The sequence below is a fragment of the Pinus tabuliformis genome, chromosome 3_1 (genome assembly GCF_031772625.1).
Source record: "Pinus tabuliformis cultivar Carrire ecotype Pingquan chromosome 3_1, CPIR1, whole genome shotgun sequence".
Taxonomy (NCBI): Eukaryota; Viridiplantae; Streptophyta; class Pinopsida; order Pinales; family Pinaceae; genus Pinus; species Pinus tabuliformis.
The window spans coordinates 752,325,938-752,398,026 of record NC_142301.1 but is presented as its reverse complement, the minus strand read 5'-3'; the positions used below and the strand labels follow the sequence as shown (position 1 = coordinate 752,398,026).

The window sequence follows — 72,089 nt, the reverse complement described above, 5'->3', positions numbered from 1 at the left end:
CCAGTTGAGATTAGAGGAGGGACAATGTACTATCAGTTGGATGGATTTTTCCTATAAAGGAAACTCATCTATGCAGAAGGATTTATCTCCTTCAGGATTGTGCAGTTACTACTGGACCAAGTGAGCAGTGTGAGGTGGGAATTCACAAAAGTGGAAGCACTTGACCCCAGGAAAAATTGCGCGAGGAAATAGGAGGCTTGGAGGGCAGAGGAGAAGGTTGTGAGAGCCTTTGACTGTCTATGAGTAGTATTGTTTGATTGCAGAGAGAGCAGGATAGCTTGTGAGCTGATTATTTTTGTAACTTGAACAGGATTTCCACTTGTATGATAATACAGAGATTGGGGTTTTAGTCTGAGGCTTTCCCCGAGTTATTTATTCTGTGTTATGTGTTCTCTTGTTCTTGCTCAATTCGATTAAGCTTCCGCAAAGTGTTGTAGAAGTAGATCTTGTATTGTGTTTTAGTATATTGCATAATCTGTTGATCTACAGTGGGAATTTCTACAACATAAATACGAGGAATGCTCTGACCAACATCCCCAACAGTCTGCGCATCCACTACATTATATATATGAGGCCTACCACCCTGATTCTGCAGATAATCTCTCCTACGATGATCTTTGCCACAAGTCCAACACTCTATAGGTTCCCAGAATGCATCCTTGTTCTGCTCCTCATATCAATGTCCTTGTCCTTTATCTGATGCATTAAACTTATTAGATGCTGCAACATTCTCTTTATTATCTGTACATTGAGGTCTTGCTCACTTTATGTCCCATTTCCTTTTTTCTTTGCATTACCTTTCCAACCTGACTTAGTCTTAGATCTGCGTTTCGATTGTTCATATCAATGCCTTAGCTTTCCGATTGTTTCCTCAAATGATCTAGGCTCATAGAACTCAATCTTGCCTTTGAATGCGACCGATAATCCACTAATGAACCTCTGAATCTTGGAATTTTCCTCTGTGAGATAAGGCACATAGCTTAGTAGCTTCAAGAAACTGCTAGTGTACTCTTCATCTGTCATCGATCCCATCTTTAGCTGATAGAATTATTTTTCCCTGTCATCAAAGTATCTCTTTGACAAATACTTCTTCTTTAATAACCACTCAAATCTCATTCCAATTCAAGTCTTCCTCATGAATGCATCTGACATTCTTCACATCTTCCCAGCAAATGTCTGCTTTACCTTTGAGACTGAATGTAGCTACTCTAGCTTTCATGTTCTTTGAGTAATCATGTAACCTGTAGAACTTACTCATGCCAAGCCACCATGCCTCTGCATCCTGTGGTTTCTTTCTCTCTCCATCAAAAGTAGGTGGCTTTTCTTTCTTAAACTCATCTTGCAAGTATCCCCTATCACTCCTCTTGTAAGGATGATAACGATGACGATCATAGTGCCTATCTGAATAAGAACTCAAACAATACCTTTGTCTATCCCCTCTCCTATCTGGAGTGTCCAACAATCTACCATCTCTGACTGTGTCAATCTCTATCTGACCTGTGACCACCATGTGACCCACTGCCATATGCCCCATTAGTTCTATCCTCTTGCTCATAGCTGATTCGATGTGGTTCCTGTCGCTGCAAATCTGACAAACTCTGAAGTATCACTGCATTTACCTCTACTTGTTTCTCCTGTGCCTACATGATTATGCCATTATCTACCTTACAACTCCTTATTTCTTCCTTTAATATTTTCAATGTATCTTCCAAATTGGAAGAGTTCCCAACACCATACTACTCTTCTAATTCATAGGTACAGTCTTTGTAGTTTACCGTCTTGCTAGCCATTTGATATTTCTTCCTAAAAGGTATATCGTGTTAGCTAAACCAAATCACAATAAACCAACGTACCTTAGTATAGCTTGGGGAGGATACCTTGTCTACAAGATCAACAAATTAGCGTGATACATGTATACCATAATCATGACAACATATATAAACATAACACGTAAGTGTATAACCATGCAACCATCATTCTAGCTAGGGTCTAGTCACTAATGCATGACCTTAACAACAATGCATACCATGACCTCATGCATGACAACAACCACTAGATCACTATACAATTGACCACATGCAACATTAACATGCATAAGGAATGTGTAACCAACCATACACAGGCATAAACACATGTAATCAAGCATAAATGAACAATAGTTGTAACCAAACCTACAAGAATTATACATGCAACTAATCATACAAGAATGCAACAAAACATACAAGAATGTAACCAAACATTCGAGAATGTAACCAAGTGACATATAATAACATGTAACTAGGCATACACTCATGACGATGCACTCTACAATGACAACATAAACTTCCACACGATGATATCACTCAACCACGATCAACATTATGCAAATGAAAAAATCACATGGAATGCAAGTGAGAGACACATTGTGCACCTGACATGCATGCATGACCAATACACAACCCATCCAGTCTGAGTTGTGAACCATGCTCTGATACCACTCTGTAACACCCTCCTCCCATATCTACCTAGGCAACCAGACAGTCGGGGTAAACATGCGATGAGAGGCCACTATCATATGATTTGACCTCTTAAGTCATGTTAAGGAAGTGGAACCAACATAAACACACCATACAGACATTCAACATCAACATTAGGACTCTCAGGAACCAATCCAACTTTTCTTCCAACCAGCCCCTAGGTCCCACTGAGATTTTGGACCACTTGACCTCTGGATGCTCTCATGCTATGGGCATGCCATCATCCAAGCACCTCTGGACACTCTCACAGGTCTGCAAGCCAATGTCCAGGGACTTTTTTGCATAGTGTTGTGCCAATTTCCCTGGGATTTGAGCCACTTTTTCAGGCCTAGAGCCTAGGTCACTCCCCAAAATAGAATGGCATCTTAAAAATAGTAAGATAACAGGGAAATGACAATGCAAAAGCAATTACTTGATAAAGACCTTGAATAGACCCCTACTAACCATGATAGACTCATCAAACATATCATGAATATGTAATATACATATGTAAATAACAGATTTGAGCATAGGGGTCTCATACTTAGTTGAGAATCGCTAAGAAACATTGATGCCTCAACACATCAACTACCATTTCATCCATTAGGTCATATATACATTGTTCATTCATTTACCAGTAAAAACATGATGAGAACCATACATAGATATTGTCATAAAACATATATATGTATGTATGTATATACATACATACATACATACATACATACATACATACATATATATATAACCAACATAATAGCAACATAAATACAATGAAATCAAAACCATATAAACCACATATAAACCAATATAATACTCATATAAATACAAGGAGAAATAACCTCTTATTGATGATGCAAAATCCAAACCCGAGATGGAACTTCCACGTTCCACCCGACTGTAGAATGGCTGAGCCAAATATCTCTTTACCCATTCACCCCCGTGCCATATTCCAAGCATGAATGTGGGATCTCATAGAAAACATCAATCCAAAACCATCTAGGGATTCTAGAGGCCATCTACATCAACCCATCAACAATAATTCCACCTCACGGTTGGACATCACAAAACCATCTTCAGATTGGTCTCCATCCAAACCTTCTAGGGCTTCCAAATCGTTTGTTCCAACAAAGGCTTCCAGGACTAGTAACTCAACTAACAGTTGTCATCGAGCTTCCTGAGCATTTTTCCAACCAAGGCTTCCAGGAATAGTAAGTCAAACCATAGCTATCGCCAGACTTCCAGAGAATTTTTCCAACCAAGGATTCCAGGACTAGTAATTCAACCCAAGCTGTTATAGGGCTTCCACAACATCTGTCCAAATAGGGCTTCTAGGAACTAATAACTCAACCCAAGATAAGGAAACATGAGAACCAACCAAAACAAAAAAATGAAATAAACCCATAATCTCCATGGCTATCCATGAAATGACAAGGCTAGGCAATCCATTATCAATCTAGGAAATCCTCCATGCCAATGATAGATCATGACAAAAATCCACATGCATATGCCATGCATGCTAAAACTAGTGAGGAAAACATACATGCAACTCGGTACCTGCAAGACAAATCCACTGTAGTTGATGATCCTAGTGTCCTCTCACACTTTCCTTCTCTTCCTTTGTCTTCTTGCTCCAAAACTCTAAGTATGCCACACTCTCCAAGAGTGCTCCAAGAAAACTCTAAGTGTCCAAGAGTATGAGAGAGAGAGAATAATGAAAGAGCTCCAAAACTGAATTGACAAAAGGTTACCCACTGATCCTCAAAATCCTTTTTATGGTTGAGGCCTCTAGTTTCTTCATTTTCCTCCACACATGCAATCTGTGACCTTTCACCTCCCTTTTCTCCTAATTTCCATTATTTTCATAAATAAATGTGCAAAAATGGAATTTTTCCTTTCCAAAGCCTTAGCCATTTCCTTTTCCAATTTCCTTAGCCATTAATCAATCACAAGTGATCCCCATCACTAGGATTTTTCCTAACATTCAACTTGGAATAAGTGTCCCATCAACCGTGGTTATTATGTTGCATTTATTAACTTTTATTACATGGAGTTTTCACCAGGGTTGTTACATAATACCATGGCCTTTGTGGAATGCATGAATGTTGTACATCCAATGGATAAGCCCGCATACACTGAGGTAAGCCTACCTAAAGAATTCAAGATTGTTCTACACTCCTTGGCGTTGAATTGGGTGGAAAAAGCTTAGGAAGGCCCTAGTTCGAATCTATGGAGAGGGCGTGGACTTGTTCAACAGAGAAGATGAGATTCAAACATTCTAGTGCACACATGTATAAAACTTTTTTGTGAAGTGAAATTTTTATTTCATGTTATGTACATACCTATAGGATAATTTTGCATTGTCCCGAAGATAGTAAACACAAGGTACCATCTGAAGTGATATTATAGATCTAATTTTCCCATTTACAGGTCCAATCCATAAATATGCAACACACTGAGTATAATGCCATGTATGGAAAAAGAAAAGTCATGAATGTTTCAGGATATGTATTCTTGATCTGTATTCATTTCCCAGAGTTCAAAATATGTATTCTTTCTCTATATTCATTGCCCAAGAAAATTTAGCCACAAGTGACTTATTAAATATCTTCTCAATGGGAAAAAATGGTGTTTACACTAGGAAACTGAAATTCTTGGGTCCAGGTAATTGATTTTCAATTTTCCCAATGCCACAGTCTTCAGATCATCTCTTATTTTCATGTTTGTCTTCAATTTTTTCTCCAACATTTTTGGACTCTGGTTTCTCTTAGAAGGCTTACCTTTTGGATAACTGGAGTGTGGTGGATTCCATTTTCTAGCCCTATCAAGATAAATCTCCAGCTCCCTGAGTGCGCTCTCTAACTCTGTAGTCTTTCCTTCAACTCTTTCCATTTGGGTAACATGTGCCTTTGAAATAAATTGTTGATGGTTACACATAATTGCAACCTCCTTGTTTCCACGTTGATATTCAAAAATGTTCTTTGAACAAATGACACTAGTTGTGTCCTAAAGAAGTTTGTCCAATGTAATGGATGCATCGTATGTTTTAAATACTTTTTCTGTAAGGATTGACATAATTTCCTTAAGATGGGCATTCAATTTACTGGTTTCAAGCTTATCAAACAATACATCTCCCTTTCTTTTTCTCGAATGTCATCTATGTAATCCTTGAGCATTGTTGCTTTCTCATACTTTTCTCTGTCACTTTGGAATTTCCAAGAACTATTAGGAGCCAAGAATGCATATTTGAATTATTTGGGATTGATTGGGTCATTCCAATAAGCCAGCCATGTTATAGTTCTATCATGCCTGATCTCCTTCCACCTGTAGTCATCATTGTACACTCTGGGATGGAAGAATCTTTCCCTATATTGATTCTAATATCTTCTGGATAAATTCTCTTCTTCAATTTACCCATTTTGGAATGCTCTCCACAACCATGGAAGAGCCCTGGTGGCTCAACTCTGAAGTTCCCAACCTTCTCTTTCACTCCATCAACAATTTACCACATGTACTTCTCCTCCTATTGTTGCTTCTTTTCTTTCAGAGCTTCTTTTCCTTTGTGCTCATCCATTTTTTCTTCTCTTTTTGTCCAAGATGTCATTCGTTAATTGGGGTAAAATTATAGAGCAGGTAAAATCCCTGAGCTCAAACTTTTGAATGGCATGGTTAGTCCCAAGAACTTTCTTCCAATCATGCTAAAAATTCTCTATAAATTTTGGCTTTGTGGCATAGTCTGCATCCTTCATGATTGCAAACATAGTGCCAATCTCCTCTTCTCCAAGAGTAAGAACAACTAGCTTTCCATTGTGAAGCATATTGACTCCATGAGGCTAGTAACAAGGATGGAAAATTACTCCATTCTGCTCCAATGTTTCCTACCTTACCTTCTTGGGTGCCTATAATGGATTTCCTCACCCATTCATATCTTCAGAAGATTCAAGATCTTTTCAGCTTTGCGTTTCTGGCCGCATGCACCATCGCCCATAAGAAATAAAATATGGCCGGAATGTTACAGTTTCCAGAAGACAATTTTATGATAGCCATGGGCAACGATGGAATATATGAGTTCATGCTCGTGGTGGATGTTAGTTTTTGTAGCATCGGATGTGTTATAGCCTTGAAATTTTGTGGAGAGGATAGAATACACGAGATCTCCAAAACCCAAAAATCGTTTCTAGAATTCTGCCTAGAAATGACTTAATTAGATTATTAACCAATTTTTAAATATTTCTTAAGTCTAAACTTAGGAAATATGGTTAATTAAGTAGTATTAATTAATTCAAGGTGAGAATCATCTAGAAAATCAAATGGATCGATCCTGAGATGATCCTATCCATTGATTAAGTGTTAATCTTATTCGTTGGTGCTCCAACAGAGGATTATAAGAGCAGATCGATGTGGTGATGGAGAAGACACTTGTGAGGTTCAATTTATGTGCAGATTGATTTCCAGAGTAGCAGTAGTTAGTTTCTAGAGAGAGAGCTAGAGATCGAATTAGTGAGAGAGGGGTAGAGACAGTGAAGTCAGAGGAAGGATTCCAAATCCGGTGAGTGAATTTGTAGAGAGGCTAACATTGGGGTAGTGCAGTAGCCTCTAGGGGCAAAGTCGATTTGCTGATAGAGATTGACGTTTTCAGTTCCAGAGGACAGGAAAGAGTCCGAGAGGGCTGGAGAAGCATATTTCTAGTCAGAAGAAGGCATAATGAATTCATGAGAGTCCAGTCTGAGGCTAGACATCCAGCCAACTACGAAGAGCAGTGTAGAGAATGATGCAGAGGCTCAGATGGCCAAAATTCTGAAGGCAAGTTGTGTCGGGAGATTTCCTGTGGGGTGAGGAAAATTCCTCACAAGTTTTTTGCCAGTATTTTCTTTGTAGGATTGCCAATATTCGACATCCAGATGGTATTCAGAATATTTCATTGCTGCTTAATATAAAACCCTCAGTTGTTGCACCGGTGTTCCCAAGTTGGGTTTTTTCGGGACATTTGTCCAAAAATAATTGTTTTATTTCTATGTGTGTGTACTATCATTTCTTACAACATTTATTCTTCCACAATTTTATTTGTGTAGGTTGAAGTCTAATTTATTTAGTATTTTCCGTAGCAAACAACAAATAAATTGTTAAATAAAATTAACAACTAGGAGAATAATTTCCAGTTGCTGCAATAGGATACCGGTTTTCAGAATTTTCACATGGTATCAGAGGGAATTTGATCAAATGGAGAGATCCTAAAAAAAGGAAAGGAATTTCTCTACTCAGAAAGGGAAGTAGGATGAAATTCCCAAGGGCAGCAAAGTCATTCAGCTAGGAGGCTGAATTACTTGAGGAGGCTCAATTTTTCTAAGAAAGGGGTCGAAAAATTTGATCTTTCCAGATCGAGTGATTCTATAGGTAGACAAAGAAACTCATATTTTTTCATTGAGAAGATATCTAGCTAGACGTAGTGGTTTTTGTAGCAGTTTTCTAGAGTAGATCCAACGTCAAGTGGAAGGAAGAACACCACACACATAGGGAAAATTTTCTTCAGGGAACTTCTAGTCTTAAGAAGTTCGATTTTTCCTTGCATATCAATAGTCATTCTGAGCATATATTCTCACTCCAGAAGGGAGTGTGAATAGTTGAGAAGCATCTGAGCAGAAGAAAAGAGGAGATTTTTGACATTTTGTTGAGATGGCCACTGTTGGGATTTGTGATCAAGATAGGTTGGATGGGGCTTCCATTTATGTCATCTGGAAGGAAAGGATGTCCTTCCTTATAGATGAGTTTGGCCTGAAAATGCATATCGATGCAGTGGTAGCAGTTCCCCAAGACGCATATCAGGTGAAAGGTTACAGAAAGGAGATGGAATGGGTGAAACCTTTGATCTTAGATGGTGTTCGGGATCATGTGGTTTCACACATAACTAGAAAAGATACTGCGAAAGAGATGTGGGTTGCCCTCTCTATGCTTTACCAGGGTATTTTCGAGCAGCAGAAGATGTACCTAGAAGAGAAGATGAGGCTTGTACAAATGCAGAAGGGGGAAGGCATAGACCCCTTCCTCACCAGGATTTAGGAGACCCGAGACTAGCTTGCAGTTTTTGGGGTAGTGCCTCAACCTATAGAGCTAGTGCGATTGGCACTAAACAATGTCTCAGAGGAGTGGCATGTATTCATCCAAAGTATCTTGGGTAGAGATACCTTGCCAAGATGGGACAAGATGTGGGACGATTTACAACAGGAGGATTCAGTACGAGTTCTATTGAAGAGCTCCATCAATGGAAGTACTAGCGGATAGAAGCAGGTGAAGGAGGAGGAGAATGTGGCCCTTGCATATAAGGGTCCCAGTCAGGGACAAGGGGAGCAGAAGAAAAAGAAGAAGGACTTTTCAAAGGTCAAGTGCTTCAGATGTGCTGAGATTGGTCACTAATGTACCCAATTTACTCTCAGAAAGAAGGACAAGGAGGAGAAGCAGGACCAACAGGAAGCTTCAACAGAGGGCGATAGGCTTTCCTCTAGACTGGAAGAAGACTTCGCCATGTTTACTGATACAACTCTAGTAGTGAGGTGGGGTGACTTGGTGTTGTAGCCCCATAGTGCTACATATGGGCAAGATCCTTGAGGATTCCACCTCATGGATCAATACCTTGCTACGGGGGCCCACAATATTCAGTAATAGAATGGACCAGTGAAAGTTGATGTAGTCAGATGCCAGAGTGATAGATGCATAGACTCATAGTAGTCAGATGTTGGGGATCACAGTGCAGAGTTGGAAGCAGTGCAGAGTTAAGAACATCACAGATTCTTCAGTGACAATGAAAATACTAGTAGAAGTCAGAGACTTGGGGGAAAGATGCATTATACTGGTCACAATTGAATCAATATTTTGGATGCTTTTTAGTTGCAGATGTTGCAGTTGCAACAAAGACAGATGAGAGGGAGTTGCAATGCAGATGTAGTGTTGGAAATAGTTCAATAGGGTCAGCAGTAACACATATTCAACATATATCAGAGTTGCGCAGTGGTTGGTGGGCAATATGTCCAGACATCAACAACGTGATAGGAGACGATGTAGAGATAGGGTGCTGCTATAGGGTGCACAATACCACTAGAATGCATTCCTCGCTAAGATGGAGAGTTAGTTTTTGTAGCATAAAATATGTTATAGCCTTGAAATTTTGTGGATATGCTAGAATACATGAGATCTCCAAAACCCAGAAATAGTCTCTGGATATTCTGCCTAGAAATGACTTAATTAGATTATTAACCAGTTTTTAAATATTTCCTAAGTCTAAACTTATGGAATACAGTTAATTAATCAATATTAATTAAGTCAAGGCGAGAAGCATCTAGAAACTCACACAGATCGATATAGAGATGATCTTAGTGATTAAATTTTAATCTTGGTCGTTGGTGCTCCAACATAGGATTATAAGAAGAGATCGATGTGGTGATGGGGAAGACACTTGTGAGGTTCAATTTCTGTGCAGATCGAAGCAGTGAGAGAGAGGCAAAGACAGTGAAACTGGATGAAGGATTGCAGATCTGATGATTGCATTTGTAAAGAGGCAGAAGAGCCACAAAGAGGTTAACGTTGAGGCAGTGCAATAGCCTCTAGAGGCAAAGTCGATTTTCTGAGAGAGATTGAAGTTTTCATTTCTAGAGGTCGAGAAAGAGTCTGAGAGTGCCGGAGAAGTGTCTTTCCAGCTAACAGAAAGCATAACAACTTCATCAGAGTTCAGTCCGAGGCTAGACGTCTAGCAGGGTACACAAAGCCGCGCAGAGGATGATGCAAAGGCTCAAAGGGCCGAAATTCTAAAGGAAAGTTGTGCCGGGAGATTGCCTGTGGGGTGAGGAAAATTCCTCACTAGATTTTTGCCAGTATTTTCTCTACAGGATTGCCAGTATTCGACATCCATATTGTACTCATAATATTTCATTGTTGCTTAATAATAAAACCCTCAGCTGCTACATCGATTTTCCCAAGTTAGGTTTTTCCCGAGACATGTGTCCAAAAATAATTGTGTTATTTTTATGTGTGTATGCTAACATTTCTTCCAACGTTTATTCTTCCGCAATTTTATTTTTGTAGGTTGCTGTGTGATATATTCAGTATTTTCCATAGCAATCAACAAATAAATTTTTAAATAGAATTAACAATTAGGAGAATGATTTCTAGTTGCCACAATAGGATTCTAGTTTTCAGAATTTTCACAGTGGAATCCATTTTCACACTAGACTACTATCATTCTGCACAGTCCATGTGAATCAAGAATCGCAACTGAAAATTACACATATATTGAAGATGTGCAAGAAGGCATAAAAAGTCTTTATCGACTTCAGTTTCTAGATCTTTCAGGATGTTCCAAACTGTGATCACTGCCTCATAATATAAGAGAGCTTAAAAATCTCAAGAGTCTCCAAGCATCTCAGTATAATGTTGTATTATAAGCTCATGGTGACTCTACTTGTAGACAAAGTTGTTTCTAAGTTCATTCTCCTTTTAAAGCTTTATGATCTTTATCAACTGTTGTAAGTGCCTAGAGTGAGAAATATTCTTAATGGCAAAATATGATTCACTTTATTACTATTTGAAACTAGTATAGCATATAATAAATGTTTCAAAATCAAAAGGGCTAGTGTTTTTGGATATCTTTGCATTGTTAAGTTATATAATTACTATGATTTCATAAGATGTCAATGTTAACTCCATCCAATTTTTAGTTAAAATAAATCGTAAATAAAAATTCCTTTAACTTTATACAATTATTAATATAGTTTTATTATCATACACAACTAAAAGTGTACAATTTATTTAACAATTCAACTTTCAAGGTAGTGATAAAATAACGTAACATAAATGAATTAGTAGTAATATTTTTTTCCTATTATTACATATGATGATACAATTCCTTTTTTTTCAAGAAACTTGCGCTTATGTTAATATAGGTTCATAGTAGGTGTGATCCTGATAGGTTCATTGTTTTCAATTTGTATTTTGTTTTTTCTTTTTAGCCATAGTTGTTGACATTAGTTACCATAAAATACTTTGTACTGCTCATTTATGCAGCAAAGAGGTTTTCATCATTCTTTTTATTCTCATTGTGGTTGTTAATGATGAAAATCAATTGTGATTGGTGATGAAAATCCATAAAAATAAAACAGGGTTACTCTTATTTCCATTACGATTGATGGATCACATATATTTTGAGGCATTGATTTAGTTTCCCTACTAGTTTGTGAGGCACAATTTTTCTTGAAATCTTAACAGGTGGCTTTGCAAAATTACAAGTGATAATTATGGTGGATTTAAGGCATTGGTTTTCCCATTGTGCTAGGTAAAGTTCATAATTTCTTGAGTGGAAAGGCATATTTTGGTGTTGTGTGGTTTCTCTAAAAGAATCTCAGCAGAGTCTCCGAATGAGACTAGTCATGTCTCATTTCTACATTATTCTGGTGCTTGAGATTCATAGGAGAGCTTGTAGCTTTCTTTCTTTCATAGCAAGCTCCTAGTTTCAGTTTTGTGTTCATTTCCAAAGTTCTGATTTTTCTTTTGAGCTCCTAAATAGTTTATTTTGTTATTTTACCACCATTATGCAAAGATACTTGTCTTGGATTGCTTTGGGTGAGAGCATTTATTTGGATTCACGATCATGGAAGGAGGCTTTCCCTGGGTCTTTTTGCTTGTAGAGCATTGAATTTAATGATGCCAATTATTCAATTGGGTCTTTTCTACATATGGTGAACCAAAATGAAAAGAGCGGGTACCAACAAGAGAGGTTGCAGCGGACTAAATTTATAGAAATGTAGTTTTTGATAATAATAAACCATATGCATTCTCAATTGCTGGTTCTACTTTTGAATTTTCTATAACAACTTTACCCACTTACTGTAAATTCAAAAACTTTTGGAATCCTTAATGGTAATGTAATGCTGAAAACATATATAAAATTAGACACAAACACCAATGTTTTGATTTCAACTAATAAATTACTTAACCTAAATTGAACATGAATCAATACTTACCTTTGTGTATGTCTCTTTTACATTACATATCAAATGAAAAGAGATTTTGGGATGCTTACCTTTGTATGCATCTCTTTCATCTAATCTGTAAAATGACGAGAACTTTTGGTTTCTCCAAATATTGGTATTTGTAGTCGGGCTTCACAATGAATTTTGTAACTCTTAGCCACCAACAATATCTCCCCTTTGACATTTTTAATGCAAATAAACATGAGATAACTATGAAAGTGCACAACATTGAAATCGTACTACATAGTGCAAAGAGAATATAGGTGATCAACTTAATAGAGGAGAGATCAAGGTTTGATGGTTTCTCTTTTAATATTCCAAAAATAAGAAAATAAATTTTCAGCTCTGTCGTTCCTAGTGTAATACTTAATAATTGTTTAGATAAATATAAGAAAGAAATGATATAAGTCAAAAATAACAAAGTAAAGGTAATTAAACAAAGCATACGACCTTATTTGATGAAGTTTGTATCTTCCATGCCTTGGGAATTTATAGAATTTGGAATTTCCACTGGGTATACATTTTTTCACTTCCAATAAGATATTTATATTACTTAGAATAATTTATATTTTTTATTTACAATGATTTTGATATACAATTTATTCCATACTGCTTTCAGCAAGAGTTACACTAATCATACTATTAAAATTCATGTTAATAAAGTATTTTCAAAATCTGTGAAATTTATTAGAGGTAAATTGCCCACTTGGATAATAATTGAATAACCTCCCCTCCCATGCCACAAGATAAAGGAATATATATTAAATTTTTTTATTAAATTAAGAAAAATATACTTTGAAGAGTTATGTTTTAAAGATAAATTAATGGAAAAAAATCATATTTACAAGAATGAATAAAGAATGAGATGTAAGCTGCATAATATATGGACTAACATATTCATGCAAATTAAATCGCTGGAAAATGCACATCAATCCATAGTATACATCAAGATACTTGCCTCATGATACATCTCACATTACTAATTTTTTGAAGAAAAAGAAAAGAAAAGAATATATATATATATATATATATATATATATATATATATTCTTTTTTTCTACAAAGTCGAATACTGGTTTTTCTATTCCAAAAAGAAAGATGGGAGATTGCTCCCGTTACATCATAGCAAACTGGAGGTAGGCTACCTGGAAGAGAAAAAGAGGGAAAACAGTCCCTAAATTCCATGCCTCACCTCCATTGATTCTAAGATTTCCTATAGCATTTTCCTTATATATTCAGACAAACTGATTCAACAATAAATTACATTTACAAAGCATAGGAAGATTTTAGAGACGAGACTAAGAAGTATGGAGAGGATTGGACTTCTAACTTCTAGAATTTGTTGACTGAAGGCTCCTGCTGTGAGTGAGGGTGATTCTTGCTGCTTTGGTAGTTGGAGTTTTCTCCAGTCTGATTGATTAGCAGCCCCTTCAAATAGTTGACAGTTTCTTCCATGTGCTTACACTTGTGTTTGAGAGCTACTATTTCTTTCCTCTATTCATCCAACTGTCTCTTAAGAAAGGAATTCTCTAACTTAGTGTCAAATTTAAAATCTTTGATCGTTTCTCTGATTTGATCTATCATGAACTTGTTGGCTATACATACTACACATTTTTCACACTGCAGTGCATTGTCTAGAGGGTTCCACTCCATACTGAAGATGTACTGAGAGATAACACTCCAAGAAAGAAAAACAGATACAAACAACAACATAAAGAAGGATCGATTACAAACACAAGATCGATCTTCAGAGGAAATCAACTGTGAATGGAGAGAACAGAGAAATATATTGAATAAGATTACTCTCCTCAGAGGGCCGATGAGGTAACTCAGGAACGAAAGGATCCCTATGAAGACTGAGAAGATGATTGCACTGAAAGAGAAGACCCCAACAGATCTGAATCTGCTCTGGCAACGACTGGAGAGGCGAATGAGATGAGATTGAATGGAGAAAATAGTGAACACCAGGGATATGGAATAAAAAAAGAGAGGAATGAAGCATTACTCTGTAGGAATGACTGGAAACATTGATGAGAAGGTTCAAAGGGAGGAGTAAGATAAATAGCAGTGATTTAGGCCATTGCACATTATTGAACTTTAGAAAATCACGAGAAACATATGCAACCTCAATTTGCTTGGGATGAGTAGACTAATGCAAAATTTCCATGAATATTTTCCTGAGATTCAGATTTCTAGCTTTTTGAATTGATATGACTTTTTCCCACCTTGATGCACTTGACCAAAGCATCATTATCTGCATTTGGCAGCTTGTGCTCCTATGGTATTGGTTTTTGAGTTGTCTCATTGGCTATTTTGGATTCTCTGGAAGGACGAGAGACTGCCAAATTAGCTTTCTTATCTACAATACCATTATTTTCTCTCAGAATATGATTGAATGTGACTTCTCCCAAATACTTCAATTTTTTTTCCCACCCTTTTTATTATTTGGCTTAGAGCCTTATTCTTGGGATTTTTCCTCTCCACCATTGATTGTATAATAATGGCTGAGTCTCCCATGATTACTAGATTCTACATGATTCATTGTCTTAGTATTATTGTTCCCATTAGGAGACCATAGGCTTTTGCTTTGTTATTAGATATTTCCCCTAATCCCCATTCATATGTGATTGAATTTCTTCCACCTGGATCAAATAGAAATCCTCCAACACCGGCCTTGCCCGGGTTAGACTTGGAAGCACCATCAAACAGTAGACATGGTCTTTTTAAGTTTTCTTTCCATGATTTAAATTCCTCTTTTTTAAGTCTAATCTTCCAATTCTGAGTGTTGAAAGGAGTTTTGTTGATGTTTATTCTTTTGTGCTTGCTCAACGTGAACTCAATCCAAGTTCTTTCCTCTTGTTGGATATGATTGATTTCTATTGCTTTAGCTCCTTTGGAAGTGAGAAATTTTGTTGTCAAACTCCAAGTTTTTTCCAAAACTGTACTTATGCTTGGAGGACTATCTTTGAATATCCTCTGATTTCTAGCCAACCATATTTGCCAACACATGAATGTGGGCAAACTAATCCAGTATCTTTTTATTGTTTCCTTATTTTTAAGAGTATATGGGTAATTTTTGTTCCAAGTTGAGAGAAATTCATTTAAGGGCAGAGTTAGTTGAGTTCTGACCTCTAGGGGACTAGCTAACAATTTCCAACATTCTTTTGTGAAAGCACACTCCAAAAAGAGATGTTGAATACTTTCTTCACTATTCTGTCATATGGCGCAACCAGAAGGGCCTGCATATCCTTTCTTTCCAATATTTTCAACTATTAGTATTTTTCCTTTGAGGAGAGTCCACATGAACACTTTAATGTTTGGTAGGCTTTTAGTTTTCCATGCAATCCTCTAATAGTCCCATACTTGATTTGCTTGCAGAGAATGGATAGTGGCATATCCAGATTTTACTGAATATTCACCACCATCTGGATCCCACCTGAGGGAATCATTTATGTCTTGACTCAGAGGTGCTGCTCCCTTGAGAAGAAGAAGAAAGATCTTCCATTGAGAAGCTAGACAGTGGGGAAGGTTGTGTATTCTCCAATCAGCCCATTCTGTTGGGATGGGGTCCCCTGGGTTAGTTTTGGGGTTAAAAACCCAAGTTTTGATGTAAATTTTGGTAAAAATATGTAAAGTCTCCACAATTTGTGGATGCAGAGTGCATAGGTAATTAGGAGTACACGAGGTTATAGCCCTTTGCCTATGTAAATTTAAGTCGATTTTTGAGATCCACCCATGGTCTGCAAACCATGGGATTGTATGTAAAAATCTATAAATAGGTGTGTCTTAGAGAGGCTAAGGCATATTTTATGTCTGAGAGAGGAAAAAAAGACAAGCAAGAAGGTGGTAGATAGAAGGGAAAAGGATACATAGCTGAGTGCATGGAGGCCTAGAGTAGAGTCTGCAGCTGAGTGCACGAACCCCTGCAGCTAAGTGCGCAAGGCAGTCTTGAGTATGTAACTTCATATCGAAGATCAATAAAGCATAGTATTGAAGAATTCTCGTGTTTATCTATTACTTCTGTTTAATGATGATTGCCATATATGCTGTGATTTAATAATGTATTTATGAAATATTGACCTATTGATGCATGACTTTATGGGATAAGTCTTAATGATTGTACGCAATGCATGTTAAGTACTTTCACAAAGATTATAATACATTATGTTATGTTTATTAAATACTTAAGTAGATCTACATGAACTCAGATCTAGGGTTATATTCCGATGCATGTGAGTGGATGATTCAACTGTTAAGGGTTCGCTAAGACCTATCGTATACCTTCGCGAAGGTCTCAAGGCCGTTTAAATGAAGTCGCAGCATCGAGCCCTCGGGGCTTATAGATCTGGGCAAAGGCAGATCTAGGACAATAAAAGACATCACACTAATCTCTGGATGTGGGAACTTGGTTCCAACATCCCCCCATACTACTTCAGGTGAAACTTCAACCTACGCTATGCGGGTTGATGTCGAAAGGGCCAGTAGTGTAGGGTTTTTTTTGGTGCAATTAACTATGAACCTGGGTCAGGACCCACTAAGCTAACAAATGGTTTTGTTGTTAGGACTAGGATATGCTTAAGGAGATGTGTGATGTCGCATCACTGGAATCCGACCAAGAAGGAAATTGAGAAGTGGTTGGATAGAAAAAATCACGAATTTGCGGCACAAGAGAACAAGAATCCGCGCCTATCAAAGGAGCAGTGGTTGGAAAGATATATGTATACGGAAATACACAAAATTTTCTTCTGCACCTTTCCGATTGAACTATACAAGTGGATAACTAAGCTGGCAGACGACCAAGGAAGGTGTAATATTGACGGTCCAATAGTGTGGACTCCAAAGTTGGTATGACGATTAGAAGCCTCAGAAGACAAGGTTGGGCGCGCTATTGACCACTGGCTCGATCGGATTATAGGAGGATTTGTTACAAAGTTCCCGATTGATACCTCAGTAAGTTATAGCGAAGCAGAGCAACACTTCTTCAAGGGACCATGAGGTAAGTATATGATATATTTGAATACATGGATTAAGATGCTCTTGTGTGAAAAACGGGTTATACCATTGCCTTGATGTTTGGAGCTACACAATGTGGAAAAATCTTTAGAAATCGAGAGAAAGTAGGTCCTGAATATAGCCCGTTGATTGGACCCCCTTCAAGCGAAGATGAGGGAACAATACAAGCTTCACCACGGAGTGTTGTCCAATTGATAAGACTGAGTATTTTGTGGACACATTAGCCATCTAATCCACCTCCACCTCCACCTCCACAACATATGCCTTCACCCACACCTCCACCACCACCACCATCGTTTAACATGTCAAATAAAATGAACCTGCTAATTTTCAAGGGTATAGGGAGTGAAGATACTGATCAATTTTGGTTTGTTGTGAATGTTGTGTGGACGACACAGCAGATTACTGATGACAATATAAAGAAGGCGCAGTTGGTCATCACTTTGCAGGATCACACACTAACATGGTATATTAAGTATTGTTCTGATCATCCTGTGGCAACGCTAGCAGAGACTAAGGATGATTTAAATAAAGAGTTCAGTAAGCCTAAGTTTGACTCGCAGTCAGTGGTTGGATTTAAGGAAATCATGATGAGGGTTGATGAGACGCATTGGGAGTTATATCAAAGGCTGAAATGTGTGATTTGTGAAGCTAATATGCAACTCATAGATGGTTAGCGTCGCGAGTGATTTATAGCCTCGCTTCTGCCCCACCTGAGGATTGCTTTGTCACAGCAAAAGATAGGAACTCAGGAAGAAGTCCTGAAAATCGCGATGAGATTGCATGAGACACCTATTCAAGATGCGACTTTGGGAGTCCAACAAATTCTCTCGCAGTTGCAGAACCTCTGCCTGGAATTGCGGAGCTTGAAAAAAGAGAAGGAAGCTAGGCCAGTGGTGCACAAGGAAGTCTGGTGCCTGAAATGTAAAAGCCAGGGGCATGATAAAGATCACTTCCTTGTCTTTGCAAATTATATTACAGGAGGGGGACCAATTCCCTGAGGCCAGAATCTCTAGCAAGACCAAATGTGGGGCCTGCAATATGGTGTGCTATTTTTTAGGTGGCTGGAAAACATGTAATGGAAAATTATCATCTGCTGCAAAAGTTTTTTCAGACACCCTAACGCTTGTTCTACGATTTCTGCAAATCGGTGGGCCATGATGAGCACCACAGTCACAACTATGAGTTGATGATGGAAAGAATGCCTACCTACCAAATGCAAGCAGAAACTTGGCCTCCAGAGCAGGGCGCTAAAGGATCGTGTAGAGGATATCAGGGATGAGGCTGAGGCCGAGGAGGAGGACCAAGTAGAGGTCACGGATAGGTTATTTTATATAACTATAGGACACCAGGGGACTATGCGCGGGAGAGTGAGAATCATACGCACTCGTCCTATCAAGATTGCAGCCAGTTTGACGACACTATAGAAGAATTCCCTGTGTTGATAGCCAAGATGCAGGAGAAAAAGGTGCAACCTCATAAACCTATGCAGAACTTACAAATGATGAGCGCTGACCCCCACGAGGAAGATCCGAATGTGAATATCGCGCTGAGAAGAAAATTACGACTAGGGATGATAAGGGAAAATAACCCGAAGAGGACGGATGGGTCCACAAGGCCATAGAGAAGGAAGTTGGGTTCGATTTGGAGCATGTGAAAGAAACATTTATGGAGGCCAAGAAAAGCTTCGCTGAGGCATCCACCTCAGGGAGCCAGAACAAAGTACCAGAAACTAGCGCAACTACAGAGGTCGATCCCTTTGTGCTTACCACATTCCTGGAAACCTGCATGAAACTCCTACGCAATAGTAAAGCTGTGAAGGGCCTGTAGGAGTTAATAAATAAGTGTGTTGGTAAAGAAAACACCCTTGATGGACATCGCGTGGTTAGAAAAATTGGCAAACATAAGGCAAGAACGTGGTGCGAGATGAGGCTCACCATGCAGATAGGAGATTATCAGATGGACCAGGTCATTTTGGATCTGGGGTTTGACGTGAACGTTTTGCCTAAACAGACATGGGAGAGAATTGGGATACCTATGCTGCAGTGGTCTCTAATCATCCAAGGATGGAAAACCATCAGAAGATCATCCCTATGGGACGACTACATGGAGTAATGGTGGATATAGAAGGTGCGAGAGCATTGGCTGATTTTGAAGTAATAGAGATCGTTAATTACAGTAATCTGTACCCTGCACTCCTTGGGATTGACTGGGTCATGGATATGAATGGAGTCATCAACTTGAAGAAGAGGACAGTGTCGTTTGAGAGGAAATCACTTCAGGTGGTAGTACCATTGGACCCTACAGAAGGACCGCGCTATACTAAACCGGTCTGCGACTATGAAGAAAGTGATGATGACTTGGATAAGATCTACAAAATAACTCTGCGAGATCAAGATTGCATTAATCCAACAATTGATGGATGGATTTCCTGGGACTGGGAAAGTTCATGTACCTCGGATTTAGGTGAAGAATTAGATCATAAACATAATAGGTTGCATGAGGTATCTACGCTACGCTGCAACATGATGACTAAATCATTGCGCTGTGTGTCATCAGAGGTAAGAAATTTACCCTCTTATGATGGTTTAACTGATGCAGATAAGTTTTTGGATGCTTTTGAACAAGAAGTCCCTGAGGATCATTGCTTCCAAGCATTGGATTTGTCATTGCGCACTACACCCACACGATGGTGGGGTATGCACAAGGACAACTTTGATGAACGACGAGATTATAGAAGGGTGATAAGGTTGTGATTTGGTCATCCTAAAATTCAACTGAATAAGAAATACAATGGGAGGAATGATCCACACGATCATTTAACAAGGTGGACTAAAGCTTATGGAATAGAGACATAGTTGGAGTGGGTGCACTTATTCTGTTATACTTTGGATACAATTCCTATGATTTGGTATCTGGAAATGGAGCTCTGCCATGACACTGCAGAGTGGGATATATTAAGGGAAGGATTCTTAATGACCTTCAGTTTTGAACATGGGTTCGAGAAAATTGATGAAGCTCTGCAGGAGATTAAGGTAGTGATATTCATAATTCTGCAGGATCCTTTGGAGTTGGTTCAACCAGATTGGAGCACCTAGTTGTGCCATGCGTTGGAATGCTATAATGTGACTGCTGAGGGGGAGGATGAAGATCCAAGAAATATCAATATTCCACAGGCAGAAGGCCATCGCGAGGTCGGAGGTCCACAAATAGAAAATCTAGACATCACCATGCCATTGAAAACCAAGCAAGTGAACATTGGCACTGAAGCAGAGCCAAAATTTTCAAAGATTGGGGATTACTGGGACGATGCCACAGTGGATAAAGTTGCTGAGTTACTCTGCGAGTACCAGGATCTTTTTCCTACAAAGTTTTCAGACCTTAAGGGAACCATATGCGACTTGGGTGTGATGAAAATCACTTTGAAACTGGACATGAAGCCTATTAAGTAAAGGACATATCGCCTTAATCCCAAATACAAGGAAAAGGTGCACTTGGAGTTGGATAAGATGATAGAAGCCAACATCATCAAACCTATGGAAGAATCTGAATGGTTGAGCCCTATGGTGGTTCAGGACAAGAAACAAAAGGGAGAAATAAGGATTTGTGTAGATCTAAGGAAGCTTAATGATGCATGCACCCATGATCCTTTTCCAACGCCATTTAGTCATGACGTATTAGAAAATGTTGGAGGGCAGGAGGCCTACTCGTTCACTGATGGATTTTCTGGGTACCATCAGATCAAGATCGCGCCAGAGGATAGGATAAAAACAACCTTTGCGACAGAATGGGGTTGTTTCCAGTATACTGTGATGTCGTTTGGGCTCAAGAATATGTCTGTGATATTCTCTCGCAGAGTTATAGCAGCATTTAAGGAGTTCATTCATAAGTTCTTGGAAGTGTATTTTGATGACTGGACGGTGTTCAACTTAGTAAAGCACCATGTAGCAAGTCTGTGCCTGATGCTGGATACGTGTGTAGGTACCAGATCGTGTTGAATATGAAGAAGTGTTTATTTTGTGTCCCCTTGGGGATCTTGCTGGGTCATGTGGTGTGCAAACAAGGGTTGATGGTGGACCCTGCCAAGTTCGCGGTGATAGTGAATTTGGAGGCCCTAAGAAGTGTCAAACAGCTACACGCAACGCTCAGACATACAGGATATTACATAAAGTTTATCAAGGCTTATGCTCAGATTATAGTGCCCATGGAGAAATTGCTGAAGAAGGACGCTACATTCTATTGGGATGAAGAATGTTAGCGCAGTTTAGATGTTTTGAAGGAAAATATGGTCACTACGTCGATCTTCATATTCCCGATTGGAAGAAGGAATTCCATGTACATGTCGATGCCTCTTGCATTGCGTTGGGATCAGTGCTAACACAGGCTAATGAAGGAGATATGGACCACCCTATAGCCTTTGCGAGCAGGAAATTATCGAAGGTCGAGAATAATTACTCAACGACAAAGTGCGAAGGGTTGCCCATGGTATACACGCTGCAAAAGTTTAAACACTATCCGTTGGGCACACATTTCACAATGTACACATATCATTCTGCCTTGAAATACCTGGTCAATAAGCCTGTGTTGGGGGGGAGATCTGCCGATGGTTGCTACTATTTCAAGAGTATGAATTTGAGGTGATTGTGAATACAGGAAGGTTGAATGAAGGAATTGACGATCTGTCATGGATCGAGATAGGGGAGGAGCCTACCAATTTGGAAGAAGGGTTGCCCGATGCGAAACTCTTTGTGGTGCGCGTAGCAAATAACCACTTTGAAAATATTATTTCACTATAGGGATGGCACCAAAAGGGTATACTAGTCAGCAAAAGAAGGAACTCGTAGTGCATGCGGCGAATTTTTCAGTGATTGCAGGACATTTGTATAAAATGGGTGCAGATGAGGTATTGCGACTATATGTGCTAGATTTTGAACGAAATAACATCCTTGCTGAAGCTCATGGAGGGGCCGCGGGAGGACATTATGCAGGAAAGGAAACGACACAGAATATTTTGCGCGTAGGTTTATGGTGGCTTACGTTGCACAAAGATTATAAACCGTATTGTAGGGCATGCGATGCATGTCAATGAACAGGCATACCATCACAAGGGATGAGTTGCCACTGAATCCTCAAGTGTCATTGTAGCCGTTTGAAAAATGGGTGATTGATTTCATTGGGCTGATTCAACCTCTAGGGAGGAAAAATGGTGTGCACTACATCATCACCGCGACGAAGTATCTAACCCGATGTATAGAGGCACAACCGGTTAAGGATTGCACAAGGGCTACAACAGTGAAGTTTTTGTTTGAATATGTGTTAACCAGATTTGGTTGCTCAAAAGTGTTGATGAGTGATTGAGGTACACACTTCCTAAACGAAATAATCAGTGCGTTGAATGAGGAGTTTCAGGTCTATCATCGGAAGAGCATACTGTATCATCCTTAGGCTAATGGAACAATTGAGGCGTTTAATAATATTTTGGAGAACGCGCTAGTGAAGATTTGAAATGTGAAACAGAATGATTGGGATGTGTGTGTACCTGCAGTGCTATGGGCATATAGGACTACTTGTAAAAAGTTGACAGGACAAACTCCTTTTAGATTGGTCTATGGCATAGAAGTTGTGATTCCTATGGAATATATCGTGCCTAGTCTACGGATAACAACTTTCACAGGAATGGAAAATCGCAAAGCCTTGGAAGCATGACTCCCGTAGCTGATAGAGCTTGAAGAAGACAGATTCTTGGCTGGATTCCATCAGCAAGTACAGAAGGAACGTGAAAACGCATGGCATGATTGACACATCAAGCTGCACACGTTCAAGGTAAATGATTTGGTATTGTTGTATGATAGTAAATTAAATAAGTTTATGGGGAAATTTCAGATGCTTTGGTTGGGCCCCTATATTATCAAAGAAATTACAGATGGAGGTGCAGTTCAACGCGTGAAGCTGAATGGAGAACCTTTTATGGGAAAGTTGAACGAAAGTCGATTGAAGCCCTATACAGGGGATCCAACTCAATGACTATATGATGCCAGGACAATCTTAGTGCTCCAGGAAGTTGTAAGGGAGTGTGGTACTATAAACTACACTACCAGGATTGACAGGCGGGCTGCACGGAAAATGGTGAAGTTGCAATATACGAAGTTGCGCGCAGGAAGCTGCACTATGGAGCGAGGTACCATGCAACACAATAGGAAGGTGATCGTTGGAGTCATTTTTCATGATTTGAAAGTCAGAAGACGGTTCAGAGGAGTGGGCTGGTGGAATTTAAAGCCAAAATATTTGAAGATCTACTGCCAAAATAAAATTAATGATCGAATTTTGGGGCGAACGGTCGGATTTGAATTCAAAAAACCCCATAAATTACGCGTACCAGTCCAACAGAGAACACTTTGCACCCTTAGAGTTTTTAAGCTATGCTGCCTATTTCTTATGAACCACTTGTTTTTTGAGGATTTGGTTGCGAGCTTTGCTTTTTCCAATTTACCATAGTTGTATCAGAAATTCATCCTTGAAACCATGTTAGGACCCAGCCCTGCTAAGCCTATGAGAACTGGGGGAGATGTCGCGTCTGAAGGAGCTGCTCTAGAGGTAGTGAGTATGGAAGGTATAGCTCCTATGCCTATGGTGCCAAGGTTGCTTAGGTCGAAGCCTACCTCTGTAGAGAAACCCAAAAATTGAAGAAGGATAAACAAAAGAAGCCGGTGTCGATGCGCAAATCACCCAAAAAGTACACCACAACTCAAAATTAGAAGAAGGATAAGAAGCCTGAGTGAGTTGTTGATTGGGAGGCTAAGGAAGGACAAGGCACCAAGGACATAGATGCTGAGGGGGTGCATCCCCTTACCAAGTTGCATGACTATATCCCTCTGTGCAAGAGGAAGGAAAAGGTCCCCAAGGATCAAGACTCAAAAAAATTTCTCATTTCTATGCCCTTGATGCCGGAGAAGGTTCCCTTCGAAGGTCTGCGCCTTGCGCGAATCCCACCACTGAAGATGGAATATTGGGACCTAATGGAGCATAAGTGGTTCCCTCACCTGGCGACAACCAATTATATGAAGCGTTTCTACTCCCCGGATTCAGGTGTCACTGAGCTAGAGACGATGGAATGGATCCACAGAGTGGAGAATTTGGGATTGTTGAACCTGTTGAGGGTGCCCCATTATCACTGCACCACTATCAACACAATTTTTGTGCGCCAACTACTTACTCTAGTGCACGATAGGTACTTATGGCTAGGAGGTCCCTTACCCATCACTGGCATGTTCATCCACAAGATCACGCACTTGCCACATGAGGGTTTCAATCTGACCAAGGAGTTTGGCAGAAAGATAGGAGAAAAGGATTTGGTGGACAATATGAAGAAGGAATTTTCCCTCATGAAAAATCCACGCGGATATTCAATCACTTCTATCAACGACCCCGTGGTGTAGATATGCACACAAATCCTGGCAGGGAAGGTAATTAGGAAGTGTCGCACGGACGAAGTTCTGGCGCCCGTGGTTTCTCTAGCTGCACAATGCGTGAAGGGTGTGCAGTTCAACTAGTCAAGGTACCTATGTAGTGAATTCCTCACGAATTGCCATGAGGTCCAGGATGAGACCAAGCCATTCCATTATGCTTGGTTGCTGCTCTCCATTGTGTTGGTCACATGGGAGCTTCTAGAGGACAGCTAGTTTCCTCTGTTGAAAGAAGGATTGTCGTAGGTTGCACAATTTGCCTCCCTCTGGGCGATAAAGGACCCTACGTGGGTCACTGAAATGAAAATATTCTAGGCTTTGATGGAAGTAAGCCTCTGCATGGCCATCAACCAGTGACCAAGGTTGTCCCTGACCTTGTACGAGAAGTTGTCAGCTTATGCTGCGTTCAAGGCTGACTTCCACTGCATTTACATTTAGGCCCAAAAGAACCCGCAACAAAAATGGTATGATTTACCATATTTGGTCGTATATCATGAAATACAGAAGGTAATCAAGCGATGGCCAGTAGAGTGGCACGCCCCCTCAAAATTAGATGCTGGAACCAGTAAGGGTGTGGGCAGGTTGGATGAAAATAAAAGGAAGGATGCAGCCAAGCAGGCTATGTATAAGTTGGTCGCGCAACGGAAGAAGGAAGCTACAGAGAAGGATTGAATAGAGAAGGAGCATGCTGCGAAGGAGTAGGATGAGTGAGAACAACATGAGTCATAGCAAAATGACAAATCCCATTCGCCTGAGACCTAGGAGGAACAACAGTCCAAACAGGGTTGTAGAGGAGATGAGGGGCAGATCACCCCATTTCAAACAAAGAAGCATGAACAGGAGCAACGAGAAGGTTCCCGCAAAAAGAAAAAATCAGACAAGGTGCAGAGTGATCCTATGGTTTTAATAGAGGGCGATCTCGACAAGATCGATGACAAGATAAGGGACACTACCACTGAAGTGTTGTAGCAGTTTGAGCAGCAGTATATGCAGACACTCAAGAGCGTCTAGAAGGATCTACGCGGGCTGCAGATCGAAGATAATAGGATACAGGTGGGTGTGGGTCAAGCGAGCGCAGCACAAGTGATCCTCGCACCGAGGACGAGTCAGGCTGCAGAATTGATAAGGACCCTGGACCTTCGAATTGTTGATTTACCAGAAGGGTCCCTACATGCAGATTTGGTTGATGACCACATAATCTTAAGTACCCTTAAGAACATTGGCCTGAACATCGCAGCGCTCCCAAATGAGCTTCTTCATGTGCTGCAGACAAGGGTGACGGAGGAATTGAGATCCTGGGAGCAGCGTGCTCTTAGTTTGATCAGTGAATACAGGGTGAACAACGAACAAATGTTCACTGAGAAAACGCAGGCCTTGAAGGAAAAGGAAACAATACATGCACAATGTTCCAGGCTGGAGACCGCAATTGCATAGGCATGCAAAACATTGTCGGAGCTTCACATTTTGGAGGCTGCACAATCGAAAGCTAAGATCTAGAAGTTAGTTGTAGGGGTATGTGAGGCAAACACTGAAGTTAGATGAGTTCAATTCGAACTCAACATGAAGATAATGGAGTTGCAACTCAAATTACAGCCTATGACTCTACCTGAGGTCAGGGAGCAGTGCAGAGCCGATGTGAAGGAAGGAATGGCCACTTTGGATACTACAGTCATTGGCAGCTCGACCTTTTTTGAACAAGAAATGGAGTTGGTAACTACGCTGCAGGAAGATCCAAACCTGCAGATATTGAACATAGACGTTTGGTAGCTACAGAAGCAGTATGATGAGGTAAGGGCGACGACACTCTCAATTTCTTCAGCACAGTACCTAGCCAAGTTACAGGAGGGGAAGCGGATCCTCGCATAGGTAGAAGCAAATTAGAAGAAGGAGGCCATGCTTGAGGCTAGGTTGTGACCTTGGTTAGAAGAGGCTTACCAAGTAATAACCAACACTTAGGAGAACCTGACGGGCTTGTAGCAGACACAACAAAAGATGAAGCTGGTCGCGGGAGGACCAGCTACCGAGCAACTAATAGAGGAGGTCAAGCAGGCAGCTACGCAGAGCACTGTTGAGGTTGTCGTCGTGCAGGTAGAGCTGGAGGATCTTGACAGCAAGATCACTATGCCAGCCGAGTGACTCGAGGGTGAGTCACAACCTTTGTGTTGAGGGCTTGTTGGGATGGGGTCCCCTGGTTCATTTTTGGGGTTAAAAACCCAACTTTTGATGTACATTTAGGTAATTAGGAGTAAAAGGGGTTCTAGCCCCTTGCCTATGTAAAGTTGAGTCGGTTTTTGAGATCCACCCATGGTCAGCGGACCAAGGGATTGTATGTAAAAAGCTATAAATAGGTTTGTCTTAGAGAGTATAAGGCATGTTTTATGTCTGAGAGAGAAAACAAGGACAAGTAAGTAGCAGGTAGATAGAAGGGAAAAGGATCCACAGCTGAGTGCATAGATGCCTAGAGTAGAGTTCGCAACTAAGTGCGCGGACCCCTGCAGCTAAGTGCGCAAGGCAGTCTTGAGTCTGTAACTTCATATTGAAGATCAATAAATAAGAGTATTGAAGAAGTCATGTGTTTATCTATTACTTTTGTTTAATGATGATTGTGATATATGTTGTGATTTAATAATGTCTTAATGAAATATTGACCTACTGATGCGTGACTTTATGGGATAAGTCTTAATAAATGTATGCAATGCATGTTAAGTACTTTCGTGAATATTATAATACATTCTATTATGTTTATTGAATACTTAAGTAGATCTACACGAACTCAGATCTAGGGTTATTTTTCGGTGTGTGTAAGTGGATGATTCAACTGTTAAGGGTCTGCAAAGACCTATCGTAGACCTTCGTGAAGGTCTCGAGCCCATTTAAAGGAAGTTACAGCACCAAGCCCTCGGGGCTTATAGATCTATGTGAAGGCAAATCTAGGACAATAAAAGACATCACACTGATCTCTGGATGCAGAAACTTGGTTCCAAAATCCCCCCATACTGCTTCAGGTGAGACTTCAGCCTACGCTACGCAGGTTGATGCCAAAAGGGCCAGTAGTGTAGGGTTTTGTTTGGCGCAATTAACTCTGAACCTGGGTTAGGACCCACTAAGCCAACACATTCCCCATCAACCCAATGAGAGATGTATTCAAGAGTGCTAATTCCTTTTCCTATCATCCACCTTCTCAAGTCATGGAGATTTTCTTGAAGGGAAATGGGAGAGTTTCCCATTATACTATCCTCCCAATTTTTTATACTTTTACCATTCCTTGGGATCTTTGAGGAATTTTCTTTGATGAAGGGGAGGGTTTTTTTAATTAGACTCCAGATATGAGAAAAGGGCTTTATTGGGAAACCCTTTTCAAGAAGAGATGATCTATTATGGTTCATGTATTTTTCTTCCAAGATTTTCTTCCACCAGCTACTTTCTCCAGTGATAAGCCTCCATGTTATTTTTGCTCCGAGTAGCAAGTTCAGTATCCCTGGAAGTCTTGTAGCCAATCTTCCTTTCTCATATGGTTGAGTTACTTGATCCCATTTCACTAGACTGAGTTTCTTTTTTTCTACTTTGCCTCCTTGCCATAGGAACCCCTTAATAACAAAATCTGTTTGTTTATGAATGCTTGCTAGAGCTAATATTGCTGCAAACTGATATATTGGTAGAGCTGTGAGCAGTGATTTCATTAAAATTACCCTTCCTGCCAAGTTAAGCCAATTCATGCCCCAATTCTGCACATTTTTTTTCATTTTCTCTATGTATTTGTTCCATATCTCTGCCTTCAGATTTTCTTTGGAAATTGGGAGATCGAGATAATGGAAGTGACTCCATTTTTCTTGAAAAGGAATTTCCAGAATTTGGGATATTTTTTGAAGAGATCGAAGAGGGGTATTCCACCCATAAATTCTTCATTTTTGGTTATTTAGAAGACCTCTTGAGGCTTCCATAAAGCTATTGAGAATTTTTTTTATTCTTCTTTCTATAATGCATGAGGCCCCTCCCATCACGAGAGTATCATCTGCGAAAAGAGAATGGTTAATGCCTTTTACTTCAGGGGAGATTGTGAGTCCTGTAAGAGACCGATCTCATCTACATTTCTCAAGATTTTGACTCAATGAATCAACCATGATGATGTATAGAAAAGGGGAAAGGGGATAGCCTTGTCGAATCCCCCTTGAGATTTGGAAAAAATCACTTGGTCTTCCATTAACCAAGGGATATATCCAAGGGCCAACAATACATGCTTTTATTATGTCTATTGCCTTTTTAGAGAATCCAAATTCTTGAAGGACATCGAAGAGAAAAGCAAGATTTACCCTGTCGAAAGCATTTTCCATATCCAACTTTACAATCATTCCTTTTTCCTTCTTCAGAATACTAGAGTGAAATGCTTCCTGGACAATTAGGATATTATCTAAAATTTTTCATCTTGGAACAAAACCACCTTGGTTTTCTAAGATTATTTCAGGAAGAATTTTTTTACTTATGTTAGCCAAAATCTTGTAATGATTTTCTAGAAGGAGTTACAAAATGAAATAGGCTTGAACCTACTAAATGTAGATGCATTCATCTATTTTGGAACAAGAGCAAGAAAGGAGTAGTTTGTGAAACCTCCTACCTCGCATTTTCCAAAAAAAAATTGTATCATTCTGATGAGGTCTTTTTTAATGATGATCCAATTATTTCTATAGAAAGAAATAGGAAATCCATTAGGGCCTGGGGCCTTATCCGGATGTAAATCCCAAACAACTGCGAAAATTTCCTTTTCTTCTACTTCTTTGGTGAATTCATTATTTTCTCCATCGCTGATTTTTTTTGGAATGTGCTGTAAAAATTCTTTATAATCATTATTTGTTGTTGTGGAAGTTATCAGATTTTTATAATAATTAAATTCCTCCTTCTTTATTTCCTCTTGTCCTCTTACTTCCTTTCCTTCATTATCCTTTATACTGTCTATTTGATTTTGAATTCTCCTTATCCTAGTAGCATTGTGAAAGAAAGTTGTGTTCTTGTCACCTACTTTGAGCCATAGGCTTCAAGATTTTAATCTCCACTCCTCTTCTTCTATTCTGTTTTGTCTATACATTTCCCAATATGCTTGCTTTTCCTGCCATAGACTTTCCTGTGTCTCCTCTTGCTGTTCTTTTTCCACTTGTATTGTCTCTATTTTTTATTATTATTTCTATCTTCCTTTTTTGGGTTTCTAATTGTCTGTTCTTTGCCCATTGTTTCAGCTCTTTCCTCTGAGCTTTTAATTTTGATTCCCAAACATAGCTAGGAGAGCCTATAATTTGGTTTGCCCACACATCTACTATAATATTTTTTACTTCTTCACTATCATTCCAAATAGAGCTGTATCTAAAAGGAGATGGGCCAAGGTTCCCCAACATCCCAAGAGATATCCCCACCGTTTATGATCCGATGATATGTTGTGGATGATTTTTTTTTATTTTATATCGCTGAAGATTGTGGAAATTTTATCTTGAATTAGAATTTTTTCCAACCTTTACTTTATATTTTTTTTTCCAATTCTTTTGTTGCTCCAAGTATACTTCCCATTTCTTAGAGGCATGTCCATTAAATTACATGAGTCCATAATTGATTCTACAATTTCCCTTGAGGGATCAGCATGATATTTTCCCCCAAACTTCTCATCTACATTCATAAAAAGGTTGAAATCACCTCCTATTATTATGCTGCTGATTTGAGCCTATGAAACTTTAGTTTTTTAAAGTATTCCAACAAGCTTCCTTGTCTCTATAATGGTTGGGGGCATAAACATTAATGATGCAGTATATATCTTCTATCTTTTTGTTTTTCATGTCTGTTTTTATCCAGTGCAACTCTTTCATTTGCTGAACCAACTCCCAATTCTGTGTTTTCCATAATATACAAATTTCTCTTGAAGCTCCAACTACTGAAATTGATGTTCCTTCATAACTTCTTATTTTTTAGGAAATTATTCCCATTTCCTTTGCACTTATTTTTATCTCCTGGACCATAAAAATATCAGGTTTCTCCATTGCTATTAGGTCTTTCATTGCATTATATTTTATCACACTTCTCATTCCTCTACAATTCCAAGAGACTATATTCATTATCACTTTGGATTGTGGGTAGAGGGACCTTTCCCACTAGTGGGATGGAAGGTTTTTTCTTTTCTCTTTTCTAAGAAAGTGTCCAGAGGTTGTTGGGTGCCCAATGCCATTTCCTTTGCAAGAAATTCATCTCTGATTTCTCTGTTAGATTTCCTTCTAGCTCTTTTTGGATGGTCAAGTGAGGAGAGAAGGTCTTTTGAAAAAGTTTGAGTGATTATTCGATCAAAGGAAGGAGGAGGAGGGATATGGGAGAGAATGAGAGAGGAAGGGGAGGGAATAGAAGGGAAGGGGAGAAAAGGGAGGAGGAAGGAAGGTCAAGGTCCATGAGGGGTTTGAAGCCATTAAAGCAGAGGAGAGGGGAGGGGGGGATAGTCACATGCAATAAAGAAGAAGAGGGGGAGGGAATAGATTGAGAAGGAACGGGTATAGAAGGAGAAGATGAGGGGGAAGGAAGATGGAGGGTCGAAAGAAGAAGAGATTCAGAAGAAGGATGGGAGGAGGAATTATTAGTTGTCCTTTTCTTCTTGACTTGTTCCCATTTTGGGTCCTGAGTTTTGTTTCTTCCATTTCTTGTTTTTTAGGGCATGTATTAGAAAAATGACCATATTCGTGACATACCTTGCATTTGAATGCAATTTTTTCATAGTCCAGCTATTGAATGTGAACTGAAATATCTACTTTGATCTTGACTGCTTCCAATCCACGAGGGGTTTGAAGCCATTAGAGCAGAGGAGAGGGGATGGGGGATAGTCACAAGAAATAAAGAAGAAGAGGGAGAGGGAAGATATTGAGAAGGAACTGGTATAGAAGGAGAAGAGGAGTGGGAAGGAAGAGGGAGGGTCGAAGGAAGAAGAGACGCAGAAGAAGGATAGGAGGAGGATTTATTAGTTGTCTTTTTATTCTTGAATTGTTCGCATTTTGGGTCCTGAGTTTTTGTTTCTTCCATTTCTTGTTTTTTAGGAAATCTATTAGAAAAATGACCATATTCGTGACATACCTTGCATTTTAATGGGATTTGTTCATAATCCAACTGTTGAATGTGAACCCAACTATCTACTTTGATCTTGACTTCTTCCGGTAGTCATTTCCCCAAGTCAAATTCCACACATATTCTTGGGCATGCATGCATGTTTTCCTTTGGCTCACTTCTATCAATATATTTTCCAACTGCATTTCCTATTTCTTTAACTGAATCATCTCCCCAAAAATGTAGTGGAAAATGGGGAAGCCTCACCCATACTAGCACTGCATTCATCAAATCCAACTCTCGATCGAAGTACGAAGTTCATCTATTAAGATATAGCCTTCTCGAGTCCATGAAGTACGGGCCATTTCTGAATATTAGATCTATGTCCTCTTTTGTTTTGAAATGAAATGCGTAGTATCCTCTACCACGAAACCTTATCAAGACTTTCCCTTTGATGGAGGAGGCCAAATTTCTTTCCACCCACTTTAGAAATGAACAGGGAGATGGCCAAAGACCAATGAACTGTCCAACCAATCCTCGCTAAGAGAGAGAAAGAGAAACACGATGAGGAAGGGAGAGAGGAAGAATTATTTCAGGGATTTCATCTATCTTATTCACAAACTTGGATAAAGGACTAGGTCGAGAGGGACCTAAGGAAGAGAGAAAAGAGGCAAAAGCTTCTGCATTTTCTCCCTGTTGTGTAGAAGTTTCAGAGATGGAGGTTGGGAGTGAGTCGTCGTCAGGGGGAGGCTCCGGATGAGCCATTACGAGCCCAGAGGCAGGGCAGAAAACACCATGAGCAGGCAACCCTGTATGCCAAGGGACGGCATGCTTAAATTTTGAAAAAACCAGAGTGGGAGAAACTTGATTTTGCAGTGACTCCCATAATGTTTTTGAGTACCTGAATCCATATATATAAGGATTTATTATATGATAAAACATATATACATTTAAAAAAAATATTAAAGCAACAATAAGAAATAACATTGGTGGATATGACATTTTTTAAAATTAAATTGAGAAGAAAAAAAGGCATAACTACTTTTGAGATAAATATCAGACATTTAAATGTATGAACATAAATTTCTATGTTATATTTAGGTCGTAAGGTGTTCCCTTTTGAGAATAACTCCCCAATGTTATTGCGCACTCTTTTGCACCGTTAGAATCATTGTCAGACGATTGAGAGTCCTTCCATTGTTAGATCCATCTATTTTAACTGTCAAACGAATATTGATTTATGTAATCGTTCAACACATGGGAGAAGGATGCACCTTGAACCCTTTGTGATGATACATATTCTTTATAACCCTAGCTAGATTCCTCCACGCTTTGCTCTTCTTTTCTCTATGACACACATATTCTTCTGCCACAACAAAGTCACTTATGATATTGTCATTTAAATACTTTGTCTTCATCATATTATTAAATTTGCTATTATTTTAATAAACAAGATAGTAGATGTCAAAATTGGCAGTCAATCATTCTAATTTGGAAAGAAATCGAATATTTCAAGGTATATCGAGCTCGGTTGGCCACATTGGTGGGAAGTACAAAGAAGGTTTCTGTGCTTTTGAATTCAATTTTCTCTGGGGTTTTTTCCAATGGTTTTTCACAACTGCTGATGATTGTGGCTTTGAGAAATTTCCTACTTTTGGATTAAAAGCTAGGGATCAAAAGTATGCATTTTTGTTTTCTGTGTTTATTTTAATTGTAAATTTACATGGAGAGATATAATATGAGAGTTGAATCAGATTTGGGGGGAAACTGAACAAAATGGCCCAACTACTAACAAATATTTATAACTAGATTTTGATGATAGGTAATGGAAACTTACCATGAATCTGTAAAGTGTATATGTTATTTCGACTTCAGTATGACATATGTAGGAGCTGGGATGATCTGTCCACACTTGGTGAATTTTTCCATATTGTTCGGCGCAGTAATCTCTTGGGGTCTTATGTGGCCTCTCATACATAACCACAAAGGATGCTGGTACACTGCTACTAACACGAGTATGCATGGACTCCAAGGTTACAAGGTCTTTGTGTCTATTTCTCTCATATTGGGGAACGAATTATACAATTTCGTCAAAATATTCTATATTATTGTGACCACTATGTATAGTCAAGGGAAGAAGAGGCCTCAAAGAGAGCTTCCAGTGGTAGAAAGTGATGGAAATGAGGCACCACTGGATGCAGCAATACCCTATGATGAGAAACGACCAAACACATATGAGGGTGGGCTCACAAATTGGAGCTTGGCCTCAACTTATGGGAAATTAGCCATCTTTATATTTTGAGCATGGGCAGGGAAGGAAGATGGTGGTGTACTGTCATGCTTAGATACCTGTGGAGTGATGATGTCTATAGTTTCCATTGCTTTAGATCTAATGCATGATTTCAAGACTGAATACCTGACCATGTCATCCCCAAGATCGATGTTTGTGAGTCAACTAACTGGGACTTCCATAAGATGCATAATAACACCTAGTAACTTCTGGCTATTCTTCAAGGCCTTAAATTTGGGAGATCAAAGTGGAGAATGTAACACCCCTCCCAGGTCTACCCAAAGTAACAATACCAACTAGGGTAAACAAGAGGATAGATGCTACTACAATTAGATTCAACCTCCTATATCACCTTAAGGAAGTGGAATCGACAAACATCACATACAATCATCCAACATCATCAAAAAAACCCTCAGGAGACAAGTCAACCACTCAGACAACTTGTCCCTAGATCCCACTATAATTCTGTAGCACTTTGGCCATAATCACTCTCATTCTATGCGCAAGGGAGCGTCCATCAACTAAAGTCAATCTCACGGGCCTTCCTGCTAGCGACTGTGGACCCGAATTTCCATTTCTGTGCCAGCGACCCTGGGATTTAAGCCACTTTTCTAGGCCAAAATCCTGGCTTCTGCCCAGAACTTGTTGTAACTTCCAGAATTCATTAAAAACATAATAAAAATGATGATTAAAAAACAAAATCACCCTCAGGACTAGGCCTGAGCATCCCCAACTGGGATTGACATTCCATAAAACACTTGGCATAAATGCAACATATAGGTCTAGGTCTTGCATCCATCCATTTAATAGTTAAAAGTAAATATATGAAGTAACCATGACATAACCAGTCATTCAGCCATGCTTATAACCAACATAAAACCATAAAAATATGAGAGATATGACATCCATTAATCCACATATAAGTCAGTGCAAAAGTAAGAGAACTAGCTTTTATTAATCATAGGAAAATCCAACCAGGTTTGGGACTTCCATGTACCACCCGATCATAGACATGGTTGAACCAAATCTATCTTTCAGCCAATCACCCCTGTACCATATTCCAAGCATGAATGTGGGATATCATAGAACAACCAATCCAAGAACAACTAAGTGAATCTAGAGGTTAAACCACCTCCACCCTCATCAAACCGTGATCACACCAAAACCGGTGCTCCGATCACAATTGAACAGAACTTGGAATGCCATCTGGAATCCATTGCTATCCTTGAGGAATTTTTTGTCTCCTTATCTCTCAGGATTTACCGCAATCCAAACCCAGATCACTAGGCCCTAAACCGAGACTGCTCCATCAAGCTTTACCGTGTATCCTGCCAAAACTGGTCAAGGGATTCCTAGGCCTTTAGGAATGAACCTTGAGACCACTTACACCCTAGATTTCAAAATCCATCTGGAAATTCCAAAGCTCAAAATCAAGATCAACATCCCAACACACCATGGCATCTGGAAAAAGGCTAGGCTAGGCTAAAATATATTGTCATAACCCGGAAAAACCATGCCACTGATAGCAAGAGAACCATACACAAACATGAAAAGCCATGCATGTCCCAACCATCTAGGAAATCACACATGCAAAAGGTTACCTGCAAGTATTCCTGTTGAAGTTGTTTGATCCTTCTTTCCTTTCCTTGATCCTTGCTTGATTTTCCTTCTTTTTCTTGATTTTCCTTTCCTTGCTCCAAACTAGAGTGATCCAAGAAAACTCTAAGTGACCAAGAGAGTGAGAGAGAGATAGAATAATGAGAGAGCTCCAAACATGAACAGACAAAAGCCATGAATTGATCCTTTGTAGCCTTCTTATGCATGGGGCCTCTGTTTTCTTCATTTTCCATTATTTTCCTTCATTTTCCTCCTCACATGCAACTTGTGACCTTTCACCTTACTTTTCTCCTAATTTCCTTTATTTTCATAAATAAATGTGCCAAAAATGCATTTTTTCCTTTTAATGCCTTTGCCTTATCCTTTGCCAATTTCCTTAGCCAAAACACACATCTAGTGATGCCCACTAGGATATCTTTGCCCAACATTCATCTTGGAATATGTGTCCCTTACCCATGGTCTTATTTTTTCTTTATTAACTTTTATTACATGAAATTTTCACCAGGGTTGTTATAGAACCCTCCCCCTTGGGGAACACCATCCTTGGTGTTAAACCATACCAAGATGTCAGCAAAACCACTGAAAAGAAAACATATTGCTTATCAATCTTTATAACTTAGCTTGTTGTAGTATTTACAATGAAGAACCTGCTCAAAACCAAAACATCATGACAACATGACATGATAATAATGATACCACTTATTTAATCTTTATAACTTAACTCATGGCGATATTTACATCCATGTACATTTACATATACAAATATTAAAACATCAGAAAAACATATGCCAAACATAAACCAAGATCAACCAAAACTGCTTTACAACTGACAAACAATGAAGGATATAGGGCCCACATCTGATCCACCTTCTCCCATGTAGCTTCTCCAGGCCCAAAGTGCTTCCGCTACACTTTAACTTGCTCTATGGTTTTGTTCTTGAGCATGAGATGTTTCCGCTGCAATATGCACTAAGGCTCCTATTGGAACTCTCCTTCTTGTTCCACCTACAATATATACCAATTAATAACTTGATCAACATCCTTTATATACTTCTCAAGTAATGAAATATGGAAAACATCATGGACTTTCACTTTTGGAGGCAGTGCAAGTAGATATTCCACTGGTTCAATCCTCTCAAGGATATCAAAAGGACTGCAATACCATGGTGCCAACTTGGCACATGAACCAATCCTCAAGATATTTTCTTAGGCTTGATGTGCAAATACACATGCTCTTGAACCTGAAACTCCTTGAACACCATGTGCTAATCCACATAAATCTTATGTCTATCATGTGCTGCCTTGAGATTATTTTTTATAACCTGCATTTCCTGGTCCATGTCCATCAACATGTCTGGTCCAATAAGTACCATGTTCACTGGATCACTCCAGCTGATCAGAGTGTTACAACTCCATCCATAAAATGCCTTGAAAGGACTCATCCTCAAGGACTCTTGCTAACCATTGTTATATGCAAACTCCACCAGTGGAAGATACTCCTCCCATTTCCTCTGCTAGTGCATCACGTACATCCTCAAATATCCTCTAAGATCTTGTTGACCCTCTCTATCTGACCATATGCCTACGGATGATAAGTTGTATTGAAGGCCATCTCCGTACCCAAGCCTGCAAATAGCTCCTTCCAAAACTTGGAAGTGAACTTTACATCCCCATCCAACACAATCTTCTTTGGAACACCATGTAGTCTCACTATCTCCCTGATGAAAACTTGTGCTACCTCACAGGATAAATATGTAGTCTTCATCAGAGTGAAGTGAGATACCTTGCTCAACCTGTCAACCACGACCATAATATAATCATGTTGCTTCAATGTCCTCTAAATACCTCAGATGAAATCCATGTAAATGACCTCCCATTTCCATTCTGGAATCGCAATAGGCTATAGTAGACCACCTGGATGCTTACATTCCGCATTTACCTGCTGAAAGTCTAAACATCTAGCCATGAACTCTACCACTTCCTTCTTCAGATTCGGCCAATAGTAAAACTTCTTCACCGTCGTCAATGTTTTTTGATATCCTGGATGCCCCAAATACAGTTTCACATGAAACTCCCTCAAGATAAGCTTCTTGAGCTCACTGTAATTCGACACATAGATCCTATCTTTAAACCTCACCAAGCCATCTGTCGTGAGACGATAGTATGCATTCTGATCACCTGTACATGTACTTGTACTCTATTGTAACTTGTGCATAGTATCCATGTATTTATCATCTCGCTATCCTTCTTGCAAGATCTTGCCCTGTAACTCTGTCCAGTAGGAGCTTATAACTACTATATGATTTACATGTACCTTCCTGCTAAGAGCATCTACAACCTGATTCTCCTTCCCTTTGATGTATCAGATATCGAAGTCAAAGTCACTATGGGTATCCAACCATCTATCTTGCCTGACATTTAGATTCAGCTAGTCAAAAAAATACTCAACCCACTGTGATCACTCATTAATTTAAACCTCCTGCCCAGAAGATAATGTCTCCACATCATCAATGCATGTATAATCGCTGCTAGCTCAAGATCATGCATTGGATAGTTATGCTCATGCTCATTAAGTTTACGTGACTCATAGCACACTACCTATGCTTCTTGCATGAGAAATCCATTGTTGGGAAATTTATTGGGCTTAAATTGCTACATTAAATTATCGACCAGGGAAACTCGTAAGCTTGTGATGATGCCAGCAAAATATATGCAGGAGTAGGCAACTAACTCTATGTCTAGCTAAATTGTTTACGATTCAATATAATATGCAAGGGAAGAGGCTCCTAACTAAGGAGGTCCTGGTTGTCCTTCCCTACAGTATCATAGAGAAATCATTAATTACATAAAACTAGAAACTTGAAATGAAGACAAGCAAATGAACTTAATTATAGTTCAGATTCAAGTAGAGAGAGAGACTAACTTAGTCTCTTGATTGTCCTCTCATGTACTAATCCAAACTAAACTAAGATTCATTCATAAGCATAAGAAATGAAATGACTTGAAACATACAGGCACAAAAGAATGAATTTCAATTACCATATAAATCAATGGAGAGAGAGCCTAACTTAGACTCTTGGTTATCTCCTCATATGATACTTGAAACATAAAAGCAAAAGAATGAATTTTGATTATCATGCAAATCCAATGGAGAGAGAGTCTAACTTAGACCCTTGGTTGTTCTCTCATATGCTGATAAGATTCTAATTTAAAACTCATTCATCAATCATAAACAAATCAAATCCTCAAACATCTAAGAAATTAAATGAAATAAGATCTAATATGAAATAACATGTTTCTCTCATCCTTTTAGAGTGAGCTCAATTCTCTTAAGAACAAGACAAATTATTCCATATACTACATTAAGGAAACTTATATCTAAAAACTACATAATGGAAATAAAACTACATAATGGAAATGTATGTAAAATGGAGCTTTATTTTATTCCATCATAAGCTGGATATGTGCTCTAAGAGTCCTCCCTTTGGAATGGAGGAGGTACTCCTATTTATACAATGAGATGAGATAACAAACTCATAATGATGATCCACTAATCTCTCTTTAGTTCCATACATTTCTCAACCATCTAGACACATAACCCTATCCTCCATGATCTCCTCCATGAGGTCCATGATTTTCTCCATGATCTTTTCCATGAGGCTTATCTTATCAAACTCGAATTTGAACATTCAAGGCCACATAAAGATGCCCTGGAAGCTTCCTTTGTGCCTACACATGTCAACAAACTCATTCTAATTGTTAGGTATAAGTATAAGCATCTTATTTTCTAAAGTTTTGCCATAAATTCACTTAAAAATGTTAAGAATTAATAAACTTTGGAAAAGCATTGTTATAACCCAATAATGAGGTAAATGTAATGATATGGAGGTGGAATGGAGGTGACATGAATGTAAAATGTGAAGATATTGGTGAATAATGGAGTGAAAATGGGGACTATTTTGAGGCCCAACATCCACCAAGTCCCCTCTTGCAAGAATCTGTAAAGACTACAAACCCCTTGTCTGGACTTGCAATCTTTAGCACTAGTGCATATGTCAACAACTGCTTAAGTTGCTCAAAAATATCTTCACATTCCGTTATCCATCCATTTAATCTTCTTACCTTTTCGCTACATTGATGTGATCGGATATGCAATGCGTGAAAAGTTCCTAATGAAACTCCTATAGTAACCTGCCAATCCCATGAATGATCTCACCTCATCTACATTCTTGGGATCAACTGCCCACTCCATGATGGCCCTTATCTTCTCTAGATCTACTACTATGCCTTCCTTGGAGACAACATTTCCCAAGTAGTGTACCTCAGTCTGAAAGAAGCTACAATTGCTAATATTAGCTTACAACTAATGCTCTCTTATCAATCTCAACACTGCTGCTAAGTGTTCAACATGTTCTTCCTCATTCTTAGAATATACCAGTATGTCATCAATAAATACAATAACAAACTTTTCCAAATAAGGACACAACACACTATTCATCAAACACATGAATGTAGCTTGAGAATTAGTCAAACTGAATGGAACAAGCACAAACTCATAATGCCCATACCAGGTCCTGAACACAGTCTTGAAGATATCCTCTTCCTTGATACATACTTGATGGTATCTTAACCTCAAGTCGATCTTAGAGAACACCGTTTCTCCCTTTAGCTGATCAAACAAATCATCAATCCCCGACAATGAGTACATGTTCTTAATCGTTACCTTGTTCAATTGTATGTTGTCAATGCACAATCTAAGAGTACCATCTTTCTTTTTTATGAAAAACACTAGTGTGCCCTAATGTGATACATTGGGTCTAATGTATCCTTTGTCCAACATTTCCTTTAGTTGCAACTTCAACTCTACCAACTTAGGTATGCTCATCATGTAAGGTGATTTCGATGATGGAGTTGCCCTTGACACTAACTCAATAGAAAAGTCTACCTCCCTGTGAGGTGGCAACTCTAAAATTTCCTCAGGATATACATCTCGAAACTGTTGCAAAACTGGGTACCTACCCAACACATTGGCATCCTCAACCTCCTTACCCTTGTCACTAGAAATGTGTACTACAAACATCACACAACCTTTTATGCAACTATGCTTAGCCTGCATAGCAGTAACCATCCTTACTGATGTAGGCTTCTTCTTTCCCTCCAAGGTCCTTTTTTCCCCACTATCATCCACATAGTCAATGACCTTTTCAAAACAACCCACTTTTTTTCTATGAAGGTATAGCCAATCCATACCCAAAATCAGACTATACGATCCCAATGGCAATACATTCAAATGTGTTGTTGTAGGCATACCATTTAACTCAAATGCACAAGCTCTTACCCAATGGTGAACTTGCTTCTTTATACCTGTAGCCAACTGTACCAACCAAGCTTATGCACACACTTCTTTTATCAAACCACACTTATCCACTAGGTCAGGATTAATATAACTATATTTAGATCCAGGATCAGTAAAAATAGAAACAACTTGATCACAAAGATTACCATCCATCTCAATGATTGATGCCTGATGATCCACCTGTTTATTGTCAATAGATGCATAAATATGAGGAATGATACGACCAACATCACGAACTGTATGCACCTCCTGAGCATTGTAGATCTGGGGTCTACCACCACTCTGATACTATGGACAATCCCTCTTTCGACAATCCTTACCACATATCCAACACTGCAATGGTTCCCTACCACCGCCTTTAGCCTGTTGCTCTCCATGTCCCTTATTATCTGTATTGAATCTCTTATAAGGAACTACATTATCTTTCTCACTTGCATCTTGAGGTCTTCCTCTCTTTGGTGGCCATTTTCCTTTAGCTTTTTCATTTCTCTTCAAGTCATGTTTCGGCTCAACTTTGCGCTTCGATTGCTCATAACAATGCTCCAACTTTCAGATGGCCTCCTCCAACAACCTAGGCTCATCGAACTCAATTCGGTCTCTGTACACAACTAGAAACCCACTGATGAATCTCTGAATCTTGGCCTTCTCCTCTCTGAGGTAAGGCACATATCTCAACATCTCCAAAAATCTGCTAGTATACTCCTCTTTTGTCATAGAACCCATATGCAACTCATAAAAGTCCTTAACTTTGTCATCATAATACCTCTCAGACAAGTACTTCTTTTTGAAGAGCCTTGTTACAGAGTAATTTGTCATTGTCCTCATCTCAATCCCTCTGCTGTGTCATGTATCAAATAAACATGTTTATATCTTCCCACTTATGCAAGAAGATTAAGCAAATTCTCTCTAATGCTGAAGACTGACCCTTTTTTACTAAGAACCTGCATCGTCGCTAGTAAACCCTTAAAATCCACGACGATTCCCTATCATGCACTGTATCATTGCGACGTCGTTGCTAGTCCCCAGTTCATGACCCGTGACGATCCATATTTGGCGAATTAGTTCAAACAGTCGGCCTTCTGGATGTTTCTAGAGCTAGTTGTTGGGTCAGTTTGGGTCGCTTTTCTGCCTTTGGGATGGTGGTTCTGCCTCTTGTGCAACCTCCCTTGAGGATAAGCTCCCTCTCCCTCATTTCATGGAGGCTCCTCCTCCTATAAAAGCACTCACCATTGCTATGATCAGCTAGTTAGTAGTTCTTTTGGTTGGGCAGTGCTACTAGTGCTTTTGAGTTTGGTAGATAGCTTTGGTGTGAGTGTGAAAAGTGTGGGGTTTCTTATAGTTTGTAAGAGGTTGTGGAGTGCCCTTAACTTTGTATTAAAGCTTATGAGTGAGAGAAAGATATTGTATGTTGGGAGACCCATACTTGAAGAGTGAATGCTTGGAGAAACATACTAGTTGGACCCTCTGAGAAGGCTTGCAATGTTAAGACTTGGTTGTAAGCTTTGCTTTTGATTCATTATTAATACAATCAATGATGATTTCCTATGTCTTGTATGTAATTTACTTGATAGCTCATGATTTCTTGAATTTATGAGTAAATAGATCATTGTTGTTTCTCAATTACATGCTCTGTTGTTTTCTTGTGTTGTTTCAGGTTGATTGCTCATTAAGGAGAAGAAAACGGAAGCTGGAGCAGCGCAATGGAACTTCATCAACCACTGGTTTGAGGTAGGCTTCTAACGATGACTATTTAAGGGAATCAATTGTTGTTTTGTCTTTGCTGTGACTAGACCCACTCTATGGCTAGAGGGGTTGCCTCTATCCGCAGAGGGAACACTTTCCTGCATCACAAGTTGGCAACTCCATTGGGAATTCCTTTATATGTTTTCTTCTTGTTCACCCTTGATCTGTTTTTTGTTTTAGTGTCTCTTGAATTTTGGGGTTAAACCATCAGTTTTTTGGGTTACCTAGGTCAATCTGGGAATTCCCCTTGCTGCTTGGAAAGATTATATGGTGTCATTTAGGTTATTTTACTTTGTCTTTTGCTTAAGTAAGATCATCATTGAAGATAGCCTAACAGTCATGACAAAGTCGCTGATGTTATAGCTTTGTACCCGCGACTATTTGGCTTTCATCTCGGGTTTCTAGTTTAATTCCCGTGACGACTCCTGAAATCGGACCGTCTCGAAAAACAGGTGTACTTTAGCGACTAGTCTCTAGTTGTTAGTGTAACACTTGCAACAACATATCTAGTTGTCAGTGTAACACTTGCGACTAGTCTCTAGTTGTCAGTGTAACACCTGCGACGATTCCTGTAAAGTTGTTTTTACAACTTTACCTCCTGAATCCATCAATCTTGTTTATCCCTTGTTGTTTCTTGTCTCTCATTAGCTTGTTTTGATTGCTTTTGGTTAAGGTACTGTCTTGTTGATTTCATTTGAGTGAATATTGTGTTTGTAGACCCTGTGACCTAGCTCTCTTAAGCATTTCAAACCGTTTGCTTGGGCTGCTTGTCTATCCAAGGTTCATCCGCAACCATCTTATTGATTTTCTTGAAGTTTTTGCCACTTGTTTTGTTGGTCGATTATTAGTGTTGATTGTTGAACCAATTTTGATATTGATTCAATTATTCACTACCAGACATAGATTACAATTGTTTGGATCAATCGGTTCATGCTTGCTCATTTGTTTCTTTAGAATTCAAAGCTATCAAAATCAAAAGATTTCATTCATTTAGTATACGAAAGTGAAAGTACATTTGCATTTCAAGTTTTCATGTTTGAGAAATTGGAAAGCAAACTTAAAATCTATCATTAGTAGTATCGATGCACTGTAGGATTGATGTGTTTATGCATTGTGTCTCTTAGCGCTTGCATTTGCTGGTCTTGGTTTTGCCTTGGTTTGGGAATGATCTCTCTACCTTTCTGTAAGTAGGTGTTCATTGAAATGAAAGATGCTTTACTCATTCTAGCTGCATCGTAGGTTTTTGATATACATACGGTAAGGCCTAGAAATTGAAACATAATTCAAAATAAACTCTAAAATGAACTGAATGAACTTAATAATGCATTGGAACATAATGCACATTATTTAGAGGTCTAGGCTAAAGACGTGCTCCGGCGTCGTTAAACGTATTCACTATTGCTTTCACTTAAGGTTGGGTGATTCCTCCTTCTGTGACTCAATAGCTGCTAGTACGGACTTGTGCTCCCAGTACCATCGAGTATATATGGGGAGACCCCACTAGGTTATCATCCTATATCCATAGGAAGCCATGTCTGTCGCCTTGCAAACCATAATGCACCGAACACAGCATTCGGGAAGACTGATTGTCGTACGGAAAGTCCTTGGTTTTCATATGATCGCCAATGTGTATATGCAGTTTTACAGGTTGTTTCGTAAAGCTTTTTCCTAGTTATTCAGAGTAGTCACTTTCGTTCCTTTTCAACTCCTTAAAAGAAAAGGTCCATCTGAGCACTTGTCCTTTTAGGTTCATTAAAGCTCGAAAGAGATAGAGTCACCTTTTCGTCCTTTTCTTGACTCTTGAAACATGAAAAGGTCAAGTTTTGTTCCTGCATCATAAAATTTACTGCCCACGAAATATTCCTGGTAACCGTTAGAGTTCTTCGTTACAGTTCGAGTGTTTTTCAAGCTCATTCCCGATGGAAACATCCCCTAAGTTTACCAGCCAAGGTCTTCCCCCAGATGGAAATCTTGGTCCGTTTCCACCTTTTGGAAATGTCGGTGCTCTGTACATGGCAACATTTTCATTGCCTGGGTTAACCATCGGTTTGCCTGTTTGGTTGTTTTCGACCTTGGTGGTCCTAAGCATCATGATTCCTATTCCACTGTCTCCTTCGTCTGAACCACGACATGTTGATTCCAAGGTTGAGCCTGCTCCTTCTTCCCCTATTTCTTCACCTTCATCTCCTCTTTCACCTGGTGAAAGTTTCACATCTAGTAACCAGGAAACTAAGAAGAGGAAGAAGAAGAAGAAGAAGACGAAGAAGAAGAAGTCTGATAAGCGCTAGGCCACCTGTGCAACTATTGCTCCAAGTACGTCTCAGGTCGGAACACCTTCTGCTCCTCCGCGAAAGGTTAAGTTTCCTTGTAAATTGTGCAAGGGTGACCATATTCTTCGTGATTGTCCTGGCATTCCTAGGGTATTGGAAGTATGGTCTCACGATCTGGCTCGTCCCTCATCGTCCTCTGAAGTTCATGACGATGCTACCCTATCAATTGGCAGGGGTAAGAAGAAAGGGAAGATTCGATTCCCCTATAGTCTGTGTCAAGGCAACCATCCCCTTCACCTTTGTCCACTCATGGATAAAGCTTCCGCCGTTTTGGACAGTCTTACAGCTTCTTCACCTCACCTTCCCGTTGGTTATCAAAGGCTCTCTTCAGACCCTCTCCCCATTGAAAAATAGATTGACTTAGATTCTTCTCTTGTCCGTCCTCCTCTATCCGAACCTGGCTGTGCTAAGCCTATTCCAGACCAACCATTGGTCGGAGAGAGTGTCGACTTGGATTCACCAACTATCGATCACTCTATTCCCAAGGAGCATCATGATTATACAACTCATTTTCTTCTCGTCTCATCTGATTCTCCTGAGATTGAGAACGACCCTCTTATCCTAGCTGATTCAGAGAGTCCTTCTTTGGTTCCTGTAGAGCATGGGGGCAATCATATGATACCCCCACCAAGTAGTTCAGTCGTTTCCTTCGACTGGAGTCATTTGACTACATTCCGCCTTCCATCCTATGTGCCTTTCCATATTACAGTACATGCCTATGATAAGGCAGTACCTGGCATTGTCTTGGATGAGGGTGCGTCAGTTAGCCTCATGCCTTTCACTACTTGGCAAGCTTTGGGCTCCCCACAACTTGTGTCGGTCACACAGAATCTGTTGGCATTTGACGGAGGAACCAGTCAACCTTTTGGGATCCTCCCGAGGTTTCCTGTCACTTTGGGAGGAAAAACCATATATATAGACGTAATGGTTGTCTAAGGTGATTTAGAGTTCAGTCTTCTCCTTGGCTGTGACTATGTTTATGCCATGGGGGCCCTTGTCTCTTCACTTTTCCATGTGGTTTGTTTTCCACATGATGGAAGAATGGTGACCATAGATCAATTATTGTTCTTTAGTCCCCCTGTGCCTCCTGTGCAGTCGTCGTCCCCTATTGGTCCTTGCTCACAAGCAGTGACTTCCCAACCACAAGTCAATTATGTGGCTACTCGTTCTGTCTCCACATCTGCTAATGACCATGCATATGGTCTCGTACATCATGTACTGGGGGAATTGGATCCTGATCTGTCATTAGTGCCTCATGATATGTATTCCTCCCAGAGTGCGTTTCTTCAATCCCGCGAAGACCTCTTGGGAGCCATGTTCTCATATGGCCCATGAACAGGATCATGGATCATAGTTCCTAATCTTGTGTCAAGCTCGTTAAACAATGAAACAAGGTGTCTCGAGGAAAGTTCTTGTTCTTGTGTCAACCTCGTTAAAAAATGAAACTGGGTGGCCGAGGATGGTTCTTTTCTTGTGTCAACCTTGTTAAAAAATGAATCAAGCAGTCCTGAGGATAGTTCTGATCTTGTGTCAAACTCATTAAAAAATGAAGCAAGGCCCGAGGATAGTTTGTTCCCGTCTCAACCTTGTTAAACAATGAAACTAGGGGTGCTGAGGAGAGTTCTTTTCTTGTGTCGACCTCATTAAAAAATGAAACAAGGATCATCGGGCATAGTTCCTTGTCTTGTGTCAACCTCGTTAAAAAATGAACCAAGGGTTATGAGGATAGTTCTTTTACTGTGTCAACCTCATTAAAAAATGAAACCACTCCCTTTCCAAATTGAGTCTTTGGTTGAGATCTCATAAACTCCAAGTCGATTCTTTCCAAGATCTCGAAAGTGAACCTTCATTCCATCCACTCCATTGCATGCAGTGAAGCTTAGGGGGGCATGTACCTCAATTTGTGTCATTATGCTGGGGGCATGCACACTTATAACATGCATAGTTTTTCATTTCAATCTTGTGTAAACATGAAACCGAATCCAAGTAGAGTTCTCCATGGTTCAAGCTTGTGTAAAAATGAACCCATACCCGATTTACATCTCGTGGTTGCCATTTTTATCCGCTAATTTCTGCTAGATGAGCCTTGGTTGTTTCATTCCATCGCCACCATCTCTTTCGCTGATCGTATGCTTTCATTTGGTTGTTTGTCCTTTCCTGAGGAATCGCAGCAATGAGTGGTTTTATTAGCCAGCCTCTTTACCATTACATGTTTTTAGAAGTTCCACCATTGTCGGAACTAGTTGCTACCCTTTATACCACTCGTTCCTCTGGGACGAGTCACCTTTAAGCTCTTTTCTGACTCATAAAATATGAAAAGATTGTCGAGTTTTTCCTTTTTGACTCGTTAAACAGAATAAAAATGCGGTCCACTTTTAGCTCTTTTCCGACCATATAAATGTGAAAATATGGCCAGGCTTTTGTTGTTTCAAGTTCGATTTTGGTTAAGAAACGACGTGTCTTTGATCACTTTTTAATTTTTTGGATCGGGACCACTAATTACGAAAATTACTCCTTGATTGTAACAGTCAAGAAGTTCTCTCGAGTATTGTTTTCTACTTTTTCGGGCTCGAGGGACACAAATTTACGAAAAAGGACCCCCCTGGAGTTTTCTTTTCCGTGTCTTTTTCAAACTCTCTAAACATGAAAAAGACTCCGAGTTTTCCCTATGTCAGACTTGTTAAACCCTAACGACATTGGACTCGTCACCATGATGAGACTCGAGCTTCTCCTCCCTAGGGCTCGTTAAATTATTACTAGGTTGGATTCGTCTGAAGGTCGAACTTATATTACAAGCATATGCTATCCCCTTCAAGCTTGTTTTCAAAAATAATTGGGGTACTCACCAACAATGGTGGGGGAAAATTTGGAAGTCATCATTGGTTACCTGCGACAGCTAGTCACTCTTGAACATCGACACTTTTGCTTCTTGTTGGGTTGGGATATCCATACATCGTCATTTGGCCTTCTAGGGTTTTGGGTTTCCATTTTGCCTCATTCCATCTGATCCATGTTGTCTCCATCAAGCCTCTGATCCCTTGGTACCAAAATGTTGCCACATTCCGGAGTCGTGTCATCGATATGTTCAAGAGTATAATCCTTCTGCAGTTCACACCCTTACCTCCTCCTCTGATACTCCGTTTCACCATCTACCATGTGTTCCTTATCTCGTGTCGTTGATGGGAGAAACATTATGGCCCTCCTGCGACGAATCGTCTCCTGTCGATGCCAACTCATTATCCAGGTGATTGGTCTAGAGATCCACTTCGGTACCTTGGAGCTTGCATGCCTCAATGGCAAGTTCTTCGTGCTTGACGATAGACTTTCATCATTGGTATTCGATTGGGTGATTCCACGAGTGTTTGACTTCAGCTCATTTTTCACACTTAGTGGATTGTACTGGACAGTACCTTGAGAGCCATTGGCATTATTGGTGGTTTCTCTCGCGCTTGTTAACGGTTTTCATCATTGACCAGTAATCAAGCGACTTTCTATCATGCTCAACCTCAACACATCTGTTCGCATGCTAGAATTTGTACTATGATCGGTTGGGTTTCAAGACCCCGAACTAAGATTACATATGTTTGGGCTGCGTGGATTGGTTCATGATTACATACATGACTCTTTGATGGATGGCTGCGACCATACCTGAGTCTTCATGGATGGCTGCGACCATACCTTTATCATTATCATGGTCTTGTCAACTGGGTGGCTGCGTCCATACCACAGACCAAGTTTCATATGTCTTTTGGATGGCTGTGCCCATGCCTAGACTACATGTATTTCACTATCAGAGATATCAGTTGTACTTGCGCCTGCAAGTTCTTCAAGGTGGTGTTCCAGTTCAGACAGTTTCGTAAAGCATTTCACCCCTCCCACTCTCTCAGGCTTCATGCTTTAGGGGGCATCTGTTACACAATAATTTGTCACTGTCCTCATCTCAGTCCCTCTGTTATGTCATGTATCAAATAAACATGTTTATATCTTCCCACTTATGCAAGAAGATTAAGAAAATTCTCTCTAATGCTGAAGATTGACCCTTTTTGACTAAGTTCCTGCATCGTCGCTAGTAAACCCTTAAAATCCGTGATGATTCCCTGTCATGCACTGTATCATTGCGACGTCGTCGCTAGTCCCCAGTTCATGACGCGCGACGATCCAGATTTGGTGAATTAGTTCAAACATTCGGCCTTCTCGATGTTTCTAGAGTTGGTTATTAGGTCAGTTTGGGTTGCTTTTCTACCTTTGGGATGGTGGTTCCACCTCTTGTGCAACCTCCCTTGAGGATAAGATCCCTCTCCCTTGTTTCATGGAGGCTCCTCCTCCTATAAAAGCACTCACCATTGCTATGATTAGCTAGTTAGTAGTTCTTTTGGTTGGGCAGTGCTGCTATTGCTTTTGAGTTTGGTAGATAGCTTTAGTGTGAGTGTGACAAGTGTGGGGTTGCTTATAGTTTGTAAGAGGTTGTGGAGTGCCCTTAACTTTTTATTAAAGCTTATGAGTGAGAGAGAGATATTGTATGTTGGGAGACCCATCCTTGAAGAGTGAATGCTTGGAGAAACATACTAGCTGGACCCTCCGAGAAGGCTTGCGACGTCAAGACTTGGTTGTAAGCTTTGCTCTTGATTCATTATTAATACATTTAATGATGATTTCTTATGTCTTGTATGTAATTTACTTGATAGCTCATGATTTCTTGACTTTATGAGTAAATAGATCATTGTTGTTTCTCGGTTACGTGCTCTATTGTTTACTTGTGTTGTTTCAGGTTGATTGCTCATTAAGGAGAAGGAAACGGAAGCTGGAGCAGTGCGATGGAGCTTCATCAACCACCTGTTTGAGGTAAGCCTCTAACAATGACTATTTAAGGGAATCAATTGTTGTTTTGTCTTTGTTGTGACTAGACCCACTCTAGGGCTAGAGGGGTTGCCTTTGTCTGCAGAGGGAACACTTTCCTGCATCACAAGCCTTTCAAATGCATGCCAAGTCAAATCATCCTCATGTATGTCCTTTACATTCTTCATGTCTTCCCACCAAATATCAGCTTTACCTTTGAGACTGAAAAGTGCTATCCTTGCTTTCATGTTTTCTGATCAATCATGCAATCTAAAGAATTTCCTCATGCCAAGCAACCAAACCTCCACATCTTGCGATGTCTTCATCTCTCCATCAAAGGTAGGTGGCTTTTCCTTCTTGAACTCATTCGGCAATTATCCCTTATCATTCCTCTTGTACGAATGATAATGATGACGATCATGATGTCTATCAGAACCAAAACTAGAGTAATACCTGTGTCTGTCACCCCTCCTATCCGGAGTGTCCAACATCTTGCCATCTCTGATAGTGTTAGATCTATCTGACCTATGTCTACTATGAGACTTGCTTCCATATGCCCCATTAGTTATGTCCTCATGTCCATGGATGATCTGAAGAGGTCCCTGTCGCTACAAATCTGACAAAATCTAAAGTAATATTGCATTCACCTCTGCTTGTTTCTCTTGTGCCTGCATTATTTTGTTATTGTCTACTTTTCAACTCCTTATTTCCTCCTTCAGGCTTCTCAATGTGTTTTCCAAGTCATAATAATTCCCCACACCATGTTTCCCATCTGATGCATAGGGAGATTCTATGTAATTTACCACTTTACTAGCCATCTGACCTCTTTCTTGCAAGGTATACTATGTCAGCTAAACCAAATCACCATAAATCAATGTACCTTAGCATAAATCATGGAGGATACCTTGTCTGAAGATCATCAAATTAATGTGATGAATTTACAACATAACCATAATAACATATAGACATATATCAATAAGTGCATCAACGCATAACCGTCATACTATTAGGGTCTAGTCATAAATGCAAGGCCATTTAAACAATGCATGTTATGACCTCATGCATGACAGAAACCATTACTCGAGTATACACATTGCCTCATGCAACTATCCACCTGCATAAGCAATGCCTAATCAACTACACATACACATAACCACATGTAGTCGAGCATAAGCGATCAATTCTTGTAATAAACCTAAAAGACTGATGCATGCAATCAAATAACCAAAAATACAACCCAACGTAAAAGGATGTAATCAAACAACATATAATTGTATAACCTGTCATATACTTATGACGATGCATTCCATAAAACCGACATCATGTTCTTCATGATAACCTTACTACTACCATGATCAATATGATGCAATGCAATAGGCACATGGAATGCAAGTGTAAGAGCCACACACACAACTGACATGCATGCATGACCAACACATTCACCCATATCTATAGCATGAGATATGACCCAAAGAGAGCATAACCATGCTCTGATAGCAATCTGTAACACCCTCTCCTAGGTCTACCCAAAGTAACCATGCCAACCGGGGTAAACATGAGGAGAGATGCTACTACAATCATATTCAACCTCCTATGTCACATTAAGGAAGTGGAATTGATAGAACATCACATACAGTCATCCAACATCATCAACAAAACCCTTAGGAGACAAGTCAGCAACTCAGACAACCTGTCCCTGGGTCCCACTTCTATTCTGTAGCTCTTAGGCCATAGTCACTATAATTCTATGGGCAAGGGAACGGCCAACAACCTAAAGTCACTCTCACACAACAGCCTACCAATGACTATGGACCAAAATTGCCAATTTTGTGCCAGCGACCTCGGGATATAAGCCACTTTTCTAGCCCAGAATCCTGGCCTCTGCCCAAAACTTGCTGTAACTTCCAAAATTCATTAAAAACATAATAAAAATTTTGATCAATCAAAAACCACCCTCAAGACTAGGCCTGAGCATCCCCAACTAGGACTGACATTCTGTCAAACACTTGGCATCAATGCAACCTACATACTATGATACAAGACAGAGTATAATGATTGAAACAACTTATGAAACATAACCAGAAGGATCACCTCCTTCTCCATTGAATTACTACATCATCAATTAGGTCTTGAAACCATCCATTTAACAGTTACAAGTAATTATATGAAATAACCATGACATAACCAGTCATTCAACCATGCTTATAACCAACATAAAACTGTATAAATATCAAAGATATGACTACCATTAAAGCCACATATAAATCGATGCAAAAGTAAGAGAACTTAACTTTTATTAATCATAGGAAAATCTAACCAGGTTCGGGACTTCCATGTACCACCCGACCATAGACATGGCTGAACCAAATCTCTCTTTCATCCAGTCACCCTCGTGCCATATTCCAAGCATGAATGTGGGATCTCATAGAACAACCAATCCAAGAACAACCAAGGGAATCCAGAGGTTAAACCACCTCCACCCTCATCAAACCGTGATCACACCAAAACTGGTGCTCCAATCACAACCGAACAGAACTTGAAATTCCATCCAGAATCCATCACTATCCTTGAGGAATTTTCTGTCTCCTTGTCTCTCAGGATTTACCGCAATCCAAACCCATATCACTAGGCCCTAAACCGAGACTGCTCCCTCAGGCTTTACTGTGTATCCTGCCAAAACCAGTCAAGGGATTCCTAGGCCTTTGGGAATGAACCTTGAGACCACCTCCACCCCAGATTCTAAACTCATCCAACAATTCCAAAGCTCAAAACTGAGATCAACATCCCAACACACCATGGCATCTGGAAAAAGGCTAGGCTAGGCTTAAATCCATTGTCATAACCCAGAAAAACCATGCCACTGACAACAAGAGAACCATACACCAACATTCAAAGCCATGCATGTATAAACCAGCTAGGAAAACACACACGCAAAAGGTTACCTGCAAGTATTCCTGCTGAAATTGCTTGATCATGCTTTCCTTTCCTTGGTCCTTGCTTGATTTTCCTTCCTTTTCTTGCTTTTCCTTTTCTTGTTTTCTTTTCCTTTCCTTGCTCCAAACTACAATGCTCCAATAAAAATCTAAGTGACCATTAGAGTGAGAGAGAGATAGAATAATGAGAGAGCTCCAAACATGAACTGAAAAAATTCATGAACTGATCCTCAAAAGCCTTCTTATGAATGAGGCCTTTATTTTCTTCATTTTCCTCCTCACATGCAACCTGTGACCTTTCACCTTACTTTTCTCCTAATTTCCTTTATTTTCATAAATAAATGTGCCAAAAATGCCTTTTTCCTTTTAATGCCTTTGCCTTAGCCTTTTCCAATTTCCTTAGCCAAAACACACATCCAGTGATGCCCACTAAGATATATTTGCCCAACATTAATCTTGGAATACGTGTCCCTTACCCATGGTCTTATTTTTCCTTTATTAACTTTTATTACATGAACTTTTCACTAGGGCTGTTACAGAGAATATCTAGTTCCCTTTGCACCGATTTGCAAAAATATGGCCATCCTAGGAGAAGAGGGATTCAATGCCCTTCCCAAGCACTGGTTCACTCTTTGTTATTATTTATTTGCATGAGCCATTGTAATTAATTTGATAGGAGACAGTGTACCCAAAAAAGTGTCTCCATATATTCCCTTGTGAATGACTATGGTTATACCTTTTTACCTTGGAGGTTAATTTTCCATCGATATGTGTGTGGGGCCATTGTGTTTGTTTGGTAGAAGATGAACCGGAAAAATGTTGATGTAATGGTTCCTGCAATGCCTTCCAGTCTCATATGTGGAGATGGCATATGGACTCTTCCTTCTTCGATTCTGGCTCTAGCTAAAGTCAATCCTCCCATATGCATGAAATTCCTATCTAGAAGCATGAACACTAAAGTGGATGCCTTTATTAACAAGGGTTGATCCAAAGATATCAAAATCACATATTTTTTATTCACGTTGTGTGTAATATGCATATATAAATACTTGTTAGCAAGGCTTATTCACCACATATGACAACTTCTCCAAGGTTTTCATTATGTGATCCTTGTCTACACCAGGAGATCCGGTAATCAGCCAATTGCCTTTTCAGAAAATTATGGATGCTCACATCTAAGATGATGGTTGGAAGTTGCCTAGCCCATGGCCATAGTGAGTGAATACCTTCAGAATCTAAATAGTATAATGGATCAATATGCAACAAAAAATAAGGAAACCTTCTTAAAGGATGGATTCTCGGATGGAGCTGATTAGATGGCAAAGGGCTCTAGAAAGATCCGTGCCAAGCCATAACTTGAGATGACATAAGTAATTGAATGATGGGGGTGGGTGGCCACCCTCGCACATGCAAATCCATGTGCATTAATGATAACTGGTTTTTGAGAGTTAAGGTGGTATTGATCACAACATGGAGAGAGGGTAGAAAGTTAGCAGTTTGAAGGAAACTTTCTATTGTTTGGACGATATTACTACTTATCAATTACTTTTCAGACAATAAGGTGAATGGAAGGAGTGGAACCTCTAGGAGGATGCCATCCTAACAAATAGAGTCTGGGTCACAACGAGAATGTGGTTTTATCCCATCAGGTCCCATATATAATTCGGATCCAGAAATGTATACACATTGGTTATGCATGCAAGGAAGTGGGTATGTTACTCCCATCTCTTCTAAAAATAATGTTGATGGTTCGATGCATGGGGTTCTTAGGATGTTGGATTGTAGCTCTGGAATTCTATGTACCATTGCTTTATATGACTCATATCTTGGTGTAGTGCTTATCTATGTTTCCCACTGCAATTTCCATTTTTTTCTAACTCTACGGGGTCTGCTGATGCAGGAGCATGAGATATGGAGGGAAAAATCTTCAAAATTATTCCAAAAAATACAAAAAAAAAAAATCTACAAGCAAAGGAGTGGGATCCTTTAGCCATAAATTTCCATGTTTTTCTAGTTTAGCATAGAGATAGAACCTAGGAATAAATCATGATGTAATAAATGTTAAATAGTTAAGCCATAGTGGAGGATTTCGAGGAGAATACCTCGCTGAACAGATAGGATTAGTTAGCATAGTGGAGGTTCTCGAGGAGGATGTCTCGCAGAACTGATAGTTGTATTAAATTAAGCCTTTGTTTTAGGATCTGGTTGTTAATACGAACCAATATATATGTAATTTGGATGCTACTGTAAGGGGATTTTGACCGAAAGTGTTTATTTTGCATTGCTGAGGAAAGAAGAAGATATCTCTGTGTATTGGTCGATCCCGGAGAACTTGTGATCTCTGAAACCCTTTTTATGCATCTGAACATCTATTTGCTTGTAAATCTGCTATAATGCTTGTATTCGACTTTGTTTTTCTTCTGAGCCTTTATAAAAGTGATTTGTCCTTGTTTTCCAACTAACACTTCGATTGAATCCTGTTGGAGTGGTTTTCCTTTATATCGGCATGCCTTGTTTCCCTTATATGTGTTATTGAGTTCCGCAGGCAGAAACTTTGGTTTACACTGAAAAACCGTGAAAACCCATAGCCGGAATTGAGTTTCGGACTTGAAATCTTATTAAACGGGGCCAATACTCATATCGATTCAGCAAGTGTTATCACATCGTAGTGTTGAAGCGAAGAGGGACTAACTCTTTAAAGTGTCAAAGTCCGAAGTTGTGATATTCGGACTCGAAACCTTATAAGGTTGGTTTTATAACCTATCGGGTCCATGATAGTTATCACATCACAAGTTTGATATAAACTGCGACAGATTTCAGGTGGTCAAAAGACCGTAAGCGTTTTTGAAGCCCTTGGCTCCGATTCCATACAGAGTATGCCGCGTAGCAGAAAGGGAGCGAGTTAAACCGCTTATCGGGAGGGTTTAGGGTGCACAGTTTAGCTGCCCGATATTTTTTTAGACCGTTAGATCTGGAGCTGCAATATCAATGGTTTATAGTGGTGGAGCTGGTTCAGAAATTGGGAAGCGTGCTGTCCGTTGGATTTTGGATAAAATCGACGGTATAGAAGCAAAGTTGACGACAATTATAAGCGCGATTATATAACATTTGGGATTCGACATTTTGGGTTATTGCATTGTTTTCGTGTGATTTTATGTAGTTTCTAAAAAGGTTATGGTCCGAGTTATAAAGCGGAATTAGTTAAGTTGTATGGTTGGGGTTCTTAAAGACTAAGAAACGGTTAAACCTGTCGATAGTGTGTTACGTGATTACTCCAGAATTACAGCTCCAATAGTGAGAATTACCCCATGGGCCTCTGTTGTGAAAATTGCTCCCGATAATAAGGGTTAGATGATTAATGGAAAAGGACTGGTGATAGTGACAAAAAAGAGGGAAATTTATAAATAGTCAGCCTAGAAATAGATGGTTGATACTCCGGTGGAGGTAGAAGAGGAGATTCATCCAGAATTAGAAGAAATTATTTTAGGGTTTGAACGTTTGTCAATATCACCTACACCCAGGACACCATTAGTGGTATCAGAGCCAGGTTTTGACACTGAATTGAATCTTAGAAGCAAGAGAAGGAGACCTAATATGGATTTCAGAGTTGGAAGAGGATGAGGACGTGGTGGAAGAGGTTGGCCAGTTGCAAATGCTGAAGTGATGGAAGCTGTGCAATAGATGCAGGCTAGAATGGAAGCATTAATAGCAGGGAGAAATATAGATGATGGAGATGTTAGTGAGCCTGAGGTTGAAGCTGAAGGAGAGGAGGAAACTGTAGCAGTTACTCCTAAGATGAGATTCTTCCAGTCAGTGTTGAGATCCACAGCTAGGCCAAAGACTGAGGTTTCAATATATGAAGGAGGACTGAATCTAGAAGAATTGATAGATTGGATTAATGGCATGGAGAAATTCTTTGACTATGAAGAAACAAAAGATGAGAAGAAAGTAAAGTTTGTTGTCACCAAGCTAAAAGGACATGCAACACTTTGGTGGGATGGAGTGTAGGCAGAAAGAAAGAGCCTTGGCAAGCAACCAATCAGAAATTGGAATAGGATGGTAGCAAAGTTAAGAGGTAAGTTTCTACCAAGTAATTATCAGCAAACCTTGTTCAGACAGATGCAGAATCTTAGACAGAGGTCTATGACAGTGAAAGAATACACAGAGGAATTCTATAAGGTAAGTATAAGAGTTGGACAAACTCAGGATACAGATGAGAAGGTGGCTAGATATGTGAATGGTCTTAGGATGGAAATCCAAGATGAGATAAGTATACTATCTCCTAAAACAATAGAGGAAGCTTATCAGATGGTATTGAAAGCTGGAGAAAAATTTATGAGGAAGCAGTCTACCAGAGGGAGAGGTACTTTCCGAGGAAGGGGAAGTCAAGGTGGTAGAGGAAGATCTACAACACCTAAAGATGGAGCTAGCAACAACTCAACCCAACATGCAACCACAGGAGGTGATGCAAGTGGCAGAGGGAGTTTTTCTAGAGGAAGAGGAGGCAGAGGTAGAGGAAGAGAATTAAGATGTTACAGATGTAACAAACTGGGATAGAGAGCTTTTGAGTGCCTAGAGAATGGAGGAACAAGTCAAAGGAATGCAATTGTTGATCAAGTTGAGGGAGAAGCAACAACAAAAACAATGACAGAAGAAGAAAATATACCAGAGAGAGGAGAATCTTTGGTAGTCAATAAAGTTTTGCTCAAGCCAGCAAAGGGGATAGATGAACCATCACAAAGAAAGACTTTGTTTAGAACAATGTGTAAGGTTCAAGGGAAATTTTATCAAATGATCATTGATAGTGGCAGCACTGATAATTTGGTCTCTACAGAAGTGGTGGATAAATTGAAGCTGAAGACAATGAAACATCTAACACCTTACAATGTGTCATGGTTACAAAAGGGACATCAGCTGTTAGTGAATGAATAATGTGAAGTGGAGTTGCAGTTGGGAAAATATAAGGACAAAATTGTATGTGATGTGATGCCAATGGATGTGTGTCACATATTGCTTGGAAGACCTTGGCAATATGACAAAGGAGCTATGCATGATGGGAAAAGAAACACCTACAAGTTTGGTAAAGATGGTATCAATCATACATTGCTGCCGATGGGAGAAGAAGATGTATCAGGAAAGAAGACTGATCCAAAAACTCTATTGCTAGGAGGAAAGGAATACTTACAGTAGATTGAAGAGAATGAGGTAAATTTTTCTATAATTTTCAAGCCCAAGGTAATAATGACTTCCACTAAAGTTTCTGATTTACCCATTGAAATTCAAGAAATGTTGGACAACTATTGTGATATCATTGTTGATGATTTTCCTAATGAGTTACCACCCATTAGAAGAATCAGCCATCATATAGATTTGATTCCTGGAGCAAATCTACCTAACAAAGCAGCTTACAGAATGATTCCCACATAAAATGAAGAGGTTAGAAAGCAGGTTCAGGAACTTCTTAACAAAGGACTGATTAGAGAAATCTTGAGTCCTTGTGCAGTACCAACAATGTTGAGTCCAAAGAAAGATGGAGGTTGGAGAATGTGTAGTGACTCAAGAGCCATCAATAAAATCACAATCAGGTACAAATTTCCTTTACTTAGAGTTGAAGATTTGATGGATTGTTTGAGTGGAGCAAAGTATTTTACAAAACTAGATCTTAAGAGTGGGTATCATCAGGTAAGGATAAGATAAGAGGATGAGTGGAAAACTGCCTTTAAGGCAAATGAGGGATTGTATGAGTGGAGAGTAACGCCTTTTGGGTTTTCAAATGCACCAAGTACATTTATGAGACTCATGAATGAAGTTCTTAAATAATTTATTTATAAATTTGTAATAGTATATCTGGATGATATATTAGTTTACAACAGGTCTAAGGAGGAGCACATGAGACATCTGAATTATGTCTTAGAAAGGTTGCAGAAAGAGAAATTATTGTTGAATTTGAAGAAGTGTTCATTCATGAAAGAGGAGTTAGTGTATTTGGGTTTTGTTATTTCTACTGAAGGGCTGAAGATGGATCCAGAGAAGATCAAGGCAATCATGGAGTGGCCTTCACCTAAAAGTGTTTTTGAGGTAAGAAGTTTCCATGGTCTTGCTAGTTTTTGTAGAAAATTCATAAAGAATTTTAGTAAGATCAATGCACCTATTATTGAGACCATAAAGAAGGATAAACAACCATTTAGATGGACTGCTGAAGTAGAAAAGAATTTTCAGCTATTGAAGAAGAAAATCACTAAAAAACCTATTTTGGTTCTACCTGATTTTAGTAAGCCTTTCCAAGTGAAGTGTGATGCCAACGGAGAAGCTAATAGAGGTGTTTTAAGTCAGGAGAAAAACCTATAGCTTATCTTAGTGAAAAGCTTAATGATTCCAAAAAGAAGTATTCTTCTTCTAATAAGGAGTTCTACGCAGTGGTGCAGTCATTGAAGAAGTGGAGGCATTATCTAATGTCAAAGGAATTCATACTTTATTCAGATAACCATGCACTACAGTATATCATGTAGTAGCCAAAACTTAGCCAGAAACATGCTAAATGGGTAGAGTATCTTCAAGGTTTCCGTTTTGTCTTGAAACATATAAATGGCCAATCAAATAAAGTTGCAGATGCCTTAAGTAGGAGAAATGTATTACTTCAAGAGAGTCAAATTCAAGTGTTAGGTTTTGATTTTCTTAAAGAATTATATGAGACAGATCCAGATTTTAAAGAGGCATTTGAAGCTTGTAAGAATCCTATTTTGATGGATAGGAGTAAATGGTTGGATTATTTCTTACAAGATGGGCTATTGTTTAAGATAAATCAGTTGTGCATACCAAATTGTTCTATGAGGGAGAACTTAATCAAAGAGAAACATAGTGGTGGACTTGCAGGACATTTTGGTATAGAGAAGACTTATGAACAGTTGAACAGATTTTATTTCTGGCCAAAAATGAGATCTGAAGTGGAAAAGTATGTGAAAACTTGTAAAATATGTCAATATGCAAAGGGAAGAAGCCAAAACACAGGTTTGTATGTTCCATTACCGATTCCAGATAGGCCTTGGGATATGGTAAGTATGGATTTTGTTTTGGGCTTACCAAAGACTCAAAGAGGAAATGGTTCAATTTTTGTTGTAGTGGATAGATTTTCAAAAATGGAACATTTAATTCCATGTTATAAAACTAGTGATGCTACTCACATTGCTAATTTGTTTTTCAAGGAGATAGTAAGATTGCATGGGTTGCCTAAGAGTATTGTCTCGGACATATATTCCAAATTTGTTGGAAATTTCTGGAGGACATTATTTGAAGAAGTTGGGAACTAAACTAAGTTTCAGTTTTGCCTATCATCCACAAACTGATGGACAGATTGAAGCTGTGAACAGGAGTTTGGGAAATCTTGTAAGGAATCTTACTGCAGAACATCCAAAACAGTAGGATGAAGTGTTGGCACAAGCTGAATATGCATATAATGACTCACCTAACAGGAGTACAGGACAGAGTCCATTCCATATTGTTTATGGAATGCATCCAAGAGGAGTATCTGAGTTAAGGAACTTGGGAAAAGATGAGATGAGAAGTGCAGAGGGTGAATATTTTGCTTCAGAAATGCAAGCAATACATGAACAAGTGAAATAATAGTTGCAGGATAGCAACATCAAGTAAAAAACCAGAGCAGACATGAGAAGAAGAGAGGTGAACTTTGAAGTTGGAGATTTGGTTTTAGCACACCTCAGAAAGGAAAGATTTCCAAAAAGGAATTATAATAAATTAAAGCTCAAGTAAATTGGACCATGAAGAGTATTAAGGAAGTTTTCTGCAAATGCATATGATATTGAATTACCCCCTGATGTTGGAATATCTCCAATTTTCAAAGTTTCAGACCTGTACAAGTATGAAGGTGAAACTACAGATGATACATCACAAGATCAAGAGACACAAGAAATTGACTGGGTAAAACAGTTACCTACAACAAAAGATTTACAGCCAAAAGGATTTTGGACAAGAAAGTGTTCAAGGAAACCAGAGGACAGGAGGACTTTCAGTATTTGGTAAAATGGAAGGATCAGCCAACTGCTGAAGCTACTTTGGTAATAGAAAGCATGCTATAGAAGCTAGGCAGTTCTGTAGAAGAGCTCATGGACAAGAGCCCATGAATAATTTTTTCCTCAGGAGTCTGATGCAGGAGCATGAGATTTGGAGGGAAAAATCTTCAAACTTATTCCAAAAAATACAAAAAAAATCTACAGGCAAAGGAGTGGGATCCTTTAGCCATCAATTTCCATGTTTTTCTAGTTTAGCATAGAGATAGAATCTAGGAATAAATCATGATGTAATAAATGTTAAATAGTTAAGCCATAGTGGAAGTTCTCGAGGAGAATACCTCGCTGAACAGATAGGAACAATTAGCATAGTGGAGGTTCTCGAGGAGGATGTTTCGCAGAACTGATAGTTGTATTAAATTAAGCCTCTGTTTTAGGTTCTGGTTGTTAATATGAACCAGTATATATGTAATTTGGATGCTATTGTAAGGGGATTTTTACCGAAAGTGTTTATTCCACATTGTTGAAGAAAAGAGTAGATATATTTGTGTACTGGTTGATCCCAGAGAACTTGTGCTCTCTAAAACCCTTTTTATGCATCTGAACATTTGTTTGCTTGTAAATATGGTATTATTCGTGTATTCGGATTTGTTTTTCTTCTGAGCCTTTATAATTGTGATTTGGCCTTGTTTTCCAACTAACACTTCGATTGAAGCCTGTTGGAGTGGTTTTCCTTTATATCGACATGCCCTGTTTCCCTTATATGTGTTGTTGAGTTCCGTAGGTGGAAACTCTGGTTTACATTGAAAAACCGTGAAAACCCTTAGCCGAAATTGAGTTCTGGACTTGAAATCATATTAAATGGGGCCAATACTCATATCGACTCCACAAGTGTTATCGCATCGTAGTGTTGGAGTGAAGAGGGACTGACTCTTTAAAGTGCCAAAGTCCGAAGTTGCGATATTTGGACCCAAAACCTTATAAGGGTGGTTTTATAACCTATCGGGTCTGCGATAGTTATCGCATCGCAAGTTTGATAGAAACCGCGATGGATTTCGGGTAGTCGAAAGACCGTAAGTGGTTTTGAAGCCCTCGACTCTGATTCCATACAAAGTATGCCATGTAGTGGAAAAGGAGTGAGTTAAACCGCTTATCGGGCGGGTTTAGGGTGCGCAGTTTAGCTACCCGATATTTGTTTAGACCGTTAGATCTGGAGCTACAAGATCAATGGTTGATAGTGGTGGAGCTGGTTCGGAAATTGGGAAGCGTGTTGTCCGTTGGATTTTGGATAAAATTTATGGTACAAAAGCGGAGTCGACGACAATTATAAGCACGGTTATATAACATTTGGGATTCGGCCTTTTGGGTTAGCGCATTGTTTCCGTGTGATTTTATGTAGTTCCTAAAAAGGTTATGGTCCGAGTTATAAAGCGAAATCGGTTAAGTTGTATGGTCGGGGTTCTTAAAGACTAAGACATGGTTAAACCTACTGATAGTGTATTACGTGATTCCTTCATAATTACAGCTCCAATAGTGAGAAAAGGGCCTTTGTTGTGAAAATTGCTCCCGATAACAAGGGTTAGACGATTATTGGAAAAGAACTGGTGATAGTGACAAAAAAGAGGGAAATTTATAAACAATCAGTCTAGAAATAGATCACTGATACTCTGGTGGAGGTAGAAGAGGAGATTCAAACAGAATTAGAAGAAATTGTTTCAGGGTTTGAATGTTTGTCAATATCGCCTGCACCCAGGCCACCGTCTGCAATGCTTCCAAATTTTTTGAAGTTGTCTCATTTAGCTTTTCATAAGTGCATTTATTTTTGTGCAAGATGACATTAGTAGGATGATCTCTTTTGATATAATCCCTAAGGTTCCTTTCATATAGTCTGGCTTCATATTTAGGGTTTTGGACTAGCTTTGGAAGACAATGGAGTTTAGGTTGACTCTTCTAGGTTGCCCCAAAAATACAATTTAAAAATGATTCATAATTCCTAAATAGATCCAAATTATTAAAAATATAGTTTGAACAATTTTAAAATATTTTATTTTATTTCCCAATACCAACCTAAATGATTGGAAATGAGTCAATCCTCCCATTTGCATGAAATTCTTGTATGGATGCATGAACACTAAAGTGGATGCCTTTATTAACAAGAGTTGATCCAAAGAGATCAAAATGAAATATTTTGTATTCATGTTGTGTGCTATATGCATATAGAAATAATTATTATGGATGTGCATGATATCTACAAGAATATTGTTGTTCTTTAACTAGATAGAGATATAATGTAGGTTATACACTTCTATGGTGAGTAGCTTCATTGTGTGTGCTTTTATACTAAGGATTTGAAAAATTTAATGGCATCTTAATCCTCAAATTCTAGGTTTTGATTTTTTATACGAAGGATGTGAAGATTCGTGACAACTTTATCCTAAAGTTCTAGCTTTTGAATATAGTGTAAAAGGAAATTGTTGCATACTAATACCAATGGGTTCTTGAACAAAAAAATATTGTCTCTACATTGTAATATCCTATGATGAGCAACAACGAAATGCATATGAGTGTGGGCTCACAGATTGGAGCTTCTATGGTGAGTGACTTCACTATGTGTGCTTTTATACCAAGGATTTGAAAAATTCAATGGCATCTTAATCCTAAAATTTTGGGTTTTGATTTTTTATACTAAGGATGTAATATCCTATGATGAGCAATGACAAAATGCATATGGGTGTGGGCTCACATATTGGAGCTTGGCCTCAAATTATGGGAAATTAGCCATCTTTATATTTGGAGCATGGGAAGGGAAGGAATATGGTGGTGTACTGGCAGGATCAACTTCCTATAAAGTGATGATGTCTATATAAGTTTCCACTGCTTTAGATCCGGTGCCAGATTTCAAGACTGGATACTTGACCATGTCATCCCAAAGATCTATGTTTGTGAGTCATGTGACTGGGACTACCACATGATGCATCATAACACCCAGTACCTTCTGAATATTTTACAAGGCCTTCAATTTGGGAGATCAAAATGGAGAATATCCAACCCCCTTTGCACTAATTTACAAAAATATGGCCATCCTAGGAGTAGAGGGATTTCGTGCCCTTCCCAAGCACTGCCTCACTCTCTGTTATTGTTTCTTTGCAGGAGCCATTGTGATCAATTTGATAAGAGACCGTGTACCCAAAAAAGTGTCTCAGTATATTCCCCTGCCAATGGCCATGGCTATACCTTTCTACCTTACAGGTTACTTTGTCATCACTATGTGTGTGAGGATGGCCATTCTAGATTTGGAAAGATATGCATCATATTGTTCATGAATTAATATTATTTTATTTAGCTTATTTGATGTCATCTACTAGTATTTTTTCAAAATATATCAAATATTTTCTATTGGAACTTAAAAGTCCATCTTTGAAGATTAAGAGGCAATCTATGTTGGAAAGGTTATAGAATCTGTCAATTTGGCATAATGTAAGTGATTTCTATCTATATTCTAGCTTTGAGTGGCATTTTGTTTACTAATTTTTATCTTCAATGATTTTTATATGTCACGATTCTTCTTGCCTTATGGCGTTTTCTTTGCATTATATGGTGCAATTGCTAGTAATATACCAACCAATTCTAATTTATATGATCCTTAATTATACAATATAACTAATTGGAACCTAAAAAAAAAGTTATACAGCTCCCATGATTAGATTAAACTAAAGGTTTACAATCTAAGGTTCATAAAAAACTATGACACTATGACTCACAATAAACATGAGTTATCATTCTTTACTCATGAATGGCTTGCTCATTGACCCTTATTGATCAACCTTTAAATGTTTAAAGTGTTTTATATTTATAGATTTTAGAGTGTTAAATTGGATATAGTTTTCAACACATTTTTTATGAAATCCAATAAATGTTTAACTAAATAATTAAGATTGATTAAGTTACTAATCATTTTTACCAAGTCAAATTTTATTTAATAACTGCTTTAACATTAATACATTAAATCATGTTATATTTATACAATGTTATATACAAGCCAAATCTATCCTATTATGCCAAAATTGAATATTGTTAGAGATGACATTATTACATTAGTGGGAATATTATTATAACGTTAGACAACCAAAGAATTATCCTTAGCCATTTTTAAGAGACCTAAATTATTTGCAATTTTGCATTTACATATCGTTACTTTATACTTCCGTAAAGTTAAAACTAGCAATTGCATCAAGAGGTGCAAAAGAACACTGATAAGAGGAGTGGGGGGAAGTGGAAGGAAATAATCAAGTGAAATATATGGACAATGAAATACAATTGAAATTTGAGTTTCTATCTATATTCTAAAGAGTGTAGCAGGAGGTTAAATTTAAAAAGAAAGTTACACTAACATAAATGTCTCAAAGCAATGAAAATCCTTGCAGGCACAAGGTACATAGCATAAGAGTTCAATTTATTTGGGGTTTTTTAAAATGACATGAAATAAATTATGAACATGGAAATTATGAGGTATCTATTAGCTAAAAATATCACTGGAAATTGGGATAAATGGCTTTTATCAATAAGTTGTTGTGAAGATGAGAAAAAATCAAATTACAAATAGAATTATTATATCAATGAATGTTGTGAAAGTACTTGTGAAAAGATCTGTGATCGGGACAACTGAGTCGGGCGTGCCTTTTAAGAAATCTTACATCAACATCTTTGTGAAAAGGTTTTTGGATGAATATGCCATTTATATACAACAATTCTTTGCAAAAGGTTTGAAATATTGGTTGAGATGACTCTCTTGAAATCCACAAGTGGTTCATCATCTTTAACAAGTAAGAAATGAGGCACGCACTCAATTAAATTTATCTCCAAATATCATGGGCCCATTATTATATTTTTTACTCTTAGTTTGAAGAACAATTTTGCGGTATAACTCATGTCTTTTATGTTGTCTAAAAGAATTATTAAGATACAACCAAGTTGCATCCATCTTAACTCCGGATCTATCAAGCGTCGAGAGGGATAAAATCTCTCGAAGTGAAAACCTCCTTTTTGAGTGAAAAACTTGAGGAAAGGTTTGCACCTCGAGAGGTTTGAACTCTCTCAGCACTTGATAGATCTGAAGTTAACATGGATCTAGGTTGGTTTCAGTTGTGTACGACCAAGGAAAATCTATCAAACATATGATTACTTTTATCAATAATGTGTAAATAAATCTAATATTAATATAATCATTTTAAATATTCTAAATATGTTTGAGATTTATCTGGTCATTTTAATTTTAAATATTCTTAGTTACCTCAATTTGTTGAGATGATAAATATTGTTAATAACTTTAATGATGAAAAATGATGAAATAATTTGTTTTAATGCAAAGTGACAATGTAATAGTGTTTAATGATAGAAAATGTGAATAATAATAATGTAGTCGATTACAAATAGTCTTCATTGTGATAAATCTCAAACTATTTTCTTGTACTATTCTTATTGTCACCCTTGCTAGTTTTGTCATTTTTTGATATCGATTATAAGAAAAGAACAGATGAAATCGTAAACCATTTAAATATTTAGCTTGAGTAGTTGTAGTAAACATCATACCTTGTCTCTTGCTCTCCAATATTAATAGGTTGAATTAGTATAACACAAAAATCAATGTACATTGTCAATAACTTTTTGTGCTTACACTGAAATCATTGCACAATGTTAGTCCAACCACTTTAAAATTAATGTACCATCATACATCCAATTAGATCAAATCATAAATCAACATATACACTGAAATCAATGCATCTAATGCAAGCAATCAAATAATATTAGAAAACAACATCTACACTGAAATCAATGCATCTAATTCAAGTAATCAAATAGGATTAGAAATCAACATCTACACTCAAATCAATGCATATAGTGAAACAAATCTTCTTCCCTCTCTCCCCCCTCTATCTATATCTATATCTCCCTCCATCTCTCCTTATTTGTCTCTCTATCTCACCCCCCCAAACTCACACGCTCTCTCATTCCATATCTATCAATCTCTGTCCCTCCCTCCGTGTATCCATCTCTCTCTTCTTCCCTCTCTTCACCTTCCATCTATATCTCTATATCCCTTTGTCTCTCTTTATCACCCCCAAAACACACACTCACTTTCTCCAATCTAGCTACCTATCACTTCCTCCTCCTCTCCCTCTTTCTCTTCAACTCTCCCCCTTTTTGGGTGTGTGTACGCACGAAACGGGGGGATAGAGGGGGGGTGGCAACCCCCCTTGTCGGGGGGTTTGCAGGGGTGTGGTAGCCCCCTTGCACGGGGTTCAGGATAGTGCCACAAGAATTTTTTTTGGGGACCCTATATTAGATGGGTGCACCTACCTATGGTTTTGTGCATGGGTTTCGCACATGGTTTGGGCATGATGGTTTTATGCCCATGGTATTTTGTAGATCCGGTCAAGGAAACTACAGTTATGTTCTAATCCAGGGTTAATGGGTTAGGGTTTATGAATGCTTCAACATGTATATATATGTGTGTGTGTGTGTTGTAACATTGAAAGGAATATAATGAAAATCAATCTGGTAGTCCCAGATTTGGGAACCAGGGGAAATCTCTGTGTATTTGTTTTATATTCTTGCCATTGCTTATTTTTTGTTTTTAGAATTCGTATGAAGGTAATTTCTGTACAGGGTTAAAATCTACATTTGGTACCAGAGTTGTTTCAACTTCAAGGGGACGCCTTTACTGTTAAGGGGTTTTGCTCTGGCTTGTGGTAGGCCCTGTTCAGTGGGAGATCTGTGGGAGCAATTCTTGTGGTGAAAGAAGATGGCAAGCAATGGAAAGATAGAAATCAATAAATTTAATGGTAAGAGTTTTGAGTTGTGGAAACTCAAGATAGATTCAGGTACTAAACCAACGTCAATGTCAGATGAAGATTGGGGGAAGTTGGATCAGAAAGCAAAGGTCACAATACTGTTGTGTATCTCAGATTCAGTATTGTTGAATGTATCAGGGGAAGCTTCAGTGAAGGCTTTATGGGACAAGTTAGGGACTTTGTACCAATCTAAGTCTCTGGTGAACAAATTGTTTCTACAGAAAAGGCTATATAACCTGAGGATGAAGGATGGAGACTCGGTGATAGAGGATATGAATGCCTTTAATACCGTGGTAATCCATTTGTTATATGTTGATATTAAAATTTCAGATGAAGATAAGTGCATCAATTTACTGTGTTCTCTACTAGATTCGTGGGATAGTCTGGTTGTTGCAATATGTAGAAATACGACTACTTGAAGTTTGATGAAATAGTCTCATCCTTGATGTCGCAGGAGATGAGATGGAAAAATATGGAGGGACAAAATGGAGATGCCTTGTCTGTACGAGGATGGTCCCAAAACAAAAATAAAAATAAGTCCTCGAGTGGGAGATCTAAATATCCAGGAAGACCTGTAAAGGTGTGTTGGAAATGTGGAAAGGAAGGGCACTTCACAAAGGACTGTAGATCTAAAGCTCTTGAGAAAGGAAAGGGATTTTACGATGATCTTTCTGAAGAGGTGAAAACCACCTCAGATGAATGTGGGGGTGTGTACTTGGCTTCTTCTTCAAGTACACATATAGATCACGAGGCATGGTTTATTGACTCAGGTGCATCCTTTCACTTCACTCCCCATATGGAGTGGTTCTGTGAATATCAGAAATATGATGGTGGTGATGTATTCTTAGGGGATGACAAGAAGGATAGAATCATTAGATGCAGAAAATTCAAGTTGAAGTTGCAAGGTGGAAGGATTAGAACACTTCTGGGTGTTCTTCATATTCCTGCATTGGCCAGAAATATGATTTTTGTAAGCAATATGGATGATGCAAGTGTAAAAAGAGTGTTCGAGAAATATATGTGCAAGATAGTTCGGGGAGCACTGGTATTGATGCGGGGAGTTTGGATTGGAACTCCATACAAGATTCTGGGTAGTAATGTTATTGATGGGTGCAACAATTCTATGGTTCCTGAAAGTGAAGCAGAAAACCTTGTGGTCTCTGGAGAAAATACCATGCTATGGCATCAAAGGCTTGGACATATTGGAGAGAAGGGCCTTTGAATACTTCATGTTAATGGTATGGTAGAAGGTATGTCTAATTTCTCTTTGGATTTCTATTTTTGTGAACATTGTGAATATGGGAAGCATAATTGGGTGAGTTTCCCCTCTAGTGCTAAGAGGACGAAAGGGATATTAAAGCTTGTGCATAGTGATGTGTTTGGACCTATGTTGGTTCCATCACTGGGAAAGTCTGTGTACTATGTATCATTTATAGATGAATTCTCAAGGAATACATGGATATATTTCCTCAGGAAGAAATCTGAAGTCTTTCACAGGTTTAAAGAATTTAAGGCTCTGGTGGAAAACCAAAAAAAGAAGAAGATAAAGGTTTTGCAGATAGATAATGGTGGAGAGTTTTGCAAGGAGGAATTTGAAGAGTTCTGTAAGAAGTATGCTATAACACAAAAAAAGACTACTCTAGACACACCTCAACAAAACAAAGTTGTAGAAAGAATAAACAATATGTTGATGGAAAATGCAAGAAGCATGCTCAGTGTTGTCGGGTTAGGACAATAATTGTGGGCAGAGGCAGTGGAGATTGTATTTTACCTGGTTAATAGATCACCTTAATCAGTGTTGGAGGATAAGTCTCCACATGAGGTATGGACTAGTAAGAAACCCTCTCTTCCACATTTGAGGGTATTTGGATGTGATGCATATGTACATGTTCCAAAGAAGAAAAGAACCAAGTTGGATAGTAAAATTGAAAGGTACATATTTATTGGGTATAAGGATGGTTTAAAAGGTTGTAAGATTTGGAACCCAGAAATGAGGAAGGTTGTGTGCAACCGAGATGTGGTGTTTAGAGAGGTCAAAGATGTTATTAAACATGAATTCTACCAAGGAAACTTAGAAGATAGAGTTTGAGCTAAAGGAGAAAGAATCAAACTCTACAACAGAATAGGAATTAGAAGATGAAGAGCCACAAACTCCAGTTGTGAGAAGGTTAGTTTGAGAAAAAAGGCAACTAGAAAGGTATAGTCCATCTGCTTTCTGTTCAAAATTTTCTTTATCTATTACTAATGATGATCCCATGACTGTTAGGGAGGCAGCAGATTCAGAGGATGGAAATCTCTGGAAAGAGGCCATGGTTGATGAAATGACAATTTTGGACAAAAATGAGGCTTGGGATCTGGTGGAGTTTCCAACTAGAAGGAAACCCATTGGAAGAAAATGGATGTTTAAGAAGAAGATGAATGCATAAGGTAAGGTGGAGAAATACAAAGTCGAGATGGTAGAAAAAGGTTATTCCCAAGTGTCAGGAATTTATTTCTATGATATTTTTTTCTCTTGTTTCCAAGGTAGCTTCTATTAGATTACTTTTATTTTTTGTTGTTGCTTTTGATTTTGAGGTAGAACAGATGGATGTGAAGACACCATTTCTTCACTGGTATCTGGAAGAAGAGACCTACATGAAGCAACTTAAAGGCTTTGCAGTGAAGGGAAAGAAAGAACTGGTATGTAGGTTAAAAAAGTCTTTGTATGGGTTAAAATAATCACCAAGGATGTGGTATCAAAAATTTGATACATTTATATGGGAACTTGGCGTCACCAGAAGAAAAGAAAATCTCTATGTGTATTTTCAATTAACTGGTGACCATGTTATTTATCTGGTCTTGTATGTGGATGATATGTTTTTGATTGGAAATGACAAAGAAATGTTCCAGGATTTGAAGACCCAATTGTTGTCCAAATTCGACATGAAGGATATCGGTGCTGCAAACTATATTTATGGCATGAAAAATAAATGAGATCAAGCAAAGAGGAAGATCTAGTTAAACCATAGGAAGTATGTTGAGACAATACTGCAGAGGTTTAATATGCAAGATAGTATACTGATGAAGTTTCATATTCATATAGGTGCAAATTTATCTGCTAAACAATGTCCTAAGACACAAGAAGAAGAAGAGGACATCTCTCGTGTTCCATACGCAAGTGTAGTTGGTAGCATGATGTATGCAATGGTATGTACTAGACTATACATTGCACGTGAAGTGGGAGTACTGAGCAGATTTATGTCAAAACCAGGGAATAAGCATTGGACAATAATAAAGCAAGTTTTCAGGTATTTTTGTGGCACTAGTCATTATGGTATGTGCTACCAAGGAAGACCCAGATTGGACATAGTTTTGGACATCCGTGGCTTTGTTGATGCAAATTGGGCTGGAGATCTAGATCGGAGAAGATCTACAAGTGGTTATGTGTTTAACCTATTTGGAGGTGCAGTCAATTGGATGAGCAATAGATACTCTGTAGTAGCACTTTCAACTACAGAGGCATAATACATGGCAGCCACTCATGCAAGCAAGGAAGCATTTTGGTTGCAAAGATTGTGTTCAAGTATGGGGTTAGTACAACGAGCTATAAGGATAGACTATGACAACCAAAGTGCAATTTTCTTGGCAAAGAACCCTGCTTATCATTCAAAGACAAAGAACATTGATGTTCATATCACTTTTTGAGGGATATGGCTAAGGATAAAAAGACGTTGCTGGTAAAGGTGGACACTTTGAACAATGTTGCAGATGCATTGATGAAGTCTATGAGCACCGAGAAGTTTTCTTGGTGTAGAATAACAATGAGCGTTGCAGGGCTAGACCAATGACTAATCTCTCTTGTGACCCCCTACGTGAAAAGAAAAAAATAAGCTGGAGAATGTTGGGTGTGTGTTATATTCTTTCCACGACTAGCCCCATGTGCGAAGTGGGGGGTTTGAGGGGGGCGACAACCCTCCCCTTCGTTGCGATAGGCGCATCAAGGGGGTCAAAGGGGGGAGGTGCCCCAAGATTCTTTTTTGGACCCAATATTAGGTGGGCGGGCCTACCTATGGTTTTTTTCATG

The 72,089-nt window shown here is 38.9% G+C and overlaps 3 pseudogenes; 1 reads left to right on the top strand and 2 right to left on the bottom strand.

Annotated features, from left to right (window-relative positions):
- Nucleotides 1-5,034: 5,034 nt before the first annotated feature.
- On the bottom strand, nucleotides 5,035-5,636 carry LOC149189558 (DNA topoisomerase 1 beta pseudogene; annotated as a pseudogene).
- Nucleotides 5,637-5,638: 2 nt separating this feature from the next.
- Nucleotides 5,639-6,569, bottom strand: LOC149189557 (DNA topoisomerase 1 alpha pseudogene; annotated as a pseudogene).
- A 27,836-nt stretch (nucleotides 6,570-34,405) lies between these two features.
- On the top strand, nucleotides 34,406-54,137 carry LOC149189556 (putative metal-nicotianamine transporter YSL14; annotated as a pseudogene).
- The last annotated feature ends 17,952 nt before the right edge of the window (nucleotides 54,138-72,089 follow it).